We start from the raw sequence: 72,089 nt of genomic DNA, 5'->3' as shown, positions 1-72,089 counted from the left end.
AGCCACATCAATTCCCTGGCTCATGGAATGTATGTTATTATGATAGGAAAGTCCAATTGGAAGCTACTGCCCCTACCAAGAAAAATAGTGAATCAGAAGCAATACTGGATACCTGAAGGCATTTAGAAGATTAGTACCACTCTTAAGGGCTTGAAGGATGCAGGGGTGATGATTCCCACCACATCTCCATTCAACTCTCCTATTTGACCTGTGCAGTACAGATGGGTCTTGGAAGATGACAATGGATTATTGTAAACATAACCAGGTGGTGACTCCAATTTCCAATGCTGTTCCAGATGTGGTATCATTGTTTGAGCAAAGCCACACATCCCCTGGTAACTGATATGCAGCTATTGATCTGGCAAATGCTTTTTTTCTCAATAACTGTTAGTAAGGCCCACCAGAAACAGTTTGCTCTCAGCTGACAAGGCCAGTAGTATACCTTCACTGTCCTGCTGCATGGGTATATCAACTCCCCAGCCCCATGTCATAATCTTGTCCACAAGGACCTTGATTGTTTCTCCTTCCCACAAGACATCACACTGTTCCATTACATTGATGATATCATGTTGATTGAACCTAGTGAGCAGGAAGTAGTAACTACTCTAGACTTATTGGTAAGGCATTTGCATGTCAGGGAATAGAAGATAAATCCAACAAAAATACAGGGTCCTTCCACATCAGTGAAATTTCTAGGTGCCCAGTGGTGTAAGGTATGTGAAGATATTCCTTCTGAGGTTAAAGCTAAACTGTTTTACTAGGCCCCTCCTATGATCAAAAAAAGAGGCACAATGCCTAGTTGGTTTCTTTGGATTTTGGAGACTACATAGCTCTCATTTTGGTGTGCTACTCTGGCCCATTTGCCAAGGACCAGAAAAGCTATTAGTTTTGAGTGAAACAAGAGGAGAACCTGTGACAGATTCAGACTGCTGTGCAAGCTGCTCTGCCACTTGGACCATATGATCCACTGATCCAATGGTGCTGAAAGTATCAGTGGCAAATAGAGATGCTGTCTGGAGACTTTGGTAGGTCCCTATAGGGGAATTACAATGCAGGCCCTTAGGATTTTGGACTAAAGCCTTTCCAATCTCTGCAGGTAACTACTCTCCTCTTGAGAAACAGCTCTTAGCCTCCTACTGGGTCTTAGTAGAGACTGATCACTTAACCATGTGCCACCATGTTACCATGAGACCTGAGTTGCCTATCATGAGCTGGGTGTTGTCTCACTCACTAAAGTCATAAAGTTGATTGTACACAGTAGCACTCCATCATGAAGTGGAAATGGTATATATAAGATAGGGCTTGAGTATGTCCTGAAGGCTCAAGTAAGTTACACGAGGAAGTGGTCCAAATGCCCATGACTCCCACTCCTGCCACATTACCTTCTCTTTCCCAGCCCAGACCCATAGCCTTTTGGGGAGTTTCTTACTACTGATTGACTGAGGAAGAGAAAATTAGGGTCTGGTTTACAGATGGTTCTGCATGATATGCAGCTATCACTTAAAAGTGGACAGCTTTTTAGTAGCATTCAGCCCCTTTCAGGGATGTCCCTGAAGGATGGTGGTGACAAGAAATCCTCATAGTGGGTGGTACTTGGAGCAGTGCATGTGGTTGTTCATTTTGCTTGGAAGGAGAACTGGCCAGAGATGCATTTGTATACTGATTCATGGGCTGCTGCTAATGGTTTGGCTGGATGGTCAGAGACTTGGAAAGAACATGATTGGAAAACTGGTGAAAAGAGGTCTAGGGAGAAGCTATGTGGATATCACCCTGAGTAGGCAAAAATCATGAACATGTTTGTATCCCATGTGAATACTCACGAGAGGGTTACTTCAGCAAAAGAAGACTTTAATCAAGTGGATAAGATGACCTGTTCTGTGGATACCAGTCATCCTCTTTCTCCCACCACTTCGGTCATTGTCTAGTGGGCTCATGAACAAAGTGGTTATGGTGATAGGGATGGAGGTTATGCATGGGCTCAGCATCATGGGCTTCCACTCACCAAGACAAATCTGGCTACCACCATTGCTTAGTGCCCAATATGCCATCAGAAGAGACCAACACTCAGTCCCTGATATGACGCCATTACCTGGGGCAATCAGCCTGCTATCTGGCAGCAGGTTGATTACATTGGACCACTTCCATCATGGAAGGGGCAGTGATTTGTTCTAACTGGAATTGATACATACTTCAGGCATAGGTTTGCCTTCCCTGCATGCAATGCTTCTGCCAAAACTACTATCTGTGGGTTTAACTGAATGCCTTATCCACCATCATGGCATTCCACACAGCATTTCTTCTGATCAATGAACCCACTACACTGCAAATCAAGTGCAGGGATGGGAACATGCTAATGGAATTCTTTGGTCTTATCATGTTCCTTATCATTCCTGAAGTAGCTGGATTGATAGAACAGTAGAATGGCCTTTTGAAGACTCAGTAATGGTGCCAACTAGATGGCTATACCTTGAAGGGCTAGGGCTATGTTTTCCAGGAGGCTGTGTATGCTCTGAATTAATGTCCACTATATGGAGCTATTTCTCCCATAGCCAGGATTCATGGGTTCAGAAGTCAAGGGGTGGAAATGGGAGTGGCACCACTCACTAGAAAAATTTTTTGCTTCCTATCCCTGAAGCTTTCATTTCTTCAGGTCTACAAGTCTTATTTCCAAAAGAAGAAGTGTTCTCACCAGAAGACACTACAATGATTTCATCTAAGTGGAAGTTAAGACTGCCACTTGGCCACTTTGGGCTTCTCATGCCTCTGAATCAACAGGCAAGGAAGGAAATTACTGTACTGGATGGGGTGGTTGATCTTCATTATCAAGGGGAAATAGGATTGCAACTACACAATGGGGGTAAAGAGTTTTCCTTAGGAGATCCCCTGAGACATCTCTTAGTATTACCATGCCCTGTGATTAAAGTCAGTGGAAAACTGCAACAACCTAAATCCAGCAGGACTACCCATGGCCCAGAAACTTCAGGAATGAAGGTTTGGGTCACCCCAGCAGGCAAAGAACCATGGCAAGCTGAAATTTTATCTTGCTAAAGATAAAATGTATATGGAATGGATAATGAAAGAAGGTAGTAACAAACATGAACTACAACCATGTAACCAATTACAGAAATGAGGACTGTAAGAGTATGTATGTTTTTCTTGTTTTGTTATGAATATGTTTGAATCTGTATATAAAGCAAATATCTTTGTTTTATTCTCTATCTTATCCCCTTATCATATGATATGTTTTATTGTGCATGTCATAGTGTTTAAGATATAGGATGTCAAATTTGAGTGAATATTACCCAAGGACTTGCACCCTATTCTGGAGAGATTTAGCACATTTCCATTTGTGTGCAGGACATTTAAGTATTGTTAGGTAGAAATATGTCTGTTATTGTTTTCTATTTAGAGATTAAGTATGATTTAAGGTGATGTGAAGGGCTGCCCAGTTGACAAAAGGTGTACTGTGAGGATTAGGTTCATGTGTCAACTTGGCCAGGTGATGATGCCCAGTTTTCTGGTTAAGCAAGCACTGGCTTAATCATTACTATGAGGACATTTTTGGACTTAAATAATCAGTCAGTTGGTTGCATCTGTGGCTGATCACATTTATGGCCAACTAAGGGGTGTTTCCCACAATGGAAGATGTTTAATCCAATACTTGAAGGCTTTCAAGGGAGAGGTGACAACTTCAGCAGTCAGAAGAGAGAACTTTCATCTCTACTTCAGTTAGCCTCTTCTGGGGAATTCATTGAAGGCCTTAATCCATGTTGCCAGCTCATGGTCTGCCCTATGGAATTTGTACTTGAGCATCCCTACAGTTGAATAAGACACTTCTATAAATCTCATATTCATAGACATCTCCTGTTGGTTCTGTTTCACTAGAGAAGCATGACTAATACATCCTCTAACAGATTGGCAGTGACATGCAGAGTCCATAGTATGCACATAGGGGTTACTCTGCTCCCTCTAGAATAGAACCAGGAACCCACAATGAGAGTGCAGAATGGCTGTACATGGCACCATGCCAGGTCACATGATAGAAGGGCCAGTGAGGGTTCCCCAAGTTTCTCCTACCATTTTTAAAGCTCTACTTTCTTGATTCAGCACTTACCCATTTACTGCAACCATTTAACTGATTTCAAGAGTTTTAAAGAAGATCACTTTTCCTCTTTTTGCTAGTTGTTTAAAGACTCCATGGGTAATGGTACCCAGGATCATCTCACACTGCTATCTCCATCTCTCCTATCTACTTGTTTATACTTATTCTCATGGACAAATACTAGGGGATGTATGGATCTGGAGAATCTGAAAGTGAGTCCTCAATGGAGGTGGAATCATATAGATAAGGTGTTCTGGGGAGGAGAAGGGGATAGAGATAGGTTGAGAAAGGAAATCAACAGTGTTTAATTACGTGGTAGAATCTGAGTAGAGCAGATACTGGGAACACAGAGGAAGATAGATAACTAGGAATGCTGGGGTATACCAGTGTATTGGGGTATGGCATGGAGGCTCCAAATTAAATATGCCTTAGTGGTTTCACTTTGGAAAAAAATTTTGGCAGATTGTAAGTCGGTTGCATGTATTATCCAGAGTTATGGGAGAGTTTTATTTTCATTTTTTATTTTTAACATTACCAGCTGTATTGGTTTGCTAATACATCAGAATTCAATATATTAGAAATGGAATGGCTTTTATTTTTAAAAAAATTTATTATGAAAAATAACATATATACAAAAAACAACATATTTCAAAGCATATCACAACAATTAGTTATAGAACAGATTCCAGTATTTGGTATGGGTTACAGTCCCACAATTTCAGGTTTTTCCTTCTAGCTGCTCCAAGATACTGGAGACTAAAGAAATACCAACATAATGACCCAGCAGTCATACTTATTTGTTAAATCCTATCTTCTCTTGGAATGGCTTTTAAAAAGGGAATTTATTAAGTTACCAGTTTATAGTTCTAAGGCCATAAAAATGTCCAAACCTTGTCATCCAGGGGAATATACTTCGACTCAAGAAAGCCCAATAGATCCAAAAACCTCTGTCAGCTGGGAAGGTATACGGCTGGCATATGCTGGGCTCTTTAATGTCTAGTTTCAAACAGCTTCCCCCAGGGGATTTTTTTTATGTATCTCCAAATGTCTGGGTCTTGTGTTGGCTCTGAGATTTCTCCAAAGTATTTCCCCTTCTAAAGGACTCCAATAAATTAATCAAGGTTCAGCTTGACTGGGCAGGGTCAATCTCTATCTAATCAAAGGCTACACTCACAACTGGGTGTACCACCTCTCCACAGAAACACTCCAAAGTTTTTCCCCCATGCAATATGTCTGGTCCCACAAGATTGGATCAGGATTAAAACATGGCTTTTCTGGGTACATAACAGTTTCAAACTGGCACACCATGCTGTATTACTTCATGTAACTTTCAACTATAACCCTCCCACACATATTTTCATGTTATGTAGCTATGGCTACAGAGGCACAAAAAAGCCAAGTAAATTGTAGAGGTCCTTATGCTGGTGAGAGAGAACTCCAGGATGTGAAACCATGATCTCACTCCAGAGTCTGAACATTTAATGGACAACCTTGTATGTGCCATGACTGAAGATACGTCAGAAAAAAATGGAGATACAAGGCATTCCTGGTCTAGAGGATTTTGTCTAGAGAATATATTAATTAATAAAGAATAAGGCCTAGATATCAACTGGCAAATGCTCAATCAGTGTAGATATTGGCGGATATTCTTAATAACATCATAAGCATAAACTTCTTCATTGCCATTATCATCATCATACTTGCTAAGTGTTAGTGTCCCAAGATGGAAGAATATTAAACTGGCTTATTTTGTACTAGATGGCTCAGGGATCAAAGGTTCAGGTTATGGTTTCAGCACACCTGGACCCACTTCACATGTTGGGTGATATGCAAATATAGATGAGATCCTTCCTTCTTCACAGGGCTGTTCAAAGATAGATATGCATTTGTGAGTATAAAGTACTCACATATGGGGTGCACGGGTGGTTCAGTGGTAGAATGCTCGCTTTCCATGTGGGAGACCTGGGTTTGATTCTCAGACCATGCCCCCGCCCCCCAAAAAAGTACTTGCATATGGAACACTATGAGCCATAACTGTTAATATTTACATATGGTACTATAAAGGCAGGTTTCAGCCAATATGTAGGCATAAGGGCAAGAGTTCAGGGTTCTGTTACTACATGAGTGACCTACCCTTTTCATATTCCTCAGCACTTGATCTTATGACTTATCTTGCATGGACACCAGGAATCTGTATTTGTGAGAAGTGAAATAGGCATTCTGAGGTGGGGCAGAATCTTGGCCTTTGTGAAAATGTGGTTGACAAGCTAAAGATCAATTCTTTTTTTAAAAAAAATATTTTTATTGAGAAATCTTCACACATACATTCCAAACATGGTGTACAATCAATGGCTCACAATATCATCACATAGCTGTGTATTCATCACCATGTAAAGATCAATTCTTAATACAGTTTTGTTCTCCATCAACATAGCCAGGATGTTCACTTCCTCCATGGAACTGCAGGTACCAGCTAAACATGCACACCATTTATGTGCCACAAACCAGCCTGTTTTCTGTCTTCTCTATACATTCTGATTTAACTGGTACCTCCATCCTAGTCTCAGTTTTACCTTACTGGTATTTTCCTCATCCTTTAGGAATCTACTTACATATTATAATCTTCTTTTAACCCAATAGTTGGTCCCTGTTTGTGCTCCCTCAAATCTATCCATCTCCATGAAGCCATGCACCATTCTTCACTGTGATTCCTAGCTTGAATTTCTCCTCTCCTGGTCTGTGTGAGCTGAAGAGAGTAGGGATAGCACCTTCAGGATCACTCTTGTACTTGAGTGCCCAAAAAGTGAATGTATGCCAGCCACATGAAGAAACTCAATGAATGTGATCAATGAATGTATTAAATAATAAATAATATCTAGAAAAAATCATTCTCTAATTTAGGCATATCAGCATTGCGACAAATTTTCCAAAACTTGGTATTTGGGGTAAATCTTTCTGCTTATGCTTCTACTTGGTAAAGGGATGGTGTGTCTGTGTGAAACTGTTATGTACCTCAGAAAAGCCATGTTTAATCCTGATCCAATCATGTGGGGGCAGCTGTTTCTTTTAATCCTGATTCAGCATTGTAAGGTGGAAATTTTTTATTAGATTATCTCCATGGAGATGTGGCACGCCCAATTGTGGGTGTGGCCTGTTGGTTAGATGGAGATGTGACTCTGCCCATTCAAGGTCAATCTTGATTAGTTTAGTAGAGTCCTTTAAAAGGGGAAACATTTTGAAGAAACCTCAGATGCAGTCACTTGGAGGGCAGTTACTTCAGAGCTGATAGATGTGGATGTTTAGAGATGTACAGAGTGCTGAAAGAGAGAACAGATGCATAGACACAGGCAGAGCCCAGAAGACATTGCCATGTGCCTTCCCATGAGATGCTAAGCAAGTCAGAACCCAGAGCTGTGTCCTGGAGGAGCCAAGTGAAGGCCCACAGATGCTTAGAGAGGAAACCATTGGCATCAGAAGCTAGAAGCAATGGAAATAGGAATAAGGACCAGCAGATGCCAGCCATGTGCTTTCCCAGATAACCTTTCCTTAGGCCAAGGTATCTTTCTCTTGATGCCTTAATTAGAACATACTTATAGCCTTAGAACTGTAAATTTGTAACTTACTGAATTCCCCTTTTAAAAGCTGTTCCATTTCTGGTATATTGCTTTCTGGCAGCAACAGCAAACTAATACAGATGGGAAACATTCACACCTTCTACCTGAAATGAAAATGGACAGAAAATTGAGTGACTAAGCTTCTGGGTTGACCCCTCAATACTTCTAATATCTAAGGCTTCCAAGTGTAGTATCAAGATTTGAGGACTCCACCTCCATGCTAAAACATCACTCTGCACTGACAGTCTTTATTCTTATGGGATTTTTCTCAAATCATGACTAGAGTTACAAATTGATGTAACAACTGCTACAGAAAATACTTGAGGACACTTAAAGGCAGAAGTATATTTGGTGTCCATAGAGTTGTCCTAGGGCCAGTGTTCAATTAAAAGATACTGAGAAAATGGTTGGGAGATAGATTGAAGTTTATTACTCAAGCATAGAAGGTGAATTATCTGTCCTCATATCTGTCCTTTTGAGATTCTCCACTGTGGTTGACATGCCATTGGCCATATGATTGAGAAAGTGTGCCTGGTCAACTGAAGAGGGAATCCTAGGGAAATGAGAGAAATTTTCTTCCTGAAATCTTAACCCTAGGAATTCTTGGACACTGATTTTAGGCACAGAATATTTCATATAAAGATGAAGTTAGTAACACTAACCTTTCTTCCAGAAAGTATTTTCTATAGACAAGTAAACATAAATGCTTGAACAATTTTAGGGAACTCAAGAAGGCAATCTTTAATTATGCTTTAGTAAAATTGTTTTAAAAGCTTAAATCTACATACTGAAAACCATTTGTTCTAGTTTGTTACCTGCTGGAATGTAATGTACCAGAAACCGTTGAGTGGGCCACAGTGGCTCAGCAGGCAGAGTTCTCACTGTTGTGGGGTGCACCAAAAGAGAGACCACATAATTCAAAACTGCAAACCAATTTGGAGTCTTTATTAGCCAGCTGGTGACTGTCTCAGAAACTTCCAAGAAGGAAGATTCAGAGAGCAGCCCTCAGAGGTTTCCAAGGTGTGCTTATAAAGGCTGAAATCACGATGTGTTTTTGCAGTTGCTAGCAAGCAAGCATATCATAGAAGCAGAAAAATGCCGTTAGCTGTTGCCAAAACACATCCTGTTCTCTCAGTTTCCTAACATTGGTTATTGTTTAACTCTTGGGGACATCCCACTCCAATGTTGTGGGAACTTTCCCTGCTTGGGCCTGATAGATTGCTCCTGGCTCTCCACATTCCCCACTGGTTTTATGAGAGAATCAAATCATTCTTTCTTTACTTTGATTATAAATTTGCTGATATTGGGTTCCAAGGACTAATAATTTAACAGTTCGTATTTTTCTTTGCACGTATGAGGTTAGACAGTTGATTATACAGGGTCCAAACATTAAGCTTAATAATATGAGAATTAGGGGCCCTGCTATGGTGGACAAGAGTGTGGTCAGCCATGGGGATCAGGAAAATAAGTTTTCATATCACTGGCAGGGGTCCGGTCCACTGGGTCTCCAAGTGGCTGGCTGAAGCTTCTTTATCCAGACTAGGTCTCCAGGCTGCACCTGAAATAGATCTTTTTTAGGGGCAGGATTTGTTGGTCCCAGATGGGCTGCCTTCACCAGTTCCTGAGTTTGCTGGGTGGCAGATTGCAGGGCCTGTAATGATTTTAGAAGAGAATGGTTATTTACTTTAACTATTTTTTCTTCTCCCAATTTAGGGATTTGTGTGAGTGGTTGCCCAAACATGATTTCATATGGGGTAATTTCCTTAACATAGGGAGTACATTTAGTTTTTAGGAGGGCAAATGGAAGGAGACTCACCCAGTTTTCACCGGTCTCAAGTTTAGTTTATTTAAAGTTTCCTTTACTGTTTTATTCATTCTTTTAATTTGCCCCGAATTCTGTGGCCTATAAATGCAATGTAATTTTCATTTGATATTTAATATTTTTGCTAATAATTGTGTAATTTGGGTAATGAATGCCAGCCCATTGTCGGACCCCATTGCAGTTGGGAGTCTAAATCTGGGGACAATTTCAGAAACTAGTTTTTCTATTATTATTTGTGCTGTCTTGGTTCTGGTAGGAAATGCCTCAGCCCATTCGGAGAAGGTGTCGATGAAGACTAATAGGTATTTGTATCCATATGGACCAGGTAATATTTCCATGAAGTCTATCTCCCACTGTTCCCTTTGGGCTTGTCCCCTCAGCCTAGTTCCTTGGGGCATTTCTTTCCCTCGGCTGGAATTTACCTGGGTACAGATGTGGCATCTGGATGATACCTGCTGGGCTAGTTGTTGCAATCAGGGAATGTAGTAATCTCTCCATAAGAGTTCAGTTAGTTTCGTACTGCTCAGGTGTGTACTTTGGTGAAGTTGGGTAACCAAATTTTTCCCCAGGTGCTCTGGCACTAAGATTCTCCTGTCCGGGAGAATTTTCCAACCATCTGGATCTATTTTAGTGCCCAGAGTTTTGCCCAGCCTAATTTCTTCCCCAGTATATTTTGGAGGGCTCGGCAGCACTTGCCCCGGTAAAACAGGAACTATCTGAAACATCCCACTGTTTTTTGGGCAATGTCTTTTGCTGTTTTATCAGCCAGGGCATTTTCTTTGGTGACTTGAGTTTTGGCAGTCTGATGTCCTTTGCAATGTATATCAGTTGCCCTTTTTGGCAACCAGATAGCCTCTAGCAAGGTGAGTATTTTTGGTATGTTTTTTATTTTCTTTCCTCCCAATGTTAAAAGTCCCCGCTCCTGATATAGGACCCGATGGATGTGCACAGCTGCAAAGGCATATTTGCTGTCTGTACAGATGTTGACAACCTTCCCTTTTCCCAACTTAGAGCCTGGGACAGAGCTATTAGTTTGGCCTTTTTGGCTGAGACCCGATAGCCCAACTGGGCTAGTTTCTGTAATAAATTTTCAGTTGCCTTTTTGCAGTTCGACAGGTTATTAGCTGCCAGTAAGAGATCATCCACATATTGAAGGAGGGTTATGTCTGGATGCTTTTGTCAAAAACAAGCCAGATCCTGGCTTAAGGCCTCATCAAACTGGGTGGGAGAATTTTTGAAACCCTGCAGCAACTGAGTCCAGGTTAGTTGTCCAGAGAACCTCCTCTCTGGGTCAGTCCATTCAAAACCAAAGATGGGTTGACTTCCCATGGCCAGGGGAAGTGAAAAGAAGGCATCCTTTAAGTCCAGAACAGTGTAGACCTGCTGGCTGGGAGGTAACAGGCTCAAGAGCACATATGGGTTAGGCACAGTGGGATGAATGGTTTTAATTCTTTTGTTTACTTCTTGGAGATCTTGCACTGGCTGGAAATCATCGGTCCCAGGTTTTTGGACCAGGAGAAGGGGGTTGTTCTAGGCTGAATGGCAGGGGACTAGAATACCTGCCTCCAGGAGTCTTTTGATATGGGCTGCAATGCCTTTTTTAGCCTTTAAGCTTATTGGGTATTGTTGGACTTTGATTGGGGTGGTGGTGCTAGTCAGCTGGACAACAATGGGGGCCCGATGGATGGCTAATCCTGGGAGGTTAGTTTCTGCCCATATGCCTGGTATTTTTTCTTTAAATTCCTGCAAATACGGGCCTAGGGCCAGCAGCGCCACTTCTGCAGTAAGTAAATACTCTTCTGATAAGGGGCAAGTGAGGAGGATTGCCGAGAGGTTTGTATTGAAGAAGAGCTTGGCTGAATCATTTTTTCTTTTTCTTTTTTTTTTTTTAACATGGGCAGGCACTGGGAATCGAATCCGGGTCCTCTGGCAAGGCAGGCAAGCATTCTTGCCTGCTGAGCCACTGTGGCCCGCCCACCGAATCGTTTTTGAAAGAGATGGTGGCTTATAATTTCTGGAGAAGGTCTCTCCCCAAAAGGGGGTATGGACACTCTGGCATTATAAGAAATGAGTGGGTGACAGTTCCTTCCCCAAGGTTAGTGATCCTAGACTTAGTCCCTGGGTAGGACTTTGTCTTTCCCATTGCTCCCTGTACGGGGATTTTTTCCTTAGACATGGGCCCTTCTGCTTGCTGGAGGATGGAGAAGGTTGCCCCAGTATCCACAAGAAATTTTATAGGCTTGCCCCTGATTTCTAAGGTGACCTTGTGCTCCTGGGGGCTCAACGGAATGGAGCCCTGGCCCCATCAATTTGCCTCTTCAACTAGAATGGGGGCCGGTTTCAGTTCTTTAAGTCCTCTTTTAGGCATTCACTTTTCCAATGTCCGTTTTCTTTGCAATAGGTGCATTGGTTTGCACCTAGGCCCAACCTTTTTCCTTGGTTTCCCTTTCTTTTCTCAATGGTTTTCCATTTACCTTTTTGTTTTTCCTGTTCAGCCATTGTGGATACTAAAATTTTGGCTATATTTTGGACTGTGTGGTACCGGGGTCATCTCTGTTATTAAAAGTCTTTTGGGCAATCTCTATCAGTTCAGACAGCACTTCACCCTTAAATCCTTCTAATTTCTGTAATTTTTTTTTATATCTGGGGCCAACTGGGCGACAAATGCTATATCTATGGCTCGCCTATTTTTAGGCACCTCTGGATTAATAAGGGTGTACAAGTGGTATGCCTCAAGGAAAGTGGCCGAAGATTCGTCCAGCTTTTGTATGGTTTCGCTTACCTAAGACAAGGTGGTTGGTCTCTTGGCCGCGCTCGTATTTCCCAGAGCAGAGTCTGGTGATACCGACTGAGAGCTTCCTTACCTTTATCGGTGTTGGGGTCCCACTGGGATGGGTGGAGGGGAACACAGCCTCTAATTGGGTTGATTCAGTAGTAGGTTGTCCATCAGGTCCAAGAATTAACTTCCTCGCCTCTCTCCTGACTTGGTCTCATTCCTCAGAGGTGAAGAGGGCCTGGAGGAGCTGTTGGCAGTCACCCCAGTTGGGTTGGTGGGTAAAAAAGACAGTCTCCAAGAGGGAGATAAGCCCTTGGGGCTTTTTACAGAAAGAGGGATTCTGGTTTTTCCAATTATATACATCACTAGAGGAAAAGAGGACACAGACCATGAAAGGTGGGAGGTCATCCCCCAGGGCAGGGCCAACCTGCCTCAAGGCTAAAATTGGAGCTCCAGAAGAATCCCGTGATTGTGAACCAGAAGAAGGGTGGTAAGCAGAGCCACTTCTGGTATAGAGGGGACTGAAGGTCACCTCCCGGGAAGAGGCTGGTTGCAGCTTCTTGGTCATTTTCCCCCTCTGGTCTTAGAGAGGGCAGAGGGGTTGTTGGGTATGGGGGAGGGTCCATCAAGAGCAGATTTTCTGATGGTCCTGTTAGTACTGGGATCCCATTAGTCTTTTTTTTTTTTGAGAGGTTTTTATTAAGAGGGCCATTTTGGCTCTGGTGGGGTCTTTCTTTTTGGGACTCCAGGCAAGACTGTAACCACTTGGATTTTTCTGTTAAAATTTCAATCCAATTAGTATATAGGGGATTTGGTCAGGGTGGCCTGGATTACCAAAAATTGTCCTTTGGACTTTATAAGCCACAGATAGATCTGTGGTTCCCTCAGGAGCCACCCAGAATCAAAGGTTGGCCACTCTCATGAGCAGAATTTTTTTAAGTTGAAAGCGTTGACAGGGGTCCCGTAGTCTCCAGCCTTCTGCTGGAAATTTTTCAAAATACATTGAAGCGAGTACAGACAGATAAGCTTGACTGACCCATGGCAATTATGACAAGAATGACACAGAATGCTTTGAGACCAACAAATGAGAGAAGGGACAAACTAAACCAAGACACACAAAAGCCTTATCCTTAATTGATTCCTAACCAGAAGCCCCCGGCAATGTCTTGCTCCAGGCCCTGACCTTGGAAGTAATGCTGTGCCTTCCAGAGGTCCTCACTGGATCCAATAGCAGACCTGTACTCACAGGTGAGGTTTCCAGAAACAGATGACTCCACCAGATTTTGTATAACTTCAGAGGGTCCTGTAGAACTGGCCTGGTTCCTGGTCCTTGTCTGGGGTGGAGGAATGTCTCTCTGAGGCCTTTCCCTAGGCCGGACCTCGGTTCCGGGGGCAATCCCCAGGACCTGTGGTCACCAGATGTCCTGTTAGGGATGATCTTGCTGGGGGCTCCAAATGTTGTGGGGTATACTGAAAGAGAGACCACCTAATTCAAAACTGCAAGCCAATTTGGAGTCTTTATTAGTCAGTCGGCGACTGTCTCAGAAACTTCCAAGAGGGAGGATTCAGTGAGCAGTCCCCATAGGTTTCCAAGGTATGCTTATAAAGGCTAAAATCATGTTGTGGTTTTGCAGTTGCTAGCAAGCAAGCATATCATAGAAGCAGAAAAATGCTGTTAGCTGTTGCCAAAACACATCTTGTTCTCTCAGTTTCCTAACATTGGTTATTGTTTAACTCTTGGGGACATCCCGCCCCAATGTTGTGGGAACTTTCCCTGCTTGGGCCTGATAGATTGCTCCTGGCCCTCCATACTCACCTGCCATGCCAGAGACCCGTGTTCGTTTCCCCGTGTGTGCCCAGGCAAAAAAAGAATTTACTAAGTTGTTAGTTTACAGTTCTAAGGCTAAGAAAATGTCCCCACTAAAACAAGTCTATAAAAATGTCCAATGGCTTCCTCTCCAGGCCTCTTATTTCATGAAACTTCCCCAGGGGCATTCTCCTTCATCTCTAATGGCCACTCACTGGTGGACTCCGTAGTTCCTATGTCTCTGCTTTTCTCATCATTCTCCTGACTCTGCTCTGTTGCTTTCCTGTCATTCTCAAGCTTTCTTTAAAATACATTCTTTTTTTAAAGGATTCCAGTAAAGTAATCAAGACCCACCTGTAAAGGGTGGAGCCACATCTTCCTCTATTCAAAAGTTAACACCCAAAATTGAGTGAGGCACATCTTTGTGGAGATACCCTAATCAAGTTTCCGACCTATAGTACTAAATAGGGATTAGTAGAAATGGTTGCTCCCACAAAACTGATTAGGATTAAAACATAGCTTTCCTATGGTTTATAAATCCTTTCAAACCGGCACACCATTTTATTGATTTGTCAGTTTATAAACATATTGAATGATGTGAATCTATCATAACATCTAATTACATTTCTTTTGGGGCTATTATTTCTATGAAAAGCAATTTCCACTGCCATATTATGTAGGTAAAAGGTTTTTTTTTGTTTGCTTCATTTTTTTATTAGAGAAGTTGTAGGTTTACAATGAAATCATGCAGAAAATATAGTCTCCTACATACTCTCTAAACACAGTTTCCCATATTATTAATAGTTTACATTGCTGTGGTACTTTTATAACAATTGATGAAACAATATCATTATAATTATATTATTAACTGTGGTCTATGGTTCACATTAGGGTCCTCTTTGTTGTACAGCCTATATTTAAAAAATTTTTTTTAGTCTAGTAACATATGTACAACCTAAAACTTCCCCTTTAACCACATTCAAATATCTAATTCAGTGCTATTAATTAAATTCATAATGTTGTGCTATCATCACCACCATTCATTATCAAAACTTCCCCATCACCTGAAACAGAAACTCTACCAGTTAAGCATTGACTCCTCATTCCCTAACCCCACTCCAGACCCTGGTAACCTCTATTCTAGTTTCCAACTCTATGAATTTATTCATTCTAATTATTTCAGATTAGTGTGATCATAGAATATTTGTCCTTTTGTGACTGGCTTATTTCACTCACCACAATGTCTTCACAGTTCATCCATGTTGCTGCATTTATCAAAACTTCATTCTTTTTAATGGATGAATAACATTCCATTGTATGGATATATCACATTTTGTTTATCCACTCATCAGTTGATGGATACTTAGGTTGCTTTCACCTTTTGGCAATAGTGAATACCGGTGATATGAACATCAGTGTGCAAATATCTGCTTGTGTCACTGTTTTAATTCTTTGGGGTATTACCTATAAGTGGGTATATAATTCTATACTTAATTTTCTGAGGAACCACCGAATTGTCTTCCACAGCAGCTGCACATTTACATTCTCACCAACAAAAAACAAAATTTCCTGTTTATCCACATCCTCTCCAATACTTGCTATTTTCCATCATTTCAATGGTAGCCATCCTAGTAGGTGTGATGCCTGTTTGTCTTTATCTTACCCTCACAATTGCTTGAAAGTACAGAAGTTTGGATAGGTTGAAAATCCTTTTCCTCCTGAATTTGGAGGGTACTGTGTCATCTGCTAATCCTAAGCAGTCTTGTGCTTTTCTGGATTCTGACTATTTTCCTGTTACCTCTTCTTTCCTGGAAACTTTTCTCCCCTTTGCTCCAGTGCTTTGGAAATTCTTAATGTGTCTTGGTGTAGACCTCTTTCATCCTTGGTCTTGGGTCCTCTATGGGCCCTTTCAGTTCAGAAACTCACATTCCTAAATTTTAGAAAAATTTATTGAATTATTTCCTTGTGGATTTTTCTCCTCTCCTTATTTTCGGGAAACCTTATGATCAGATGTTGGGTTTATTTTTTGTGAGGGGCAATAATGTAGTAGTTAAAGGCACAAAGGGCACAATCTCTAGAGCCATTTGGCTTGTGCACCTCCTTTATCTGCTGTGTGACACATTTCTGTTTCATATGTAAAAATGGAGTTAGTAACAGCACCCTCTCCACTGAGTTGTGGTAAAAGTCACGGGAATTAATGTGCATGAGTTAATGAGAACAATGTCTGACACACAGGTACTCTGAGTGCTACACTTGTACATCTATGCCAAAGGTCATAGGGGAAGCTATGTCCAGAGGTGGTGCTTGTCGCTGCCTTTGGTGGTGATGGAGAGTCCCAGCCCAACCACCTGTTCCTCACCTCCAGTAGCATAGAGGACATCAGTGTGCCAGAATGGTTCTAATCATGCGGAAGTCATTACTATAACATTTTCTGTTTTTTACCTTTCTTGTTTTGTTGTTGTTTCACACATCTTGAAGGATTTCACCTTCACCTTTCAACCCTTCTATTGAATTGTTCATTTTCCTGTCATATTTTTATCTTGTAAGAGCTCCTACTTGTTTGCTGAATTTTCCCTTATAGACTCCTGTTCTTGTTCTTTTTGGATGCAACATCTTCTCTAATATTTTTATGGATACTGATTTTAGTTTTTTTCCTCTGCTTCCTTATCATCTCTGTTCCTTCTGAGTCCCTCTTCCATTGCTTTTTTCCTTCTTCTATGGTTTCTGGGGACTCTGGGGATCTCAGTTACATGACCAGTGAAATGCTCCTAGTATGGGGGACTGCTGAACTGTGGGTAGGGATCTGTCTGGGCCATTCTGCTAGGAGACCCCTAACTGTTTTTTTTTTATTTTTTTGGCTGGGTGCTGCTGCAGAGAGGAGACCTCCTCTCCAAGGAGCCTCAGAAGAGGGCTTGCCCTGGTCAACTGGGCTTCTGAGCTCTTCTCCTGGAGCTCTCTTTACAGTCACTGCTGGGGCAGGGGGCCTTTCCTTCCAGAGACATGGGTAGGGAGAGAAGTCTGAAGGCTCTTCTTTTCCAGTTGCATGCTCCTGCAGGATGCCTCAGGCCCTGGCCTCCATGCCCCAGTCTCCTAAAGCAGCAACCATTGTCCATCTAGCTCCAGCTCTGCAAGATTCCCATCTCTTCTGCCCTCATGGGTTTTGGCCTTCATAAAAGCCCTTTTTTGTCATATTAGAAGGGTCTCAGGAGGACAAGGAGGTAAACCTACCCTATTTAACAAGAAATTTCTTTTCCATTCCCATACCCTCCCGTTCTTCCTCACCACCATATACACTACCTGCCCCAAACTTGCCTTTTAAGCAGTAACTTTTTGTTGCTCTTCTGCATTAATACTACTTTAGTTCAATAAACTTCTTCTGTACTTTGATTTTCAGAGTCTGTTTCTAGCAAACAAAAAAACCTACAACCCAATTGATGGCGTGTGAAACCAATCCATCTTGAAGGGTATCAACCAAAGTCCCCTTTGTCCCTTAACTGCTTTTAAAAAGTTCAGCATGGTGATCTGGGGTTTTGAAATTTTCTTGTTAAATGCTAAACTTTGCCAGGGATGAAAAAAAACTTGCCCAACTGGGGAAGTCACTTTGTTGAAGCTTACTCGGCCAATAATCTCAGGTGTTTGAACGTACAGAGTTGGTTTCTCCTGGGTCAGAAAATTGAGTTCCAAGTTTGGGACTGGGTTCACCACATGGCAATTACCCAGAGCAGCTCATCCAAACCTACAGATTTTTGTAGGTTTTGTTATGAGTTATGTTTTATTAATTTTGCAGCTTGGACAAGAAAAATGTTTCTGCGCGAGTGGGGCTATCTAGTGGGGCTATCTATACTTAAACTTCTTGGGGTCAGCATGACTTGTTTCTTTCTGCAGGAGCAGAGAGAGGTCTTAGTGCTGTGAAGGATTATTGGTATGTCAATCTGACTCAGTTTTTCTGTTTCTTCATAGTAGTTCCTTGGATCAAAAGGAAGTTCAAACATATCAAGTTGATTAGTGACGCTATTAACCAAACATTCCAGTTTCCCAAGTTCTACCTACTATGTAGCATCAAATCTACAATGCCATCAGTTTTAAGTTGCACTATTATTTCCTGAGTCACTAGGAAAGAGAAGATGCTGCCAATTCGACAAGATACCCATTCTTTTTCAGATACATCCTGGCTTTTCAGAGATGCTAAAATGCAAAGAATATGCATCTTAAAATTGATAAAAAATATGGCGGTTCTTTCGTCACTTTTCTCATTGACAGTTTAGAGAGATGTGCTCCAGTGCCTAAGAAGGATCTTCCAGCACTGGAAGGGGTCCGCCATTCCTCTCCTGGCCTTACTGGTGCTGACAGTGGAGTACAAAAGACGCCGACAACTCCTCTCCTCCGACGTCGCGGGAACAAATGCCTGTTATCGCGAGAGTTCCATACTTCTGGCGTTTCCGCAGGCGCCAAGATCGCGCGAGACCGCAAAGCTAACAGCAGACTAGTGACTGCGACCGACACCGCGGTGATCCTATATCTCTGGTAAGTGAGTTTGTCCTTACCGCGGAGCCGCCTCTCAGCTTGCATGAGCGGTTCGATACCCGACCTGGGCGCGAAGGGCTACCCGAAGGCGCAGCTGAAGTCATCCGACCACCGTGAGCCTGTTCGGCTCTTCGTCGTGGGGTATGGGTGGGTGGAAGGGGAGGGAGTGCGCTGACAGCAGCCGCCCCTAATACCAGATAAAAGTTTTTGATTATGTTATTTTATTTTCAGTCAGTGAAAACCAAACTTGTAGAGATGTTGCTGTTCAAATAATAATGCATTAACATTTCAAGAAAATGCTATGTATTAAGAAACCTGTGAGCATTCTCACATATTCTACGTGATGGAAGGTACTTGTATTAGTCTCTTGGATTGCTAGTTCAGTTCTTCCTTATGGCTCTTATCAATATGCATACTTTTTTTAGTTTGATAAAAGTTTCCCAAAAAGAAATTAACCTTTATTTGAAAGTATGGGAGCTTTATTAGGGTATGATAAATCTTACTTGAAACCTTAATGTACACCAGCCAAAATTTTAGGTACTTTGAATGTGGTAACTCATTATTTCCTCACAAAATATTACATAGGAAGTAGTCTTAATTTGTTCACGTGAATAGATGAGAAATCTTAGGCAAAGAGAGTGTAATCAACATGTCAAATTCTGACAGTAAAAGTTGTCACTCAGAGTCATCCTCAGGAAGTCTCAGAGAATCAGCGGTAGGTCCTCTTATTGTTCCCACTTCACAGAGTGGAAAATGAGAGCATAGAAAGGTAAGGTCACTCCAGAACTCTCACCTGTGTGTTCAGCCTTCAGCTTTGCAGCAGATCATCCTCATTCACCTTTTCTGATGAAAAGGTTTTGAGAGCTAATACACAGGCACTTGTTCTCTTTTATATTTGGAATTTGCATTTCATATACCTCAGTCAGTTCCCGTTTTGATAGTTACTGACGTCCTGGTTCTAGTAGACATGGTCCTCATCATTTCTTTGTTTGAGATCAGGTAGGTTGTTGCCTGGGATTGGGAATTTCTCTTTTTATTGATGACAAAAATGACTGTGTAATTAAGGATAGAAATATCTGGATCATTCATCTAGATAGTGTTAATCTGGTAACCGTTTCTAATTTATGTGGGTAATAAGCTTCACTCATACTTAAAATGAAAATATGATTTATACATTTATAGTGCCATTCATCTCATCCTGTCTATTTTTTTTAAACAATTTTATTTACACACCATACTATCAATCCTTAATGTACAATCTTGGTAGAATCACAATTATGCATTCAGCATCACAATCAGTGTTAGAACATTCTCATTTCTTCTGTAAAAATAACCCCATACCCCTTATATCCCCCTATTATTGACATTTGGCTTCAGTATATTGCCTTTGTTACAGTTAATGCAAGAACATTACAGTGTTACTGTTAACTATAGACATTGGTTTGCATTAATTATATTTTTCCCATATACCACCGTATTATAGTGACATATGTTTGTTCTGATTCATGTAAGAACTTATGTTTATACAGGTCACCACTGTCAAGTCCACTTTAGGTTTTGCCAAGTTAATCAGTCCCAGGTTTTCTTCTCTAGCTTTCCTTCTGGTGACATACGTGGCCCTAGTCTTCCTCTTTTAACCATACCCAGACTTAACTTTCCTAATTACACGTTCAGTATTGTACTACCATCACACACTATTGTGCTATCCATTTCCAAACATTTACAATCAACCTAATTAAAAATTCTGTACTCTAAGCATCAAGTGCCTGATCTCTACCCTATTTTTATGTCCTGATAATCTGTGCTCTTGAATTTAACTTTGAGTTTGCTTATTATAGTTGATACATAGTAGTGAGACCCTGCAGTATTTGTCCTGGCTTATTTTGCTCAACATAATATCGTTAAGATTCATCCACATTGTTGCATACATCATGATTTCATTACTTCTTACAGCTGTGTAATATTCCATTGTATGTATATACCAGAGTTTGTTAACCCACTCATCAGTTGATCGACATTTGGGCTGTTTCCACCTATTGACAGTTGTGAATAATGCTGCTATAAACATTGGTGTGCAAATGTCTATTCTTGTCCCTGCTTTCGGTTCTTCTGAGTATATACCTAGTAACCGGATTGCAGAATCATATGATATTTCTATACTTAGCTTTCTGAGGAACCCCCAGACCACCTTCCAGAGTGGCTGTACCATTCTACATTCCCACCAACAGTGAGTAAGTGTATATATTTCTCTACATCCTCTCCAACACTTGTAGTTTCTTATTTTTTTATAATGGCCATTCAGGTGGAAGTGAGATGATACTTCATTGTGCTTTGGTTTACATTTCCCTGATAGCTAGTGAAGTTGAACATCTTTTCATATGCTTTTGAGCCATTTGCATTTCTTTTTTAGAAAAGTGTCTGTCCATGTCTTTTGCTCATTTCTAAATTGGGTTTCTCTCTTTTTGTTAATTAGTTGTAGAATCTATTTTCTGGATATTAACCTCTTATTGGATATGTGGTTTCCAATATCCTTACTTTCTTGACAAAGTTCTCTGATGAACAAAAGTATTCTATTTTGAGGAGATCACATATATCTATTTCTTCTTTCATTGCTTGTGCTTTGGGTCTAATGTCCAGGAAACCACCTCCTACCAAGCTCTTTCAAATATTTCCCTATGTTTTCTTCTAAGAGTTTTATGGTTCTAGCTTTAATGTTTTATGTCTTTGATTCATTTTAAGTTAATTTTTGTATGAAATATGAGATCAAGATCCTCTTTCATTTTTTTGGCTATGGGTAATTTGGTAATACCATTCAGAGGTAGGGAAGTATGCAACAAACCTACTGACAGACACACTTCAATTAAAAATTTTTTCTGTTAGTGAGACATTAAAATGTCATGAGCTTTTAATTTCTCATTTGCCTTTTACAAAGAATCCCTTAATGAAGCAGTTTTAGAATATTGCAGTTTCTTAATAAATCTGGCATTCCATTTGACAGTTTACTTTGGGCACTCCTTTTGTGGAGTGCATTTCTGAGATGAGTAATTTTGTCTATTTCGAAGATTTTCTGTAATAGATATTGAAATTCTAGGTTGTATTTGGTGAGATTTTGCCATTTTGTTATATAGGCACAGCTTCTAACCATCTGGTTTTTGAAGATGTAAATGCCAGACAGTGGAGAATTAAAATTTTAAGAGTTTGTAGATTCCATCTTTATTGTTTCATTTCACACGTTGTGACAGGCAAAGAAACTAGCAGTAGCAAAAATGAAACTGGACTCACCAAAAGTCTATGAATTAGGCTCAAAACTTGATCTTTTTCAACAATAAGGTTGACTCATTAAGCTTTGGACTGAGAGCTTGTGAGATCAAAGAGCTCAGATACAAAAAAGTGGAGCTCAGATCTGAGAGGGAGATATCCATGAACCTTGGAGAGGGTGAGGAGGCAGAGAACTCAAAGGGTTCAGTGGTCAGTTTCTTCTGTCTTGCCTCAAGAGCCCTAAACAGTTGCCTTCAGATCCTTTAGATCACCAAAATTGTCAAAAGAAGAGCCATATAGGAAATTAATTTTGGGGGAACTCACTTTTTATTAATGAACAAATTGATGAATTAGGCAGTATCCAGTCCATGAAATGGAGGAGAGCTCTGAAGAGTGACAGCAACAGCAAAGCTTATAAAGGCAGAACAAGTTAGTCTTAAAGTGGTTAATCTTAGTGATAGGTACAGCATAGTTTTCCTTACCTGGCTTAGCCTTGACTTAGAGGAACTGAGCTATAGGAAGAAAAGGGAGCTGGCAAGATATGATTGCTCTTCAGGTTTCAGGTTCTGGGAGCACTTGCAAAAGACTTGGAACATAGATAATCTGTGGTTTGCTGACATGGGCTTAGCATGAGGGACTCCATCTTTGGCCTGCTCAACTATATGCTTGTGTCTCTTACTTGTTTTGATAATAAAAATCCTTACTACTTTCTCAAAAAAAGAGAATGAATTCCACAATTATTCAAGAAGTGTATATATGAAAGTACCAAATCCCCCAAAAGAAAATCTATCTTTAAAGAGTTAATGGACTGAGCAAACAAATCGTTCATAAAATAAATGGAGGAAAACCTCAAAAATTTGAGTGGAATAACAAATATTCCCTGTTTAAAAGGCAATCAGATAGGGTGGACCACCATGGCTCAGCAGGCAGAGTTCTCGCCTGCCATGCCAGAGACCCGGTTTGATTCCCGGTGCCTGCCCATGCAAAAAAAAAAAGGCAATCAGATATTAGTGACAAACAGAAAATATAATGGAGGAACTGAAAATTAATGGAAAAAACTCTTCTAAACAAACTTGGCACATATTTTTAAAATGTACACGAATGAAAAAAATAACAACTGAATAGAATACTTAAAATTGCCAGAATCACAAAGCTAAGCCAATATTCCTAGGAAAACTATTGGCCTTATACTGTGAAAAATGATTATAATACTTAAAATAAATATTAAATGATGTTAGCTCCTACCTTAAGAAGTTAAAACAAATACAATAAGCCATTATTTGAAGAAAGACAGAAAGAAATTAGAACAAAGCAAAAAATAAATCACTTATAAATAGAAAAAAAAATAGAAGAAATACCTAAGATCCAGATCAGCATGCCTAATAGTACTTTATGCAGTGAAGATCTGTATATGCATAGTTCATTGCAGAAGTCTATAGCCACTTTTGGCTATTGAACACTTGGAATTTTGCTACTGAAACACTCAATTTCCTAGTTTTAATTAAATTTAATTAATTTAAATTTAATCCCTATGGCATCAAATATTCACTACTTACTGTGTTGACAGCAAAGACCTAGAATCTTAGAGGAGGCAATTAATGAAATAGATTCAAGAGAAAAATGGAAAAAGGACACAAATAATCAAAATAGGAAATGAATATTGTGAGTCAAAAATAGACACAATAAAATGTAAGATCTTGGTTGGATATAAAAATGTCTGAATACAGTCAGGACTTAAAAAAAGGGCAAGTGAATGAGGCCTGCTTACATCTGTTGTTTGGAGAACTCACCAGAACTCAAAAATTGAAAGACTCAGTGAGGCCAGCTGGATTCTGAGACAGGGCCCAAGGAAAGCAGTGCTTTGCTCTTTTCCCAAAGCTATTCCCTGTCTACTCTGCTTCTCAACATGAATATAACCTTTGTTTTGTATTCCTTTGAAACATTAAATAAACATAATAAGGGCTGTATTCCAGGGCTCACACCCTGATGACAAGGATAATAAATGTAGTCAGTGCTTCATTCTGTGGGACACTCACTTGTTCATCTTGTTTGGAAATTTCCAAATTGTAACAATTTCAAAATTGTAACCCTTCTCTGATGTTGGATATGTAAGGCCATTGTGAAGGGCAGTTTTGAAAATTCACTCATTCCTTTATTCATTTATAATTCCTTTTGACTGCATTACATGTACCAGGAAACATTCCATGTCCTGGAGATTCAGCAGGGAACTTAACACGCTAGGTCTCTACAGAGATGGCTGAAAGTCTCTGAAATATAGAATGAAAGTTGAATAAATATGAATTTTCCCACATGCCTAGTAATGTGACAGAAATAGAACAGGTTATTTGAATGAAGCATGGAGGATGGGAATCGTAGGGTAGAGGCCGGTAGTACTCTCTAGAATAGGTTAAAAATATTATGAGAAAAATTGAAAGTCAATTTTATACTTTTTGAAAAAATCTGTGGACTTTATTGAGATATGTTCACATACTATATATTCTGTCCAGAGTGTGCAATCAGTGACTCACAGTATCCTCACTTAGTTATGCAATCATCATCACACTCAACTCAATTTTAAACAATTTTCATTGCTCCAAAGAGAAAAATAAGAGGTAGACATACATGCACACAAAAGAAAACCTAAAACACCTCATAACCCTTATTCCCCCAATTATTGATCCTGGTTTGGTATGGTACACATGTTACTGTTGAAAGAATATTAAGGTATTACTGTTAAATATAGTCCATAGCATAGAATAGATAATTTTCCTCCATATACCACTCTGTTATTAACTCTGTTCAAGTGTCATACTTTTGTTGTGGTTCATGCAAGAACTCACTAATAATTTGTAGCGTTAATCAGTGATATACATTGGTCACTTTAAAGAGCCCTTTTCCAATCAAATACTTCTACAATGCTGTACTGTTACTTATAATTCCGGTAATGCACCACCATCACCTCTATCCATTTATGAACATTTAAGTTCAACCTTATTAACAATTCTGTACCTATCAGGTAACTGCTACCCCATCTTTTAGCTTCTGTTTATCTCTAGGTTTCTACATTCTGTAGTTTTAAGACTCTGAGTCTACATTTTCTAGGTGGTTCATATTAGTGAAATTGTACAATATCTATATTTTTGTGTCTGGGTTGTTTCACTCAGTATTATGTTCTCAAGGATCATCCATTTCATGTGCTTAACAATCTCATTCCTTCTTAACTGCTTTATAATATTCCATCACATGTTGTGCTGATTTGAAGCTGCTATGTCCCCATAAAAGGCCATGTTCTCTTAATCCATCCCTATGGAAGCAGACCTGTCGATTGGGATCTTTTGTTTAGGTTGTTTCCATGGAGATGTGATCCAGCCCATTCAGGATGGGTCTTAATCCCCTTGCTGAAGTCCTCTATGAGAGATAAAAGACAGATGAAATTCAGAGACCTCAGAGAACCTAAGAGAGGAAATCCAGACAAAAGCCTCTGGAGGAGAGAGTGAGTCATTGAAACCATCCCAGGAGAGAAGGACCAATAGATATAGCCATGTGCCTTCCCATGTGACAGAAGAACCCTGGATGCCAGCAGCCTTCTGAGAAGGTATCTTCCTTTTAAAGTCTTAATTTAGACATTTTCATGGCCTTAGAACTGTAAAATTGTAATCTAATGAATCTCCAGTGAAAAGCAAACTCTTTTCTGCTTTATTGCATTCTGTCAGCTTTAGCAAACCAAAGCATGTGTATATACCACATTTGTTTTTCCACTCATCTGTTGATAGATACTTGGATTGTTTCTGTCTTTTGACAATTGTAAATAATGCTACTATGAACATTGGTGTGCACATGTCTGTTTGTAACCCTGCTTTCAAATGTGGGTATATACCAAGTAGCAGAACTTCTGGATTGTAGGCCAGTGCAATATTTAGTTTTCTAATGAACCACCAAATTGTTTTCCACAGTTGTAATACCATTTTACATTCCTACCAGCAGTGAGTAAGTTTTCCTATTTCTCCACATCCTTTCCATCATTTGTAGTTTCCTTTTTAATAGCAGCCAGTCTTACAGGTGTGAGATGATATCTGATTGTGGTTTTGATTTGCATTTCCTTAATAGCTAATGAAGATGAACAGCATTTCATGTACTTTTTAGCATTTAGCCATTAGTATTTCCTCTTTTAGGGGAATTCATGTGTTTTGCCCATTTTATAATTAGGTTGTTTGTCCTTTTGTTGTTGAGTTGAAGGATTTCTTCATATATACTGGATATGACGTTGTTATCAGATTATTCTTTCCCATTAAGTTGGCTGCCTCTCAACCTTTTTGACAAAGCATTCAATCTTGGGGAGTTTCCATATCTATTTTTTCTTTTGTTGCTTGTACTTTGAATGAAATGTCTCAGAAACTACTTTCTTTCACTAGGTCTTGAATATGTTTCCCTATATTTTCTTGTAGGAGTTCTTTGGTACTAGCTCTAATATTTAGGTCTTTGACCTACTTTGAGTTAGTGTTTGTATAGGGTGTGAGGCAGGGATCCTCTTTCATTCTTTTGGATATGGCTGTCCAGTTCTCCTAGTCCCATTTATTTAAGAGACTGTTCTATCCCAGTTCAGTGGATTTGGGATGCTTGTCAAAAAGAAATTGACCAGGGGTGCAAGGGTAGTTCAGTGGTAGAATTCTTGCCTGCCATGTGGGAGACCTGGGCTTGATTCCCAGCCTGTGCACTACCCGCCCCCACAAAAAAATCAATAAGTAGTGCTGCAATAATGGGAAACTCACATGGAAAGAGAATGAAATGCGACCCCCACCATATATCATATGAAAAATAATAAATTGACTGTAGAACTGAGGGTCAATCTCTGAACTCTCATTTCAGTTCTGTTGATCAGTATGTCTATCTTTGTGCTAGTACCATGCTGTTTTGACCACTGTGGCTTTGTAATAAGCTTTGAAGTCAGGAAGTGTAAATCCTCCTATTCATCTTCATTTTTAGGATGTCTGGCTATTTGAGGTCCCTTTCCCTTCCAAATAAATTTGATAACTAGCTTTTCCAAGTCTGCAAAGTAGGTTGTTGGAATTTTGATTGGCATTGTGTTGAATCTGTAGATCATTTTTGGTAGAATTGCACATCTTAACAACATTTAGCCTTCCTGTTCATGGTCATGGACTATGTTTCCACCTATTTTAGTCATCCTCGATTTCTTTTAGCAATTTTTTGTAGTTCTCTTTATATTCTTGGCTAAACTTATCCCTAAATACTTGATTCTTTTAGTTGCTGTTGTGAATGGAAATTTTTTCTTAATTGTTTCCCTGGTTAGGTCATTACTAGTATAGGGAAACACTACTGATTTTTGTACATTAATCTTGTATTCTGTCACTTTACTGAATTTTTTTTATTAACTCAGTTAGCTTTGTCATAGATTTCTTGGGATTTCCCAAATACAGGATCTTGTCATCTGCATATGAGAGTTTTACTTCTTCCTTTCCAATTTTGATTCCTTTTATTTCTTTTTCTTGCCTTTGTTCTAGCTAGAACTTCTAGTACAATGTTGAGTAACAGTCATGACGCTAGGCATCCTTGTCTTTTTCCTGATCTTAGGGGAAAGGCTTTTAGTATTTCACCATTGAGTACAATTCTGGCTGTGGGTTTTTCATGTATACCCTTTATCATATTGAGGAAGTTTCCTTTGATTCTTACCTTTTTAAGTGTGTTTATCAGGAAAGGATGCTGAATTTTTTCAAATGCATTTTCAGTGTCAGTTGAGATGTTCAGGTGTTTTTTTCCCTTTCAATTTGTTAATATATTAATTGATTGATTCTCTTATGTTGAACCACCCTTGCATTCCTGGAAGAAACCCTACTTGGTTGTGGTGTATAATTTTTTTAATTTGTGGTTGGATTTGATTTGCAGATATTTTGTTGAGAATTTTTACATTTATATTCATAGAGATATTGATCTGTAGTTTTCTTTTTGTGTAGTATTTTTTATCAGGTTTTGGTTTTAGAGTGATGTTAGCTTCATAGAATGAGTTAGAGAGTGTTCCTTTTCTTCAATTTTTTGTAAGAGTTTGACCAGGAGTGGTGTTAATTCTTTTTTGGAATGATTGATAAAATTCCCCTGTAAAGCCATATGACCTTTGGGCTTTTCTTTGTAAGGAAGGTTTTTGATGACTGACTGCATTTCTTTGTTTGTGATTATTTAGTTGAGGTCTCCTGTATCTTCTCAAGTTAGTATAGGTTGTTTGTGTGTTTCTAGGAAATTGTCCATTTCGTCTAAGTTGTCTGTTTTTTTTTGGCCTACAGTTGTTCATAGAATCCTCTTATGATTCCTTTTTTATTTCTTTGGGGTCAGTGGTAATGACCCCCCCCTCATTCTGATTTTGTTTATTTGCATCTTCTACTCTTTGACTTTGTCAGTCTAGTTAAGGGTTTGTCATTCTTGTTGATCTTCTTAAGGAACCAATTTTTGGTTTTATTGATTCTATTGTTTTTTTTCCCTCTAATTCATTTATTTCTGCTTTAATCTTTGTTGTTTCTTTTCTTTTACTTCCTTTAGGGTTAGTTTGCTGCTCTTTCTCCAGTTTCTTCAGTTATTAAGTTAGGCTTTTGGTTTTAGATCTTTTTTCTTTTTTAATGTAAGTGTTTCAAGCTATAAATCTCAGCGCTGCCTTCACTGCATCCCATAGGTTTTTTTATTAATTAAAAAAATATTATAAGAAAGAAACACAAACATTCTTAACATATGCTCATTCCGTTCTACATATATAATCAGTAATTTACAATGTCATCACATAGTTACGTATTCATCATCATGATCATTTCATCCCATAGGTTTTGATATGTTTTCTTCTCATTTTCATTTGTCTTATTTACTTACTTATTTACTTATTTCTCTTGCAGTTTCTTATTTGATCGTTTAAGAGTATGTTGTTTAACCTCCATATATTTGTGAAAGTTCTGGTTCTTTGGGGCTTACTGATTTATAGCTTCATTCCACTATGGCCAGAGAAAGTGTCTTGAATAATTTCAGTCTTTAAAAAAATTTTAAGACCTGTTTTGTGCCCCAGATATTGTAGAGAATGTTCCATGAACAAATGGGAAGAATGTATATCCTGGTGTTTGGGGGTACAATAATATATATGCCTATTAGGTCTAATTCATTATCATATTGTTTAGATTCTCTATTTCCTTATTGATCCCCTGTCTAGTTCTATCTCTAGAATAGAGTGGTGTGTTGAAGTATCCCACTATTATTGTTGAAATGTCTGTTGTTCCCTTCAGTTTTGGCAGTGTTTGCCTCAGGTACTTTGGAGCTCCTTGATTGGGTGCATAAGCATTTATGTTTATTTTTTCTTGGTGAATTGCTGCTTTTATTAATATATAGTTTTCTTCCTTGTCTCTAATGACATCTTTGCATTTAAAGTTTATTTTATCTGATTTTAGTGTAGCTGCCCTGCTTTCTTTTGGTTACAACTTGTGTGAAATATCTTTTTCCATCCTTTCACTTTCAACATATTTGTATCTTTGGGTCTAAGATGAGTCTCTTGTAAACAACATATAGGTCAGTCATATTTTTTTATCCATTTTACTAATGTGTGTCTTTTAATTGGGAATTTAATCCATTAACACTCAAAGTTTATTACTGTAAAGGCAATTCTTGATTCAGCTATCCTATCGTTTGGTTTTTAATTGTCAGATCTGTTTTTTCTCTCTCTTTTTATCCTTTAAGTTACTCTTACTAATACCTTTCAATTCTGTGCCTTTCTCAAGAACTCTCTCCTGTCTTTTTATTTTTCAGCCAGCAGACCCCCCCCATTAAGTTTTTCTTGCAAGTCAGGTCTCTTGCTAACAAATTTCTCCCAGCATTTGTCTGTCTATGAAAATTTTAAATTTTCCCTCACTTTTGAAGGACAGCTTTGCTGGATAAATACTCTTGGCTAGCAAGTTTTCTCTTTCAGAATCTTAAATATATCATACCACTGCCCTCTTCCCTTCATGGTGTCTGTTGAGTAGTCAGCACTTAGTCTTATGTGGCTTCCTTTGATGTGGTGAATCACTTTTTTCTTGCTGCTTTCAGAATTCTCTCCTCTTCAGCATTTGACAATCTGATTAGCATGTAACTTGAAGTGGGTCTATTTGGATTTACTCTATTTGGAGTTTGTTGGGCTACTTTGATTTGCAAATTATATCTTCTTTTAAAAGTTGGGACGTTTTCCCTGATTATTTCCTCAAATTTTCCAGTGTCTCCTTCTGGGACACTGATGATTCTTGTATTTGTGCCCTTGTTGTCTATCATTTCCAGTGATCTAAGTAAAATTTTTCCATCTTTTACACTGTTTGTGTGTGTGTGTGTGCATTTGAACTCAGTTCTTTGTCCTCTAGTTTTCTTGTTCTTAATTCTGTCTCTTCAGATGTGCTGTTGTGTGTCTCTAGTATATTTTTAATTTGATCTATAATATCTCTTACTTCCTTAAGATCTGCTATTTTTCTGTTTATTCTTTCAAATTCTTTATGCTCTTCTAGAGTCTTCTTGATATCCTTTTATGTCTTTAGCCTACCCAGTGAAGTTATTTAGGAGATTTGTTTTAACATCTTTGATTGGTTGTTTCATATTCTTTGTCTTCTCTGGCTTTTTAATTTGGTCATTTGGCTTTGATATATCTTCTTTCATCTTCATGCGTTTTGTGATTTTCTGTTGGCATTTGATCATCTTGATAAGATTATTTTAAAAGTTGATTTCCCTCACTTGTGCAAAATTTTGTAGTTGCTTGGGCTTGCATTATAGGTCTCCTTTGACACTTAGTTTATCTTTGATTCCCAGCCTGGGCCTCACACAGGAGATACAAGTCTATTTGGAAGTCTGTCAAAGGCTGGACAGGAAAGCAGTTTGCCAGAGTGCGCTTTCCATGTCTTCCCAGCTGATGGTGCTCTTAGGCCACCTTTTCCTCACCAGCCTGCCTTTCCCTGACTGTGGCAGCCCACTGGGCAGGGACCCGACCACGCCATGATCTGGTCAGTGCCACATGTCTCTGTGCATGCTGGAAACCACCTGCTCTTGGGTTGGGGCCTGGGCACAGTGCCCCTTGGCAGAGAATCTGTTTTGTGGGCATGATGGGTCTGGTCATTCCCAGGGTTCTACGTGGAATAACCTTGGGGTGTGAAACTGAGAGGTTCAACTTTCCCAGCCTGCAGTCAGCTTGGGAGTGCCCTGCTTTTTATTGGCCCAGAAGACCCAGGCTGGTATGCACCCATGGGTCTCTGGGGCAGGGGAAGAGATTCTGGCACTGCAGTGCAGCTCTCTCCCTTGTCCCTGCCTCTCTCTCTGTGCATGCTGTGAGCACTCTAGGCCTCTGTAGAGAATAGATAGAGGTAGTGGGACCCAGAGTGTCTCTTTCATTGGGCAGTTGTCAGATCAGCTCTGCTCTGTATCCCCCTCTCCTCCAGCGGGAAGGGTCCCCCTGTGACCCCTCAAACCAGGAGCCCACAGCGGCCTGCCTCAGAAGTGAGGGGTAGGCACTTGGCGCCACAGCACAATCTCTGTGAGTGTATAAAATGAGTCTGCTGGCAACTTCTGGCTGGGGGACTGAGAGGGATTTTTTTCCCCAGTTGGTAGCATTAGTGGGAGTGATCCATTTCTCCAGCACCTGATCCAGACAGCCTAGGTGTGGTCATGATTGAAAAAATTCACCTAGACTTCCAGTTGTAGTTTCTTGGCTTTTTCACCCAGGTGCTCTCAATATAATATAGAAATCTCCTAGAACTGCTGTCTCGGTTATTTTTTGCCTTTTCTTGAGTTGTTCCACAGTGAAGGGTTTTATTGGGTTTCTTTGATTTGCATGTTTATGGCCTTTATCTTTAAAGAGTTGGAAAGTTTTCCCCCATTATATCCTCACCTACTCTTCTTAGCCTTTTACTCCTCTCTTTTCCTTCTGAGATACCAATGATTCTTATATTTGTGTGCTTTGTTTTGTCTGTCATTTCCCTGAGATCCAGCTCAGATTTTTCCATCTTTTTTGCCATTTGCTGCTTTGAGTCTTTGAAGTCAGTTATCCTGTCCTCTATATCACATATCCTTTCTTCTTTCTCTTCAGATCTGGTGTTGTGTGCCTCTAGTATATTTTCTATTTTGATCAACAGAGTCTTTAATCTCTGTAATATCTGCTATTTTTCTATTTTTTCTTTCAATTTTATCTTTATGCTCTTCTGCTGTCATCTTGATCTCCTTTATGTCATTTGCCATTCCACTTATTTTATTAACTAGAGTTGTATGAACATCTTTGATTAGTTGTTCCAATGTCTACGTCTCCTCTGGTGTTTTAATTTGGTTGTTAGGCTATATCTGTTTGAATTGTGATATGCTTAGTCATCTTCTGCTGTCTTCACACATGCAAATATCTTGATTGATTTACTTTGGGAGTTGATTTCTTTCAGTAGTCTAAGGCCTTGTGTTTGCGGGAGGGATGCAGGGAGCAGGGAGCAGGGTGCGGGGTGGGGCCCTCAATGCGGTGATTTGTTTCAGGGCAGGTATAGGTGCATGTTGGGGATGTTAAGCTAATGCTTGTGAATGTGGGCGCCCAGTGGCTGGTGGGGTGGGGGCACTGGCTTGCGGGAAATGGGAGCAGGTGACGGAGTTTTGGTGCGTGGGGTGTGGAGTGAGTCGCCGGTCACGGGGCTGCGCTGGTGAGGGTAGCACACCCAAGGAACATGGCCTGGCTTACTTCCTAATCCCTGGCTCCCATCCGTGCACTCCTGAAGGCTCCGTGCCTCCGCACCAGGCTCCAGTTTTCTGCCTATCAGTTCCTCGGCCTCTGTGACTGGGGTCCCCCTCTGTGTTGCAGAAGGCTCTCCCAGGTTAGCTACATTCCCAAATCGCCACCTCAGTAGCTCTCCTCTCCCTTCTTTTCCATGGAGCAGGGCTGATCTTGAGCTACTCTATTTGGCCATCTTCTTATACTTATTTTTGATAGGAAGATCTAGAGATCCAGTACAAAACACAGTGCAGGACATAATTTTATTGCCGTTTCATTCACAGTTCAATTGGATATTTGAAAGGACTTCAAGTGTTTCTTTTTAATTTGCCGTTGTAATTTTTTTTTCTGGATATTGTGTCATTTCTGCATGAAAAATAAATGTTAGAAAATAAATGTTTATTAAAATGTAGAACTATTAGTGTTTGTATTCAGATATGTATAAAAAAACTCGTACCACTTAAAAAAAAAGACAAATAATAAAGTGATAAATGGGCAAAGGATTTGAATAGACCATTCCTCAAAGAATATATGCAAATGGCCAACAGGCACAAGAAAAGACACACAACATCTTTAGTCATAAAGGATAAGCAAATCAACACTACAATGAGACACCCCTTCACACCCACTAGCATGGTTATAATTTTTTAATAATCCAAAATAACTGTTGGTGAAGATGTAGACAAATTGTAACATTTGTATATTCCTAGTGGAAATGTACAATAGTGTCACCACTGGGGAAAATATTTGGGCAGTTCCTCAGTAAGTTTTATGCAGAATTAGCAAATAATTCAGCAATTCTACTCCTTGATATAAAATTAAAAAGATATTCAAATAATTGTATACAAATATTCATAGCCTCATGATTCACAATATACAACAGGTGCAAACAAACCAAATATCTATCCAATGAATGGATAACCAAATCATATTATATAAAGAGATTGTTCAACTCAACAACAAAAAGCAAACAGCCTGATTAAAAAAATGGGCAAAAGATGTGAACAGATACTTCTCAGATGAGCAAATACAAATGACTAAAAGGCACATGAAAAGACGCTCAACTTCATTGGCTATTAGGGAAATGCAAATCAAAACCACGAGGTAACATCTCACACCCACCAGAATGGCCATTATCAAAAAACAAAATGCAAGTGGTGGAGAGGATGTAGAGAAAGAGGCACACTTTTCCACTGTTGGTGGGAATGTAAAATGGTACAACTGCTGTGGAAGACAGTTTGGTGGTTCCTCAGGAAGCTAAGTATAGAATTTCCATATGATCCAGCAATACCATTGCTAGGTATCTATTCAGAGGGTATGAGGGCAAGGACGCAAACAGACATTTCCACCTCAATGTTTATAGCAGCATTATTTACAGTTGCCAAGAGATGGAAACAGTTCAAATGTCCATCAACAGATGAGTGGCTAAGCAAGCTGAGGTATATACATACGATGGAATATTACACAGCTGTAAGACAAAATAAAGTCCTGAAGCATGTAACAACATGGATGGATCTTGACATTATGGTGAGTGAAATTAGCCAGAAACAAAAGGACGAATACTGCATGGTCTCACTGATAGGAACTAACATTAATGAGTGAACTTGAGAATTTCAGTTAAAAACAGAGGTTATGAGGAGCTAGAAATAGGGTATAGATTGGGTAATTAGAACTGAAGGGATACAGATTGTACAACAGGACTGAGTGTGAAAATTCAGAAATGGATAGCGCAATACTACATAATTGTTTCACAATAATGTAAGTACACTGAATGAAGCCGAACGTGAGAATGATAGAGGGAGGAGAGCTCGGGGCACATATGAAAACAGAAGGAAAGATAGACGATAAAGACTAAGATGGTATAATCTAGGAAAGCCTAGAGTGTGCAATGATAGTGACTGAATGTAGAGATTAAAAAATGTTTTTGCATGAAGAAGAACAAAGGAATGTCCATATTACAGGGTGCTGAAAATAGGTGGTTGTTCATATCTTAAAACTTCAACTTCCGTGTGAGACTAAAGCAGATTTATTTGGTACAAAATTTATATTTTGACAAGTGCATTTCCTAATACAACTTATATGGACAGTTTAGTTGAACAAATGTACGTGGAACCTTGAATAGGGCATGAGATTTTGTAGGTTTGTCTAGGTCAATGTGATGCCCTGATAAATTCCAGAGTGATTTGAAAAGTGAATAAAAAAGTGTTTACAAAGTCCACTTGGGGGAATTGGGAGAAGGGGGGAAAATTCAGTTTCCCCAGTTGCAGAATTCCTAATATTCTTGCACACAGTGGGGACAACCAATGAATAGGCTGAGCCCTCAGCCTTGGGGTTTGTCCCTATGAAACTTATCCCCGCAAAGGATAGGCTAAGCCTACTTAAAATTAGGCCTAAGTGTTACCCCCAGAGAACCTCTTTTTTTTTTTTGCTCAGATGTGTCTTCTCTCAGCCAACACGGCAAGTGAAGTAACTGCCCTCCCCCTCTCTATGTGGGGAATGACCCTCAGGGTTGTAAACCTCCCTGGCAACATGGGACAGAAATTCTAGAATGAGCTGGGACTTAGCATCAAGGGATTGAGAAAACCTTCTTGACCGAAAGGGGGAAGAGAGAAATGAGACAAAATAAAGCATTAGTGGCTTAGAGATTTCAAACAGAGTCAAGAGGTTATCCTAGAGGTAATTCTTACACATTATAAAGATATCCCCTTTTTAGTTTATGGTGTATTAGAGTGTCTAGAGGGAAGTACCTAAAGCTGTAGAGCTGTGTTCTAGTAGCCGTGTTTCTTGAATATGATTGTATAGTGATATAGGTTTCGCAGTGTGACTGTGGATTGTGAAAACCTTGTGTCTACTGTTCCTTTTATCTAGGGTATAGACAGATGAGTTAAAAATGTGGATAAGAAACAAACAAATAATAGGGGGAAGGAAGGTTAAAATAAATTGAATAGATTGAAATACTAGTAGTCAATGAAAGGGAGTAGTAAGGGGTATGGCATATATGAGTTTTTTGTTTTTTCTTTTTTTTTGCTGGAAAGACGCAGATGCAAATGTTCAAAAAAATGATCATGATAATGAATACACAACTATGCGATGATATTGTGGGCCATGTCAAGAATGTTTGTATATCAAGAATGTTTGTATATTTGTTCCTTGTTCATAATAAAAAAAACAACAACTAGTAAATAAGTATACCTATATCTTGATATCCTGTCCAGTACTTGCAGTTTTCTTTAATTTTGATAATGGCCTTTCTAGTAGTTCTAAGATGGTATTTCATTGTGGTTTTGATTTGCAGTTACCTGATAATGTAGTAATGTTGAAGCATCTTTTCATATTCTTTTTTTAAATTTTTTTATTTAAGAAAACAATACAGTTAGAACCACCAAAAATGGTTATCTTAGTTAGCTTAACCATAGGCATATATAAATGAAGTATCCATATAATCATAGTAAAGCCTGTGTTTGTGTAGTGTTTCATAAGCCAATTTAAAATAAAGGCAACAAGGAAAAAAATCTACAAATTCACATAGTAAAGTTCTTAAATTTTAAGGATTTGTGCCTGTTTGAATGTTGTGCACCCCAGAAAAGCCATGTCTTTTAATCCTCATTCACTATTTCTGAGTGGAAGCCTGTTTTTTTCTTTCTTTTTTTTTTTTTTGCTTGTGCAGGCACCAGAAATCAAACCTGGGTCATCAGCATGGCAGACGAGAACTGTGCCTGCCAAGCCACTGTGGCCCACCCTGGGTGGAAGCCTTTTGATTATCCATGGAGATGTGACCCACCCAGTTGTGGGTGATAACTCTTGATTAGTTGATTTCCATGGAGATGTGTCTCCACCCATTCAAGGTGGGCTGCTTAGTGGAGCCCTTTAAGAGGGAACCATTTTGGAAAAGTCTTAGGAGCCAGGAGAGCCCATGCAGCCAGACCTTTGGCGATAAAGAAGGAAAACGCCCTTGGGAGAGCTTCATGAAACAAGAAGCTGGTAGAGAAAGGTAGCGGACTTCACCATTTGCCCTTCCAGCTGAAGGGGAAACTCTGAATTCATTGGCCTTTCTTAAGTAAAGGTAACCTCTTGTTGGTGCCTTAATTTGGACATTTCCATGGTCTTAGAACTGTAAACTTGCAACTTACTGTTTTAAAAAGCCATTCTGTTTGTGGTATATTGTATTCTGGCAGCAAGCAAACTAGAACAGTATTAAACACTAAATTAGATACCTTTTGATCAGCTGTCAAAACAGTGAATGCTTGCAAACTATCAAGTAGAAAGTTTTTAAAAATATCTGCATTGCTGTAGTAATGATCTATGTTGCTAAATATTTTTCTGATTTCAGGAAGATAAGATACAAATATTTTTACAATTAACATATGAAAATCATAGTCACCTAAAATGGATACCTTAGTTAGCTTATCCATAGGCATGTTTAAAAAATATGTCTAAGTAATCATCATAAAGCCTGTTTGTACAATATGTTTTATAAACCAATTTAAAATTAAAGCAAGGAAGGAAAAAAAATCTGTAGATGTGCAGATGTCAGTTTCTCAAATTCTAAATATTAAACAGTCTTAAATACCATTTGATTAACTGTTGAAACTGTGTGCATTCTCAAAATATCAAGAAAAAAGTTGTTACATGTTACAAATATTAACTTTGCTACAGTAGTGAGCTATGTTACTAAATATTTTCAAATTTTTTATTTCAGGAATTTATTTAATCTAGTATTGCTATGACTATAGTTTTTTTTTTTTACTTTTTTTATGTTGTTATAAAATATATATATACAAAGAAAAGAAAGAAAAAAGGCAATAATTTTCAAAGCACACCTCAGCAAGCAGCTGCAGAACAGTTCCCAGAGTTTATCATGGGCTACCATGTCCTCATCTTGGATTTTTCCTTCTTGCTGCTCCAAGACATTGGTGGCTTTATCAGAGTCATAATAACAGAATCATACAGTGTCTGTCCTTTTGTATTTGATGTATTTCACTCGGCATTATGTCCTTAAGGTTCATCCACGTTGTCATATATTTCAGGGCATCATTTTGTCTAAATGCTGTCACAATATTCCATCATATGTATATACCACATTTTGTTTATCCATTTGTCTGTTGATGAGCACCTGGATTGTTTCCATCTCTTGGCAATTGTGAGCAGTGCTGCTATGAACATCTGCGTTCAAGTATCTGTTCATATCACTGCCTTCAACTCTTCTGACTATATACCAAGTATTAACTCTTCTGACTATATACCGAGTACTGGTATTGCCAGGTCATAGGGCAACTCAATATTTAGTTTTCTGAGGAATTGCCAAACTGACTTCCACAGTGGTTGAGCCATTTTCCATTTCCCCTAACGGTGATATTCTAGTTTATCCACATCCTCTCCAAATTTATAGTTTTCTGTTTTTGAATAGCAGCCATTTTTATAGGTGTGAGGTGATATCTCATTATTGTCTTAATTTGCTTTTTCCTTATAGCCAATGAAGATGAGCAGCTCTTCATGAGCTTTTTAGTCATCTGTATTTGCTTCTCAGAAAAGGGTCTATTCATTTCCTCTGCCCATTTTATAATTGGGTTGTTGTTCTTTTGTTGTTGAGCTGTATAATTTCTTTATGTACACGGGATATCAAGCCTTTATCTGATTTGTGGTTTCCAAATATTTTCTCCCATTGAGTTAGTTGCCTCTTCACCTTTTTTGCAAAGTCCTTTGAGGCACAGAAGCTCTTGATCTTAAGAAGTTCCCATTTGTATATTTTTTGTTTCACAGCTTGTGCTTTAGGTATAAAGTTTAAGAAGTTACCTTCTGTTACTAGATCTTGAAGATATTTCCCTACATTTGTTTCTAGAAGTTTTATTGTACTAGCTCTTATATTTAGGTCTTTGGTCCGTTTTGAATTAATGTTTGAATAGGGTGTAAGGTAGGAGTCCTCTTTCTTTCTTTTGGCTATTGAAATCCAGTTCTCCCATGCTCATTTATTGAAAAGACTGTTCTGTTCCAATTCAGCGGATTTGGGAGCCTTATCGAAGATCAAATGTCCATAAATTTGGTGGGCAATCTCTGCACTCTCAATTTTATTCCACTGGTCAGTTCTTCTGTCTTTGTGCCAGTACCATGCTGTTTTGACCACTGTGGCTTTATAATAAGCTTTAAAGTCAAGAAGTGATAGACCTCCCAATTTGCTTTTCTTTTTTAGAATATCTTTGGCTGTTTGAAGCCACTTTCTCTTCCATATAAATTTGGAAACCAGCTTTTTCAAGTCTTCAGGGTAGATTGTTAGGACTTTTATTGGTATTGCATCGAATCTGTAGATCAGTTTGGGTGGAATTGACATCTTCACGATATTCAACCTTCCTCCCCATAAGCATGGAATATCTCTTTATGTGTTTAGGTCATTTTTTATTTCTGGTTAGGCCTATTCTTAGATACCTAATTTTTCTAGTCACTATTCTGAATGGAATTTTTTCCTTAGTTGTCACCTCAAGTAGGCCATTTCTTGTGTATAGAAACATTACAGATTTTTGTACATTAATCTTGTACCCTGCCACTTTGCTGAATTTGTTTATTAGCTCAAGTAGTTTTGCTGTAGATTTCTTAGGGTTTTCTAAATATAGGATCATGTCATCTGTAAATAATGAAAGTTTTACTACTTCCTTTCCATTTGGATATCTTTTAATTCTTTCTCCTGTGTAACTGCTCCAGCTAGTACTTCTGATATAATGTTAAATAAAAGTGGGTAATGGGTAATGGGTATCCTTGTCTTATCCTAGATCTCAAAGGAAATGTTTTCAGTTTCTGGATATTAAGTATGATGCTGGCTGTGGGCTTTTTATACATGCCCTTTTTGATATGGAGAGTTTACTTCGATACCTAATTTTTTTTTTTCATGGGCAGGCTCCGGGAATAGCTTTTTTTTAGTTAAAAAAAAATTTTATTAATTAAAAAAAATTGCAAGAAAGAAACACAAACATTCCCAACACATGCCTATTCCGCTCTACACATACACTCAGCAATTCACAGTATCATTGCAGAGTTGCATATTCATCATCATGATCACTTCCCAGAACATTTGCATCCATTCAGAAAAAGAAATAAAAAGGCAACAGAGAAATAAAATGAAAACAGAAAAAAAAAATTTACATACCATACCCCTTACCACTCCCTTTCATTGATCACTAGCGTTTCAAACTGAATTTAACATTTGTTCCCCCTATTATTTATTTTTATTCCATATGTTCTACTCATCTGTCGACAAGGTAGATAAAAGGAGCATCAGACACAAGGTTTTCACAATCACACAGTCACATTGTGAAATCATTATACATTCATCATCATGAAACATGGCTACTGGAACACAGCTCTACATTTTCAGGCAGTTCCCTCCAGCCTCTCCATTACATCTTGGATAACAAGGTGATATCTACTTAATGTGTAAGAATAACCTCCAGGATAACCTCTCGACTCTGTTTGGAATCTCTCAGACAGTGACACTTTGTCTCATTTCACTCTTCCCCCTTTTGGTCGAGAAGGTTTTCTCAATCCCTTGATGCTGGGTCTCAACTCATTCTAGAGTTTTTCTCAATCCCTTGATGCTGAATCTCAGATCATTCTGGGATTTCTGTCCCACGCTGCAAGGAAGATCCACTCCCCTGGTAGTCATGTCCCACGTAGACAGGGGGAGGGTGGTGAGTCTGCTTGCTGTGTTGGCTGGAGAGAGAGGCCACATCTGAGCAACAAAAGAGGTTCTCTTAGGGGTGACTCTTCGGCTTAATTTTAGGTAGGCTTGACCTATCCCCTGTGGGGTTAAGTTTCATATGAACAAACCCCAAGACTGGGGGCTCAGCCTATAGCTTTGGTTGTCCGCACTGCTTGTGAGAATATCAAGAATTCAACTTGGGGAAGTTGAGTTTTCCCCGATTCTCACCATTCCCCAAAGGGGACTTTGCAAATACTTTCCCACTCACTGATCAAATCACTCTGGGATTCATCAGGGCATCACCTGGACAAACCAACAAAATCTCTTGTCCTACCCAAAGTTCCATGTACTTAAGGTGTTCAACCAACTTTCTACATAAGTTATATTAGGAGATGCACTAGTCAAAATAAAAATTTGTACCACTAAACATTGTTTGCTTTAGTCTCACACATAAGTTAAAAGTTTTTAAATATTAATTACCATTTGTTTTCAGCACCCTGCATTATTGATGTTCCTTTGTTCTTCCTCATGCAAAAATTTTTAAATTTGTACATTTAGTCACTATCATTATGCACTCTAGGCATTCCTAGATTACACTGTCTCAGTCTTTATCACATATCTTTCCTTCTGATTTCATTTGTGCCCCCAGGCTTCCTCCCTCTATCATTCTTGCATTCAGCTTCATTCAGTGTTCTAACCTTATTGTATTAAAGTTAGGTAGTACTGTGCTATCCATTTTTGAATTTTTAGAATCAGTCTGGTTGTACAATCTGTATCCCTTCAGTTCCAGAATATCTATCCTATCTCTGTCTCCTGATGACCTCTGTTCTTTTTTTTTATTATTAATTAATGGAAAAAAAGAAATTAACCCAACATTTAGAAATCATACCATTCTACATATGCAATCAGTAATTCTTAACATCATCACATAGATGCATGATCATCGTTTCTTAGTACATTTGCATCGGTTTAGAAGAACTAGCAACACAACCGAAAAAGATATAGAATGTTAATATAGAGAAAAAAAATAAAAGTAATAATAGTAAGAACAAAACAAAACAAAACAAAACAAAACAAAAACCTATAGCTCGGATGCAGCTTCATTCAGTGTTTTAACATGATTACTTTACAATTAGGTATTATTGTGCTGTCCATTTTTGAGTTTTTGTATCTAGTCCTGTTGCACAGTCTGTATCCCATCAGCTCCAATTACCCATTATCTTACCCTGTTTCTAACTCCTGCTGAACTCTGTTACCAGTGACATATTCCAAGTTTATTCTCGAATGTCGATTCACATCATTGGGACCATACAGTATTTTTCTTTTAGTTTTTGGCTAGACTCACTCAGCATAATGTTCTCTAGGTCCATTCATGTTATTACATGCTTGATAATTTTATCCTGTCTTAAAGCTGCATAATATTCCATCGTATGTATATACCACAGTTTGTTTAGCCACTCGTCTGTTGATGGACATTTTGGCTGTTTCCATCTCTTTGCAATTGTAAATAATGCTGCTATAAACATTGGTGTGCAAATGTCTGTTTGTGTCTTTGCCCTTAAGTCCTTTGAGTAGATTCCCAGCAATGGTATTGCTGGGTCGTATGGCAATTCTATATTCAGCTTTTTGAGGAACCGCCAAACTGCCTTCCACAGTGGTTGCACCATTTGACATTCCCACCAACAGTGGATAAGTGTGCCTCTTTCATCGCATCCTCTCCAGCACTTGTCATTTTCTGTTTTGTTGATAATGGCCATTCTGGTGGGTGTGAGATGATATCTCATTGTGGTTTTGATTTGCATTTCTCTAATGGCCAGGGACATTGAGCATCTCTTCATGTGCCTTTTGGCCATTTGTATTTCCTCCTCTGAGAGGTGTCTATTCAAGTCTTTTTCCCATTTTGTAATTGGGTTGGCTGTCTTTTTGTTGTTGAGTTGAACAATCTCTTTATAAATTCTGGATACTAGACCTTTATCTGATATGTCATTTCCAAATATTGTTTCCCATTGTGTAGGCTGTCTTTCTACTTTCTTGATGAAGTTCTTTGATGCACAAAAGTGTTTAATTTTGAGGAGTTCCCATTTATTTATTTCCTTCTTCAGTGCTCTTGCTTTAGGTTTAAAGTCCATAAAACTGCCTCCAATTGTAAGATTCAGAAGATATCTCCCTACATTTTCCTCTAACTGTTTTATGGTCTTAGACCTAATGTTTAGATCTTTGATCCACTTTGAGTTAACTTTTGTGTAGGGTGTGAGATATGGGTCTTCTTTCATTCTTTTGCATATGGATATCCAGTTCTCTAGGCACCATTTATTGAAGAGACTGTTCTGTCCCAGGTGAGTTGGCTTGACTGCCTTATCAAAGATCAAATGTCCATAGATGAGAGGGTCTATATCTGAGCACTCTATTCGATTCCATTGGTCGATATATCTATCTTTATGCCAATACCATGCTGTTTTGACCACTGTGGCTTCATAATATGCCTTAAAGTCAGGCAGTGCGAGACCTCCAGCTTCGTTTTTTTTCCTCAAGATGTTTTTAGCAATTCGGGGCACCCTGCCCTTCCAGATAAATTTGCTTATTGGTTTTTCTATTTCTGAAAAGTAAGTTGTTGGGATTTTGATTGGAATTGCATTGAATCTGAAAATCAATTTAGGTAGGATTGACATCTTAACTATATTTAGTCTTCCAATCCATGAACACAGCATGCCCTTCCATCTATTTAGGTCTTCTGTGATTTCTTTTAGCAGTTTTTTGTAGTTTTCTTTATATAGGTTTTTTGTCTCTTTAGTTAAATTTATTCCTAGGTATTTTATTCTTTTAGTTGCAATTGTAAATGGGGTTAGTTTCTTGATTTCCCCCTCCGCTTGTTCATTACTAGTGTATAGAAATGCTACAGATTTTTGAATGTTGATCTTGTAACCTGCTACTTTGCTGTACTCATTTATTAGCTCTAGTAGTTTTGTTGTGGATTTTTCCGGGTTTTCGACGTATAGTATCATATCGTCTGCAAACAGTGATAGTTTTACTTCTTCCTTTCCAATTTTGATGCCTTGTATTTCTTTTTCTTGTCTAATTGCTCTGGCTAGAACCTCCAACACAATGTTGAATAATAGTGGTGATAGTGGACATCCTTGTCTTGTTCCTGATCTTAGGGGGAAAGTTTTCAATTTTTCCCCATTGAGGATGATATTAGCTGTGGGTTTTTCATATATTCCCTCTATCATTTTAAGGAAGTTCCCTTGTATTCCTATCTTTTGAAGTGTTTTCAACAGGAAAGGATGTTGAATCTTGTCAAATGCCTTCTCTGCATCAATTGAGATGATCATGTGATTTTTCTGCTTTGATTTGTTGATATGGTGTATTACATTAATTGATTTTCTTATGTTGAACCATCCTTGCATACCTGGGATGAATCCTACTTGGTCATGATGTATAATTCTTTTAATGTGTTGTTGGATATGATTTGCTAGAATTTTATTGAGGATTTTTGCATCTATATTCATTAGAGAGATTGGCCTGTAGTTTTCTTTTTTTGTAATATCTTTGCCTGGTTTTGGTATGAGGGTGATGTTGGCTTCATAGAATGAATTAGGTAGTTTTCCCTCCGCTTCGATTTTTTTGAAGAGTTTGAGGAGAGTTGGTACTAATTCTTTCTGGAATGTTTGATAGAATTCACATGTGAAGCCATCTGGTCCTGGACTTTTCTTTTTAGGAAGCTTTTGAATGACTAATTCAATTTCTTTACTTGTGATTGGTTTGTTGAGGTCATCTATTTCTTCTTGAGTCAAAGTTGGTTGTTCATGTCTTTCCAGGAACCCATCCATTTCCTCTAAATTGTTGTATTTATTAGTGTAAAGTTGTTCATAGTATCCTGTTATTACCTCCTTTATTTCTGTGAGGTCAGTAGTTATGTCTCCTCTTCCATTTCTGATCTTATTTATTTGCATCCTCTCTCTTCTTTTTGTCAGTCTTGCTAAGGGCCCATCAGTCTTATTGATTTTCTCATAGAACCAACTTCTGGCCTTATTGATTTTCTCTATTGTTTTCATGTTTTCAATTTCATTTATTTCTGCTCTAATCTTTGTCATTTCTTTCCTTTTGCTTGCTTTGGGGTTAGTTTGCTGTTCTTTCTCCAGTTCTTCCAAGTGGACAGTTAATTCCTGAATTTTTGCCTTTTCTTCTTTTCTGATATAGGCATTTAGGGCAATAAATTTCCCTCTTAGCACTGCCTTTGCTGCGTCCCATAGGTTTTGATATGTTGTGTTTTCGTTTTCATTCGCCTCGAGGTATTTGCTAATTTCTCTAGCAATTTCTTCTTTGACCCACTCGTTGTTTAGGAGTGTGTTGTTGAGCCTCCACGTATTTGTGAATTTTCTGGCACTCCGCCTATTATTGATTTCCAACTTCATTCCTTTGTGATCCGAGAAAGTGTTGTGTATGATTTCAATCTTTTTAAATTTGTTAAGACTTGCTTTGTGACCCAGCATATGGTCTATCTTTGAGAATGATCCATGAGCGCTTGAGAAAAAGGTGTATCCTGCTGTTGTGGGATGTAATGTCCTATAAATGTCTGTTAAGTCTAGCTCATTTATAGTAATATTCAGATTCTCTATTTCTTTATTGATCCTCTGTCTAGATGTTCTGTCCATTGATGAGAGTGGTGAATTGAAGTCTCCAACTATTATGGTATATGAGTCTATTTCCCTTTTCAGTGTTTGCAGTGTATTCCTCACGTATTTTGGGGCATTCTGGTTCGGTGCGTAAATATTTATGATTGTTATGTCTTCTTGTTTAATTGTTCCTTTTATTAGTATATAGTGTCCTTCTTTGTCTCTTTTAACTGCTTTACATTTGAAGTCTAATTTGTTGGATATTAGTGTAGCCACTCCTGCTCTTTTCTGGTTGTTATTTGCATGAAATATCTTTTCCCAACCTTTCACTTTCAACCTATGTTTATCTGTGTGTCTAAGATGTGTTTCCTGTAGACAGCATATAGAAGGATCCTGTTTTTTAATCCATTCTGCCAATCTATGTCTTTTGATTGGGGAATTCAGTCCATTGACATTTAGTGTTATTACTGTTTGGATAATATTTTCCTCTAACATTTTGCCTTTTGTATTATATATATCATATCTGATTTTCCTTCTTTCTACACTCTTCTCCATACCTCTCTCTTCTGTCTTTTTGTATCTGACTCTAGTGCTCCCTTTAGTATTTCTTGCAGAGCTGGTCTCTTGGTCACAAATTCTCTCAGTGACTTTTTGTCTGAGAACGTTTTAATTTCTCCCTCATTTTTGAAGGATAATTTTGCTGGATATAGGAGTCTTGGTTGGCAGTTTTTCTCTTTTAGTAATTTAAATATATCACCCCACTGTCTTCTGGCTTCCATGGTTTCTGCTGAGAAATCTACACATAGTCTTATTGGGTTTCCCTTGAATGTGATGGATTGTTTTTCTCTTGCTGCTTTCAAGATCCTCTCTTTCTCTTTGACCTCTGACATTCTAACTAGTAAGTGTCTTGGAGAATGCCTATTTGGGTCTAATCTCTTTGGGGTGCGCTGCACTTCTTGGATCTGTAATTTTAGGTCTTTCATAAGAGTTGGGAAATTTTCAGTGATAATTTCTTCCATTAGTTTTTCTCCTCCTTTTCCCTTCTCTTCTCCTTCTGGGACACCCACAACATGTATATTTGTGTGGTTCATATTGTCCTTGATACCCTGTTCAAATTTTTCCATTCTTTTCCCGATAGTTTCTGTTTCTTTTTGAAATTCAGATGTTCCATCCTCCAAATCACTAATTCTATCTTCTGTCTCTTTAAATCTATCATTGTAGGTATCCATTGTTTTTTCCATCTTTTCTACTTTATCCTTCACTTCCATAAGTTCTGTGATTTGTTTTTTCAGTTTTTCTATTTCTTCTTTTTTTTTCATTATTTTTTTTATTAATTAAAAAAGAATTAACAAAACAATTAGAAATCATTCCAATCTACATGTACAATCAGTAATTCTTAATAACATCACATAGTTGCATATTCATCATTTCTTAGTACATTTGCATCGATTTAGAAAAAGAAATAAAAAGACAACAGAATAAGAATTAAAACAATAATAGAAAGAAAAAAAACAAAAACAAAAAACCTATACCTCACATGCAGCTTCATTCAGTGTTTTAACATAATTGCATTACAATTGGGTAGTATTGTGCTGTCCATTTCTGAGTTTTTATATCCAGTCCCGTTGTACAGTCTGTATCCCTTCATCTCCAATTATCCCTTCTCTTTTTTTTTTTTTTTTTAATTAACGGAAAAAAAGAAATTAACCCAACATTTAGAGATCATACCATTCTACACATGCAATCATTAATTCTTAACATCATCACATAGATGCATGATCATCATTTCTTAGTACATTTGCATTGGTTTAGAAGAACTAGCAACTTAACCGAAAAAGATATAGAATGTTAATATAGAGAAAAAAATAAAAGTAATAATAGTAAAATCAAAACAAAACAAAACAAAACAAAACAAAAACCTATAGCTCAGATGCAGCTTCATTCAGTGTTTTAACATGATTACTTTACAATTAGGTATTATTGTGCTGTCCATTTTTGAGTTTTTGTATCTAGTCCTGTTGCACAGTCTGTATCCCTTCAGCTTCAATTACCCATTGTCTTACCCTGTTTCTAACTCCTGCTGAACTCTGTTACCAATGACATATTTCAAGTTTATTCTCGAATGTCCGTTCACATCAGTGGGACCATACAGTATTTGTCCTTTAGTTTTTGGCTGGATTCACTCAGCATAATATTCTCTAGGTCCATCCATGTTATTACATGGTTCATAAGTTTATCTTGTCTTAAAGCTGCATAATATTCCATCGTATGTATATACCACAGTTTGTTTAGCCACTCTTCTGTTGATGGAGATTTTGGCTGTTTCCATCTCTTTGCAATTGTAAATAATGCTGCTATAAACATTGGTGTGCAAATGTCCGTTTGTGTCTTTGCCCTTAAGTCCTTTGAGTAGATACCTAGCAATGGTATTGCTGGGTCGCATGGCAGTTCTATATTCAGCTTTTTGAGGAACCGCCAAACTGCCTTCCACACTGGTTGCACCCTTTGACATTCCCACCAACAGTGGATAAGTGTGCCTCTTTCTCCGCATCCTCTCCAGCACTTGTCATTTTCTGTTTTGTTGATAATGGCCATTCTGGTGGGTGTGAGATGATATCTCATTGTGGTTTTGATTTGCATTTCTCTAATGGCCAGGGACATTGAGCATCTCTTCATGTGCCTCTTGGCCATCCGTGTTTCCTCTTCTGAGAGGTGTCTGTTCAAGTCTTTTTCCCATTTTGTAATTGGGTTGGCTGTCTTTTTGTTGTTGAGATGAACAATCTCTTTATAAATTCTGGATACTAGACCTTTATCTGATATATCATTTCCAAATATTGTCTCCCATTGTGAAGGCTGTCTTTCTACTTTCTTGATGAAGTTCTTTGATGCACAAAAGTGTTTAATTTTGAGGAGTTCCCATTTATTTATTTCCTTCTTCAGTGCTCTTGCTTTAGGTTTAAGGTCCATAAAACCGCCTCCAGTTGTAAGATCCATAAGATATCTCCCAACATTTTCCTCTAACTGTTTTATGGTCTTAGACCTAATGTTTAGATCTTTGATCCATTTTGAGTTAACTTTTGTATAGGGTGTGAGAGATGGGTCTTCTTTCATTCTTTTGCATATGGATATCCAGTTCTCTAGGCACCATTTATTGAAGAGACTGCTCTGTCCCAGGTGAGTTGGCTTGACTGCCTTATCAAAGATCAAATGTCCATAGATGAGAGGGTCTATATCTGAGCACTCTATTCGATTCCATTGGTCGATATATCTATCTTTATGCCAATACCATGCTGTTTTGACCACTGTGGCTTCATAATATGCCTTAAAGTCAGGCAGCGCGAGACCTCCAGCTTCGTTTTTTTTCCTCAAGATGTTTTTAGCAATTCGGGGCACCCTGCCCTTCCAGATAAATTTGCTTATTGGTTTTTCTATTTCTGAAAAATAAGTTGTTGGGATTTTGATTGGTATTGCATTGAATCTGTAAATCAATTTAGGTAGGATTGACATCTTAACTATATTTAGTCTTCCAATCCATGAACACGGCATGCCCTTCCATCTATTTAGGTCTTCTGTGATTTCTTTTAGCAGTTTTTTGTAGTTTTCTTTATATAGGTTTTTTGTCTCTTTAGTTAAATTTATTCCTAGGTATTTTATTCTTTTAGTTGCAATTGTAAATGGGATTCGTTTCTTGATTTCCCCCTCAGCTTGTTCATTACTAGTGTATAGAAATGCTACAGATTTTTGAATGTTGATCTTGTAACCTGCTACTTTGCTGTACTCATTTATTAGCTCTAGTAGTTTTGTTGTGGATTTTTCCGGGTTTTCGACGTATAGTATCATATCGTCTGCAAACAGTGATAGTTTTACTTCTTCCTTTCCAATTTTGATGCCTTGTATTTCTTTTTCTTGTCTAATTGCTCTGGCTAGAACCTCCAACACAATGTTGAATAATAGTGGTGATAGTGGACATCCTTGTCTTGTTCCTGATCTTAGGGGGAAAGTTTTCAATTTTTCCCCATTGAGGATGATATTAGCTGTGGGTTTTTCATATATTCCCTCTATCATTTTAAGGAAGTTCCCTTGTATTCCTATCTTTTGAAGTGTTTTCAACAGGAAAGGATGTTGGATCTTGTCGAATGCCTTCTCTGCATCAATTGAGATGATCATGTGATTTTTCTGCTTTGATTTGTTGATATGGTGTATTACATTGATTGATTTTCTTATGTTGAACCATCCTTGCATACCTGGGATGAATCCTACTTGGTCATGATGTATAATTCTTTTAATGTGCTGTTGGATACGATTTGCTAGAATTTTATTGAGGATTTTTGCATCTATATTCATTAGAGAGATTGGCCTGTAGTTTTCTTTTTTTGTAATATCTTTGCCTGGTTTTGGTATGAGGGTGATGTTGGCTTCATAGAATGAATTAGGTAGTTTTCCCTCCACTTCGATTTTTTTGAAGAGTTTGAAGAGAATTGGTACTAATTCTTTCTGGAACGTTTGGTAGAATTCACATGTGAAGCCATCTGGTCCTGGACTTTTATTTTTAGGAAGCTTTTGAATGACTAATTCAATTTCTTTACTTGTGATTGGTTTGTTGAGGTCATCTATGTCTTCTTGAGTCAAAGTTGGTTGTTCATGTCTTTCCAGGAACCCGTCCATTTCCTCTAAATTGTTGTATTTATTAGCGTAAAGTTGTTCATAGTATCCTGTTATTACCTCCTTTATTTCTGTGAGGTCAGTAGTTATGTCTCCTCTTCCATTTCTGATCTTATTTATTTGCATCCTCTCTCTTCTTCTTTTTGTCAATCTTGCTAAGGGCCCATCAATCTTATTGATTTTCTCATAGAACCAACTTCTGGCCTTATTGATTTTCTCTATTGTTTTCATGTTTTCAATTTCATTTATTTGTGCTCTAATCTTTGTTATTTCTTTCCTTTTGCTTGCTTTGGGGTTAGCTTGCTGTTCTTTCTCTAGTTCTTCCAAATGGATAGTTAATTCCTGAATTTTTGCCTTTTCTTCTTTTCTGATATAGGCATTTAGAGCAATAAATTTCCCTCTTAGCACTGCCTTTGCTGCGTCCCATAAGTTTTGATATGTTGTGTTTTCATTTTCATTCGCCTCGAGGTATTTGCTAATTTCCCTTGCAATTTCTTCTTTGACCCAGTCGTTGTTTAGGAGTGTGTTGTTGAGCCTCCACGTATTTGTGAATTTTCTGGTACTCTGCCTATTATTGATTTCCAACATCATTCCTTTATGGTCCGAGAAAGTGTTGTGTAAGATTTCAATATTTTTAAATTTGTTAAGACTTGCTTTGTGACCCAGCATATGGTCTATCTTTGAGAATGATCCATGAGCACTTGAAAAAAAGGTGTATCCTGCTGTTGTGGAATGTAGTGTCCTGTAAATGTCTATTAAGTCTAGTTCATTTATAGTAATATTCAGATTCTCTATTTCTTTTTTGATCCTCTGTCTAGATGTTCTGTCCCTTGATGAGAGTGGTGAGTTGAAGTCTCCAACTATTATGGTATATGAGTCTATTTCCCTTTTCAATGTTTGCAGTATATTCCTCACGTATTTTGGGGCATTCTGATTCGGTGCGTAAATATTTATGATTGTTATGTCTTCTTGTTTAATTGTTCCTTTTTTTAGTATATAGTGTCCTTCTTTGTCTCTTTTAACTGTTTTACATTTGAAGTCTAATTTGTTGGATATTAGTATAGCCACTCCTGCTCTTTTCTGGTTGTTATTTGCATGAAATATCTTTTCCCAACCTTTCACTTTCAACCTATGTTTATCTTTGGGTCTAAGATGTGTTTCCTGTAGACAGCCTATAGAAGGATCCTGTTTTTTAATCCATTCTGCCAATCTATGTCTTTTGATTGGGGAATTCAGTCCATTGACATTTAGTGTTATTACTGTTTGGATAATATTTTCCTCTAACATTTTGCCTTTTGTATTATATATATCATATCTGATTTTCCTTCTTTCTACACTCTTTTCCATATCTCTCTCTTCTGTCTTTTTGTATCTGACTCTAGTGCTCCCTTTAGTATTTCTTGCAGAGCTGGTCTCTTGGTCACAAATTCTTTCAGTGACTTTTTGTCTGAGAATGTTTTAATTTCTCCCTCATTTTTGAAGGATAATTTTGCTGGATATAGGAGTCTTGGTTGGCAGTTTTTCTCTTTTAGTATTTTAAATATATCCTCCCACTGTCTTCTGGCTTCCATGGTTTCTGCTGAGAAATCTACACAAAATCTTATTGGGTTTCCCTTGTATGTAATGGATTGTTTTTCTCTTGCTGCTTTCAAGATCTTCTCTTTCTCTTTGACCTCTGACATTCTAACTAGTAAGTGTCTTGGAGAACGCCTATTTGGGTCTAATCTCTTTGGGGTGCGCTGCACTTCTTGGATCTGTAATTTTAGGTCTTTCATAAGAGTTGGGAAATTTTCAGTGATAATTTCTTCCATTAGTTTTTCTCCTCCTTTTCCCTTCTCTTCTCCTTCTGGGACACCCACAACACGTATATTTGTGCGGTTCATATTGTCCTTGAGTTCCCTGATACCCTGTTCAAATTTTTCCATTCTTTTCCCTATAGTTTCTGTTTCTTTTTGGAATTCAGATGTTCCATCCTCCAAATCACTAATTCTATCTTCTGTCTCTTTAAATCTATCATTGTAACTATCCATTATTTTTTCTATGTTTGCTACTTTATCCTTCACTTCCATAAGTTCTGCGATTTGTTTTTTCAGTTTTTCTATTTCTTCTTTATGTTCAGCCCATGTCCTCTTCATGTCCTCCCTCAATTTATCGATTTCATTTTTGAAGAGGTTTTCCATTTCTGTTCGTATATTCAGCATTAGTTGTCTCAGCTCTTGTGTCTCATTTGAGCTATTGGTTTGTTCCTTTGAGCCATATTCTCAATCTTTTGAGCGTGGACAGTTATCTTCTGCTGCTGGCGTCTGGGCATTTATTCAGATTTCTCTTGGTGTTGGACCCAGCAAGGTTGTAATATTTTTCTGTGAAATCTCTGGGTTCTGTTTTTCTTATCCTGCCCAGTAGGTGGCGCTCGTGGCACACGTTTGTCTGCGGGTCCCACCAGTAAAAGGTGCTGTGGGACCTTAAACTTTGGAAAACTCTCGCCGTCCTGGGGGTTCGCTAGCCGAAACGGCTTGAGCCGGCCCGGGGTCCGAACGCAGGGAGGGTTGCTGGTCGCCGCAGCCAGGGAAAGAGCCCGTCCGAATTTCCTAGTCGGCCCTGGGCAACAAGCGTGGCGGGAGGGCGCCAGCGGCAGCGGCCCGCCCGAGAGAGTGCACGTTCCCCGGGAGTCACGGGTTTGGAAGGGGCCTCCCCCACCCGTCACCGTTCTCCGCGGCCTGGGGGTTTCCGATCCAATTCTCTCAGTTGGTCCGGGGGCTGCGCGTGGTGTGGGCGCCAGCCGTCTTTGTTTCAGGGGACCGCCTCTCCAGTTCTCCCAGCCGGCCCGGGAAGGGGGAAGGGAGTAACTCCGGCCGCTTGCCACCCCGCCCGGTAAGGCCCGCGCGCCTCGGCGATCTCACCCGAGCTGCTTCTCTCAGCCAGCCAGCCATTCCAGGATGGGGTACGCTGTCTTTTTTATCTCTGTTGTGGCTTTGGGCGCTTTCTGTATCGTTTCTACTCCCCTAGTAGGTGTCCTGGAGAAGAAACTAAGATCCGCGCCTCTTACTAAGCCGCCATCTTCCAGGAAGTCTCCCTCAATCCTCTCTATTTCTTCTTTATGTTCAGCCCATATGTCTTCTTCATGTCCTCCCTCAATTTATCGATTTCATTTTTGAAGAGGTTTTCCATTTCTGTTTGTATATTCAGCATTAGTTGTCTCAGCTCTTGTATCTCATTTGAACTATTGGTTTGTTCCTTTGACTGGGCCATATTCTCAATCTTCTGAGCGTGGACCGTTATCTTCTGCTGCTGGCGTCTGGGCATTTAGTCCGATTTCCCTGGGTGTCGGACCCAACAAGTGTGTAAGATTTTTCTGTGAAATCTCTGGGTTCTGTTTTCCTTATCCTGCCCAGTAAGTGGCGCTCGTGGCACATGTTTGTCTCACGTGTTTGGAAGGGATCCCCCCGGTCACCGATCTCCGCGGCCTGGGGATTTCTGATCCAATTCTCTCCATTGGTTCGGGGGGCCACAAGTGGTGGGGGCATCAGCTGCAGCGACTTGAGGGGACCCTGTGGCTGGTCGCCGGCCACAGCGGGCCTGGGGAATTCGCCACCGGACCAGGAAGTCGTCTGCGGGGGAGGGGCGTCGGTCACCGACCGCCGCGGCCTGGGGAATTCCCCACCGGACCAGGAAGTCGCCCGCGGGGGAGGGCCACCGCTGCTTGGGTAGCCCTCTGATCCGAGACTCGTAGCTGGACCAGGAAGCCGCCCGCAAAAGAGGGGCGCCGGCCACCTCGGCTTGGGAAACTTGCCTCTCCAAGACTCTCAGCCGGCCCGGGAAGGAGGGAGGGAGGAGCTCCGGCCGCCACAGCTGCCGCTGCTTGGGAAATCGCGCGCCGCTCAGGGATCTCACCGCAGCCGAGTCTCACAGTCAGACTAGCCAGTCCAGACTGGGGTACGCTGTGTGTCCATTCCCTGCCGTAGCCCCAGGAGCTGTTCTGCACTGTTTCAGTTCACCTAGTAGTTGCTTTGGAGGAGGAACTAAGACGCACGTTCCTTACTAAGCCGCCATCTTGTCCCCGCCCCCTGACCTCTGTTCTTAACTGAAATTATCCAAGTTCATTCATCAATGTTAGTTCATATCAGTGAGACCATACAGTATTTTGCTTTTGTTTCTGGCTAATCTCGCTCAGCATAAAGTCCTTAAGGTCCATCCATGTTATTACATACTTCATAACTTTATTCTGTCTTACAGCTGCATAATATTCCATCATATGTATATACCACAGCTTGTTTAGCCACTCTTCTGTTGATGGACATTTGGACTGTTTCCATCTCTTGGCAACTGTAAATAATGCTTCTATAAACATTCGTGTGCAAACGTCCGTTTGTGTCTTTGCCCTCATGTCCTCTGAGTAGATACCTAGTAATGGTATTGCCAGGTCATATGGCAATTCTATACTTAGCTTCCTGAGGACCTGCCAAACTGCCTTACACAGCAGTTGTACCATTTGACATTCCCACCAACAGTGGATAAGTGTGCCTCTTTCTCCACATCCTCTCCAGTACTTGTTTTCTGTTTTATTGATATTGGCCATTCTGGTGGGTGAGATGATATCTCAGTGTGGTTTTGAATTGCCTTTCCCCAATAGCCAGGGAAGTTGAGCATCTTTTGTTGAGGATTTTTTACGTGTACTGTTATATTATAGTTTTCCTTTCTGGTGCTGACTCTGGTATTAGGGTTATATGGGTCTTATAGAACAAGTTAGGAAGCATTCCTTTCTCTATTTTTTTTGCAGAGTTTGATAAACACTGATTTTTTTTTTTTTTTTTTTTTTTAGTATAGATTCATCAGTGACACCATCTGGTTCTGGACCTTTGCATTGTTGAAAGGTTTTGATTATCTGTTATAATAGACTATTTAGAGTTTCTAATTCTTCTCAAGTCAGTTTTGGCAGTTTGTTTTTTAGGACTTTATCCATTTCCTCTAGGTTATCTAATTTGCAGGCATACAGTTGTTCATAGTATCCTCTTCTATTCCTATAAATGTTGCTAGATGTGTTCCCAGTTTGTTGCTGATTTTATAAATTAGTACTTACTTTTGTTCTTGGTTAGTCTAGCTAAAAGTCAGCAAATTTTTGTTATCTTTTCAAATAATCAATTTTTTTTCCACTTATTCTGTTTTCCTATTTCACTTAACTTGAAACTTTATTTCCTTCTCTCTGCTGGCTTTGGATTTGCTCTTCTTTTTCAAGTGCATCAAAGGTGAAGGTCAAATTATTTGAGACCACTCTTTAATGTATGCTAGCTACAAATTTCCTCAAGCATTATTTTTGTTTCATTCTATTAGTTTTTGGTATGTTTTGTTTTCATTTCCATTAACCTGCAAGCATTTACGAACTTCTTTGATGCATTGCTTAATATAACATCCACATATTTGTTAGTTTTCATTCACTGATTTTGTATTCTATTCCATTGTGGTCAGAGATAATTTATGATTTCAATCTTTTAAATTTATTGACACATTTTGTGGCCTAACATGGTCTGTGTAGACTATTCCATGAGCACTTGAGAAGGTATATTTTGCTGTGGTTGGGTGGAGTGTTCTGTTAGACCTAGCTTCTTTGTGGATTATTCAAATCTTTTACCTCTTGGCTTATTTTTTGTCTAGTTCTATCCAACAGAAACTTGGGATGTTGAAGTCTCCGACTGCAACTGCTATTTTCCTCTTCACCTATCATTTTTGCTGGATATACACTGGGATTCTGCTGATAGGTAGATTTATAATTGTTGTATCTTATTGATGGATTAACCCTTTTATCAATATATAATGCCCTTCTTTATCTCTTATAGCAATTTCTGCCTTAAGGTCTGTCTTGTTTGATAGTAAGGCCACTCCAGTTTTCTTTTGGTTAATGTTTGCATGGACTATCTTTTTCCATTCTTTCACTTTCATTGCATTTGTGTCTTTGGTTCTAAAGTGAGTGTCTCTTAGATATCAGTGGTTTGGTGTGGTTTCATTAATCTGTTCTGCCAATCCCTGCCTTTTAATTGAATTTAACTGACTTTAAATTGAGATTCTCATGTAGGTCACTTACTGCTTTTCTCTTGTGGCTTTCTGGGCATTCTCCTTGTCCTTGGCATTTAGACAATGTGATTACTATGGGTCTGGGTATGGTTATCATTCAGTTTATCCTTTTTGAAGCTTGCTGAGTTTCTTAAATCTCATATTCATTTCCTTTGTTAAATTTGAATAGTTTTATGCCATTATTTCTTTGAATATTCCTCCTGCCACTTTATTTCTTCTCTTTCTGTAATTCCCATCATGCAATATTGATATGCCTGATTGTGTTCTGCAAGTGTCTTAGGCTCAATCTGTTCTTTTAAATTTATTCTTCCTTCTGTTATCTCTGATAAACTGTTGAAATCGTATAGAGACCTTTTCATTTCAATTATTGTGTTCTTAAACTCCGTTATTTCTCTGGAGAGATTCCCATATTGTTTCCTCATATCCTTTAATTCTTTATCAGTGTTTTTCTTTACTCCTTGAATATGTTGTGGGTCATTATTTTAAATACCTCCCCAGTAAATCCAAAGTCTTATTTTCTTTGTTGATGGTTTCTGGAGTTTGGATGGTCTATTATTTCTTGTTTCTTTATGTTGTAATCTTTTGCATATTATACATTTCAGTAATTTAATGTGTTAACTCTGGGATTCAGTTCCTTAAGTTTGTGAAAGTTACCCAAAGCAGGTCATGTTCCAGTTGTTCATTGGTTCCACATTGTATACCTTCCTGCAGACTGAATTTATTTATGAGGAGCATTGGAGATGGTAGCATGATTTATTTGTGAGGAACCTTAATTGATGTTGGTAAGTCATCATTTGAAGCAGTATGAAGAAAGGGTAAAACTCATCAATTAGTTTGTGGAAGGAAGATTAGGTTGAGCCATGAAATTGGTACAAGTGCATTTTGTTTCAAAATAGAAGAGAAAATGAATTCTACTGATGAGGGGATTGATTGTTGTAAGAGGAGAGGTTGCTGGTAAAGATTTTAATTTTAATCACTAATATAGTTTCTGAAGAACCAGGAAAGACAGGAATTTAATCAGGGGCAATTTGCCCCTTCAATGAGAGAGAAAGCATAACTAAAGGATATAGATGTATGAATAATTGTGAGGTTTGAGTACTAAATTGAGGTGATTTGTCAAATTCATCTGATTATTATGAATTTAATCCTATCTGCTGAAAGAAATGTGAAACATTAGAGTATGTGAGCTTTAAAACTGGGAATAGAAGTGATTATGAAATGTGTAAGAATGATTCAATTATCAAGATATATTTGAAGACATTGGAAGTCATGACTCTGCATATTGACCTAAAGCAGTAGCTTACTAATGTGCTCTGTCAAATGCAGTAATAGACAAGTAATTAGAGCCACCTTCCATGGAGCAGGCAGATTTGGTAAATGCTCAATGTTTATTAACTGATGGGGTACATACAGGGACATTAGAAGTATTGCCTGGAAATGTATGAAGTAAATTAACCATTATAATTTAGTATAAGGATCAAACTTTTAAAAAATATGTAGTTCTTAAAGTTTATTTAATACAGCTATTTTTCCTTGGACTTTAGGTACAAATGAGTAAGTTAATCCTACCTCTGTTTATGACACATGATCATTCTTTGTCCAGTACATGTAATTAATAATGTTTTAGAAGAGAATTAGCATTATACACATCTATTCATATATATAAATAATGAAATCTGGGATGTTGCAGGTCATGATAATTAATATATGAAAAAAGATTTCAGCTACCCCTTTACAAAGATACCAGAGTGAACCAGTTGATTTTCTCCCAAATCTCTTCATTCTGTATTTTCTGAGACTGCTATTCCTATGAGGATTGTGAGACATGACAGTGACATGACCCATATATTTCTGCTGTTTTCTGATGCAGGGAATTTTCGTGATTATTTGATTGTGGGAGCTGTTGATCCCTCCAAATTGATCAAGACCTTAAATAGATTTGTCCCATAAGTAAATGTATTAAGTTTCTTGGTTGGTATTGAAATGCTTGGAGTGAGATGTAGAACTCATTGTTGATGTTGTTATACATCACATGTGAAAGGACCAAGATGATGTAGGACAAGTTACTCAGAAGGGCAAGTATAGGTTACAGCAGAGAGGGAGGGTTTCAAGAACAAGATTAGATGTTGGAGAACCAATGCTAATGGAAACATTAGCATACAACAAACATCAGATATAATTATATCTGAGAAATTCCAGACTGCTTTCTCTAGGGGTGGGGAATTAATTCCAGATATGATATGGATCACATATCCGTATGGTTGGAATCAGGAAGTAAATTTAAAGCCTCTGAACACCATGGGGTAATTAATACATTATAATTCACTGATTTTTATATTCTTATCTGTAAAATGAAGGTATTCATATCTTCATTATTTGGTATAGAAGCCAGGACTTACTATATCTTATCCTGGGAGAGGAGAGACCTTTCCCTATTTCTCTTGGAGCACACTTTGTGGTCCTGTTGATTGGACTGCATTTGCTTCCATGTCAAAGTTTGGGATATATGACGAATCTAGAAATTGTGGTCAAAACTTGAGACAGAAGGTTTCTATCTCTTTTCTCAGCTTTGCTCACCTACTGCTTGTCTGGTTGTGAGTGAAAATCCAAAAGAAGACATTTGTCATCTGAGCTATTGACAATGCAGCTACCGGTGAGTAGGGAATTCCTTAACTGAGATTACACAGCTGTTGCCAGCAGATAGGAAGGTTTCTCTTGGCATAAACATTCCTAGTTCATTCATGAGCTAGTCAAGGATGTGAGCTCTATTAAGTATATCCAACTCTAGACTAGTTATGGTAAATTTGGGGCTCATCAGTAAATAATCTTCCTGCTGTTATAATAGATTGTTGCAGCCTCCATTAAAGTTGTGTATTTTCTGAAGAGATGAGAGATATTTTGTTTTTCTCATCCAACCCATGGTCTTATTGGAGAAATAATGACCTTATGATTCATGTCAGTGCCTGAAGTTGGCTTTGGTATGTGGTGAACATAGGTGATAGAGATGAGTAAAAGCAGAAATTAATAGTCATTGGGGAGACTGATGTTTCAGCAGGTGCATTCAATCAATCCAATATTACAGGGGTGGAGTATAATGCTGTACATTGCTGACCAGAGCACAAGAGAAGGTTATGAAATAAAAGGAAATGAGGAATCATTTATTTTTTCCCCAATTTTACTTTTCTTAAACTGTTGATGGACTATATCTGTACATTTTGGAATATCTTTAAAAAAAAACTAAAATTTACCTCATAACTGTCGTTTTCAGCTTCAATTTTTGTAAGGTTGATTCAAATTTTATAAATGGATGCAGTGCATAGGAAGTGTTCCCATAGGTAGAACGAAATTTATGGCATAAATATTTTTGAAGATTTGAAGAGACAAGAAGCAACTAAGTGGCTTATTTTAATCTTGAACAGAGAGAGGAAATGAAGATAATAAGTGAGGCCATGAAAACTGGTGTTTTAGGCCCCAGAAAGTGTTGAGAATGGGAGGTCTTCTATCAGAGGAATGGTCAAACCAGGGCTATCTTTCAGTACAACTGTCTCAACATTCCCTAACTTGTGATACTGAACTAGCTGTAGTTAACATGAAGACTTGAGTTATGTTTAATTGAGGGAGGCAACACTTAAATGATCCAGAGTTCTGTATGAAACGTGTTCAGTTCTCCAAAAATTTAGATATTCCTTCTAAGGCTCCTGACATTTTAATGAATAATTGGTGAATTGAATTTAGATAGAAAACTCTTCACTCATTAGTGCATTGGGTCTTTGCGAATGCATAACATAATGCAAAACATTTTTATTTTCTTTGCATGGGGAGGCACTAGAAATTGAACCCCAGTCTCTGGCATGGCAGGCGAGAATTCTGCCACTGAGCCATCATGGCCCACCCTCAACAGTTTTATAGATGAGAAGAAAATGAGATCATCCATCTGCAAGAATAATCTAACCATAGTTGTTTTTTAAAAGAGATATATTATGGATATTTCTTGCCTTATGATAAGTCTGTAGATATTCCTGAAATTTGTGGAAAGATTGCTTTATTTATATATACCCTAATATTATAATGAGCATCAAGAAGTTATGTTTACAGGTCTTTTGGGAATTTCCAGTGTCTGTTACTTCACATGTCATATGCTATTCCTTTACAATGGAGTTGTATATCATCAGAATGTCTATGGGTCTTAGAGAAACTCCAGACACATTTTGAGCTTTATATACAGTTTGTGCTTTCTCAGTGCTGCCAGTTTGAGCGCGACACTCAGCACTTTGTTAAGGATGGCCTTGTATGAACCCAAATTTCATGATATGTTAGGAATTCATGACCTTCAAAGATGTAGCTGTAGACTTCACCCAGGAAGAGTGGGCATTGCTAGACACATCTCAGAGAAAGCTGTTCAGAGAAGTGATGCTGGAGAATATCAATCTTTTGGCTTCAGTGGGTGAGTCTCTGAAAATTTACCTATCATTATCTACCATGTAACTATCATATCAGATTCTAACTATTCAAGTATCTAGGTCAGCTTCTCCATATTGTTGCAAATCTTTTTATGTTCTTTCTATGTTTATATGTTATGCTGTGTGTACATTTAAATTATTTTATAACACACACAACCAGCTAAATGAAATATATTTTCTTTTTCCTTATGTCTAGTTCACCCCCATGGAATTTAAACTTATTGACCAGGATTTTATGTCTTTCTTGAATGCCAGTCTCCAACACTCAGAGCAGTGCTGAGAAGTTGATGAATACTGAATAAATAAGTGACTAAACATTTTGAAATAATTATTCTGCTGAGTCTTCAGAATACAATTATAAAAACACCAAAAATTTATCGTTTCCCCGTGGAATTTTAGGTTGTATTGGTGGAGTTACTTTATTTTTTAAAGTAATAATCAACAGTGGAAACAGAATTTCTTCCCATTTAGAATATGGAGGATTCTCCAGTCTGTCTTTGAACTTGTACATAAGCATCAGAATCAGAGGTCCCCACTGTAATGAGAACAAGGTTAAGAGTTACCCTTTACTGGTGAAATATTGTCATGCCTTGTAGCCCTTCATTGCTTACCTTTTTCTTTGGTAGTCTGTGGACTTGATAATGCACTTTTTACACTTAACTCAAAATTCAGGTATCTTATTTCCTACAAGCAGGATGTCAAGTCTGCAAATCAGATGTGCTTTTCCAGTTGGCAAAAGGAGAGGAATTTTGGAGAGAAGAAATAAGATTTCTCCAAAACCGGTGTCCAGGTGAGCTCTAAGAACCTGTGCATCAGTACTGGAGAGCCTCATCAGTTAGTGAGTAGGTCCTTGGAAATGTCATCTTCAGGTTTCATAAAGTGAGTTATGATTTCTGAAATGTAGGCAATGATATTGTGGAAATTTTCCTTATTCTATACACTTATCAAACTCTATTCAATTGTCTTTAGCTTTGGGAAGGGGATATTTATTAACTATTGGAATTGAACATTTACATAATGAGTCTTGTCCTGGTCTTACTCTTGGAAGATAATCCCTCTTTTTACTTCCCTGACATCCTAACTTCTTTTTATTTTTCTTATATTTCAGTCCTGAAAATCTTTGTGTTGATATAATGTTTTCTTCTTCCTAGCCCATTCTTTAATTTGATATTCTTTCTCAGCCAAGTGTAAATATTTGAAACATGTTGAGAAGAATATTTGGTACCACAACATTTTCATTCTTGTAATACTGCTCTAACAATTTATTCTGTTTCCCCCCCAATAATTATAGGCAGGAAAATTGCCTGTAAAAAGCAAGAAATGATATCTATGCCACTTACCTGCAGGAAAGACAATTCTAATATCATGGCACTGGTAAGTTCATTGGTATGAACTCTAGTTGTCAAAATAGATACCTGGGGATTGAGTAAATTATGAATTCAGACCAGTCACCTAACTGTAATTAATATTGCCATTAAATACTAATGCCGCAAAAATTTGTGATAGTTTGAAGTTAGGGAAAAATTAAACTGAACACAGAACTCTAAGTTGAGTTCTTATAAAAATATGACTGCATAAATATGGTTCACATACATAAATTTTGAAACATCATGAAGTTCAAAATTGATTAGATAGCTCTGTAATTGGAATGGTATAATAGAGAAAATCACTATCCATCTTCCTACTGCAGATATCATACCCTCAAAAGAATTCCTTTCAGTGCAGTTATTTGCAAGAAGATTCGACTTTCAGATCCACAGTGTCTCAACATGTATTAATTTCTATGAGAAAGAAATCATATTTAAGCAAACCACTTGGAAAAGTCCTCAGTGACCAGTCATCTTTTAATCAACTTAAGCAGAGTCACATTAGAAGTACATCACACAAATGCCACCAAAATGCTAAAACCTTTATTAAAAGCTCTGGCCAGAGACAATACAATGGTACTCGAACTGGAAATAAAGCATATGAATGTCTTCTGTGTGGGAAAGATTTCAGTAGATTTTCTGACCTTAGACGACATGAGAGAACTCACACTGGAGAGAAGCCCTATGAATGTAATCTCTGTGGAAAAGCCTTCAGCCAATCTTGTACTCTTCAAAAGCATGAGAGAACACACAATGGAGAAAAACCCTATGAATGCCATACATGTGGAAAAGCCTTTAGTCAGTATTCAAATCTTAGACGACATGAGAGAATTCACACTGGAGAGAAACCCCACGAATGCCAGAAACCCCATGAATGCCATCTATGTGGGAAAACCTTCAGTTCATATTCTAATCTTAGAGAACATGGAAGAACACACACTGGAGAGAAACCCCATGAATGCCTTTTATGTGGAAAAGCCTTCAGTCGGTCTTCTAATCTTAGGCAACATGAGAGAATACATGCTGGAGCAAAGCCCTATGAATGCCATACATGTGGGAAAGCTTTCATTTGTTCTTCTGTCCTCAGAAAACATGAGAAAACTCATACTGGTGAGAAACCCCATGAATGTCATTTGTGTGGGAAAACCTTCAGTCAGTCCTCTACTCTTAAACAACATGAGAGAACACACACTGGAGAGAAACCCTATGAATGCTGTACATGTGGAAAAGCCTTCATTTGTTCTTCTGCCCTCAGAAAACATGAAAGAACTCACACTGGAGAAAAACCTCATGAATGCCATCTATGTGGGAAAGCCTTCAGTTTACATTCTAATCTTAGACAACATGAAAGAACCCACACTGGAGAGAAACCCTATGAATGCCATCTATGTGTAAAAGCCTTCAGATCATATTCTAATCTTAGAAAACATGAGAGAACACACACTGGAGAGAAACCATATGAATGCCATAAATGTGGAAAAACCTTCGTTTATTGTTCTGCCCTCAGAAAACATGAGAGAACTCACACTGGAATAGAAGCCCCATGAATGTCATCTATTTGGGGAAGCTTTTGCTTACAGTTAAGTCATCAGGCAATATGAGAATGCACAATGGACAGAAACTATAAGAATCTCATCAATATAGACAACTTTAACTCTGCTGTCCATAGACATGACATTTTTATTCAAACTTGAAAGGAAACCTACAAATGTTATCCACTTGGAAAGTCTTTAGTTTATATTTTGCTCTTAGGTGGAGTGAGGAAACTCACACTATCTGTTCTGAATATGGAAGAGATTTCATCCATAGCTGTAACCTTTCATCACACCAGAAAACTCACACAGGAAAAAACAGTAGGTTTGTAATCAATGTGGTAGTGCCTTTAGATGCCTGTACTATTTCAATTAATATAAGGAAGTTTATACAGGAAAGAATCCATATGAATGTCATCGATGTAGCAAAGCCCTTAGTATTTGGAGTGATAAGGAATGGTGGTGGAAATGCTATAGGTTTGAGGATAGGAGAATGTGAAATCTGTGATTTGGGAGTCTTCCAGGGTAAATGAATCTGCCTCTGTGGTTACCTCTTATGTGGCGGTGATGGACATTTGGGTGAGGGGGGTCATTGAATAAATATGTGAAGGATAGAAATATGTTTACTTAGTTTCTGTTCTTAGAGGAAACCATGCTTCATCTAAGTAACAGTATTTATCAATGGGTGAGAGGGTCCTGCACATAGTAGCTCACTGGGTCAAGATCCCATTTCCCCTCAATAGCCCATTAGGGAATATCAGTCCAAACCCACTGAAATAATTATTTTAATAATCAAAGAGATAATAGATTCCAAAATCTACAGGGCCCATAGGCTAGGCCATTATGAGGGTTCAGATTTGAAAATCCAGTATTTGGCATTAGTTTCAGAAAACTTTCAGAGCATTTTCAGCTAATTTCATAATTTTAAAAGACTACTGAATGCTTTTCTACAAAATTGGGGATGATAGAAGTATTTCTCTTTTCATCACTATACCATATATTTTATGAAATATTGAAAGACTGATTGTTTTACCCCAAATAGAGACCAACAAAAGATTACCTGCTCTCATAATTTCCATTATGTATAGACATAATAGTGGTCTTGTGTATTGTAATAACTTGAAGAGTGGAAAGGAAAATAAAGCTTTTGGTAAAAATTAGGAAACTGGTTTTTTTGCAAATAACATATATGGCTGTATAGAAACCATATATAACCATATTATTAAGTTTTCAAAACATAATTATAGGCCATTATTAGTTTTAGGAGTATCATATGTCTGAAGTAAAATTAAAATTCACTTTTTATTTACAAATTCAGTGTGAGAGGTAAACCATGTCCTTGGGCCCACAACTTTATGTTGTCGTCTTTCCTGTCGAGTTCATTGTTGGATCCACCCACCAGCAAAAGCAGCCATGTGCAGTTCAGCAATTTCATGGATGTCACTGATGATAAGTCCATTATTCTCATTCTCCTGGAAGGGATTATTGCTTTTCTGCCACCAGATTTCAAGCCTTATTGGGTATAAAATGAAGTTTGATACATCCTTTATTGGTGATGTCATTCCAGAGACATCCATTATAATAGGACCTGTGACATGTACATAAGCATGTGTAACATACATTGTGACTGTGCTGGTTTGAATCTACTATGTAGCCCTGAAAAACCTGTGTTCTTTTAATTCAGTCTTGTGGTAGACCTTTTTTTTTTTTTTTAGTAATTAACGGAAAAAAAGAAATTAACCCAACATTTAGAAATCATACCATTCTACATATGCAATCAGTAATTCTTAACATCATCACATAGATGCATGATTATCGTTTCTTAGTACATTTGCATCGGTTTAGAAGAACTAGCAACACAACTGAAAAAGATATAGAATGTTAAAATAGAGAAAAAAATAAAAGTAATAATAGTAAGAACAAAACAAAACAAAACAAAACAAAAACCTATAGCTCGGATGCAGCTTCATTCAGTGTTTTAACATGATTACTTTACAATTAGGTATTATTGTGCTGTCCATTTTTGAGTTTTTGTATCTAGTCCTGTTGCACAGTCTGTATCCCATCAGCTCCAATTACCCATTATCTTACCCTGTTTCTAACTCCTGCTGAACTCTGTTACCAGTGACATATTCCAAGTTTATTCTCGAATGTCGATTCACATCATTGGGACCATACAGTATTTTTCTTTTAGTTTTTGGCTAGACTCACTCAGCATAATGTTCTCTAGGTCCATCCATGTTATTAGGTGCTTCATAATTTTATCCTGTCTTAAAGCTGCATAATATTCCATCGTATGTATATACCACAGTTTGTTTAGCCACTCGTCTGTTGATGGACATTTTGGCTGTTTCCATCTCTTTGCAATTGTAAATAATGCTGCTATAAACATTGGTGTGCAAATGTCTGTTTGTGTCTTTGCCCTTAAGTCCTTTGAGTAGATTCCCAGCAATGGTATTGCTGGGTCGTATGGCAATTCTATATTCAGCTTTTTGAGGAACCGCCAAACTGCCTTCCACAGTGGTTGCACCATTTGACATTCCCACCAACAGTGGATAAGTGTGCCTCTTTCATCGCATCCTCTCCAGCACTTGTCATTTTCTGTTTTGTTGATAATGGCCATTCTGGTGGGTGTGAGATGATATCTCATTGTGGTTTTGATTTGCATTTCTCTAATGGCCAGGGACATTGAGCATCTCTTCATGTGCCTTTTGGCCATTTGTATTTCCTCCTCTGAGAGGTGTCTATTCAAGTCTTTTTCCCATTTTGTAATTGGGTTGGCTGTCTTTTTGTTGTTGAGTTGAACAATCTCTTTATAAATTCTGGATACTAGACCTTTATCTGATATGTCATTTCCAAATATTGTTTCCCATTGTGTAGGCTGTCTTTCTACTTTCTTGATGAAGTTCTTTGATGCACAAAAGTGTTTAATTTTGAGGAGTTCCCATTTATTTATTTCCTTCTTCAGTGCTCTTGCTTTAGGTTTAAGGTCCATAAAACTGCCTCCAATTGTAAGATTCATAAGATATCTCCCTACATTTTCCTCTAACTGTTTTATGGTCTTAGACCTAATGTTTAGATCTTTGATCCACTTTGAGTTAACTTTTGTGTAGGGTGTGAGATATGGGTCTTCTTTCATTCTTTTGCATATGGATATCCAGTTCTCTAGGCACCATTTATTGAAGAGACTGTTCTGTCCCAGGTGAGTTGGCTTGACTGCCTTATCAAAGATCAAATGTCCATAGATGAGAGGGTCTATATCTGAGCACTCTATTCGATTCCATTGGTCGATATATCTATCTTTATGCCAATACCATGCTGTTTTGACCACTGTGGCTTCATAATATGCCTTAAAGTCAGGCAGTGCGAGACCTCCAGCTTCGTTTTTTTTCCTCAAGATGTTTTTAGCAATTCGGGGCACCCTGCCCTTCCAGATAAATTTGCTTATTGGTTTTTCTATTTCTGAAAAGTAAGTTGTTGGGATTTTGATTGGTATTGCATTGAATCTGAAAATCAATTTAGGTAGGATTGACATCTTAACTATATTTAGTCTTCCAATCCATGAACACAGCATGCCCTTCCATCTATTTAGGTCTTCTGTGATTTCTTTTAGCAGTTTTTTGTAGTTTTCTTTATATAGGTTTTTTGTCTCTTTAGTTAAATTTATTCCTAGGTATTTTATTCTTTTAGTTGCAATTGTAAATGGGGTTCGTTTCTTGATTTCCCCCTCCGCTTGTTCATTACTAGTGTATAGAAATGCTACAGATTTTTGAATGTTGATCTTGTAACCTGCTACTTTGCTGTACTCATTTATTAGCTCTAGTAGTTTTGTTGTGGATTTTTCCGGGTTTTCGACGTATAGTATCATATCGTCTGCAAACAGTGATAGTTTTACTTCTTCCTTTCCAATTTTGATGCCTTGTATTTCTTTTTCTTGTCTAATTGCTCTGGCTAGAACCTCCAACACAATGTTGAATAATAGTGGTGATAGTGGACATCCTTGTCTTGTTCCTGATCTTAGGGGGAAAGTTTTCAATTTTTCCCCATTGAGGATGATATTAGCTGTGGGTTTTTCATATATTCCCTCTATCATTTTAAGGAAGTTCCCTTGTATTCCTATCTTTTGAAGTGTTTTCAACAGGAAAGGATGTTGAATCTTGTCAAATACCTTCTCTGCATCAATTGAGATGATCATGTGATTTTTCTGCTTTGATTTGTTGATATGGTGTATTACATTAATTGATTTTCTTATGTTGAACCATCCTTGCATACCTGGGATGAATCCTACTTGGTCATGATGTATAATTCTTTTAATGTGTTGTTGGATATGATTTGCTAGAATTTTATTGAGGATTTTTGCATCTATATTCATTAGAGAGATTGGCCTGTAGTTTTCTTTTTTTGTAATATCTTTGCCTGGTTTTGGTATGAGGGTGATGTTGGCTTCATAGAATGAATTAGGTAGTTTTCCCTCCGCTTCGATTTTTTTGAAGAGTTTGAGGAGAGTTGGTACTAATTCTTTCTGGAATGTTTGATAGAATTCACATGTGAAGCCATCTGGTCCTGGACTTTTCTTTTTAGGAAGCTTTTGAATGACTAATTCAATTTCTTTACTTGTGATTGGTTTGTTGAGGTCATCTATTTCTTCTTGAGTCAAAGTTGGTTGTTCATGTCTTTCCAGGAACCCATCCATTTCCTCTAAATTGTTGTATTTATTAGTGTAAAGTTGTTCATAGTATCCTGTTATTACCTCCTTTATTTCTGTGAGGTCAGTAGTTATGTCTCCTCTTCCATTTCTGATCTTATTTATTTGCATCCTCTCTCTTCTTTTTGTCAGTCTTGCTAAGGGCCCATCAGTCTTATTGATTTTCTCATAGAACCAACTTCTGGCCTTATTGATTTTCTCTATTGTTTTCATGTTTTCAATTTCATTTATTTCTGCTCTAATCTTTGTCATTTCTTTCCTTTTGCTTGCTTTGGGGTTAGCTTGCTGTTCTTTCTCCAGTTCTTCCAAGTGGACAGTTAATTCCTGAATTTTTGCCTTTTCTTCTTTTCTGATATAGGCATTTAGGGCAATAAATTTCCCTCTTAGCACTGCCTTTGCTGCGTCCCATAGGTTTTGATATGTTGTGTTTTCGTTTTCATTCGCCTCGAGGTATTTGCTAATTTCTCTAGCAATTTCTTCTTTGACCCACTCGTTGTTTAGGAGTGTGTTGTTGAGCCTCCACGTATTTGTGAATTTTCTGGCACTCCGCCTATTATTGATTTCCAACTTCATTCCTTTGTGATCCGAGAAAGTGTTGTGTATGATTTCAATCTTTTTAAATTTGTTAAGACTTGCTTTGTGACCCAGCATATGGTCTATCTTTGAGAATGATCCATGAGCGCTTGAGAAAAAGGTGTATCCTGCTGTTGTGGGATGTAATGTCCTATAAATGTCTGTTAAGTCTAGCTCATTTATAGTAATATTCAGATTCTCTATTTCTTTATTGATCCTCTGTCTAGATGTTCTGTCCATTGATGAGAGTGGTGAATTGAAGTCTCCAACTATTATGGTATATGAGTCTATTTCCCTTTTCAGTGTTTGCAGTGTATTCCTCACGTATTTTGGGGCATTCTGGTTCGGTGCGTAAATATTTATGATTGTTATGTCTTCTTGTTTAATTGTTCCTTTTATTAGTATATAGTGTCCTTCTTTGTCTCTTTTAACTGCTTTACATTTGAAGTCTAATTTGTTGGATATTAGTGTAGCCACTCCTGCTCTTTTCTGGTTGTTATTTGCATGAAATATCTTTTCCCAACCTTTCACTTTCAACCTATGTTTATCTTTGGGTCTAAGATGTGTTTCCTGTAGACAGCATATAGAAGGATCCTGTTTTTTAATCCATTCTGCCAATCTATGTCTTTTGATTGGGGAATTCAGTCCATTGACATTTAGTGTTATTACTGTTTGGATAATATTTTCCTCTAACATTTTGCCTTTTGTATTATATATATCATATCTGATTTTCCTTCTTTCTACACTCTTCTCCATACCTCTCTCTTCTGTCTTTTTGTATCTGACTCTAGTGCTCCCGTTAGTATTTCTTGCAGAGCTGGTCTCTTGGTCACAAATTCTCTCAGTGACTTTTTGTCTGAGAACGTTTTAATTTCTCCCTCATTTTTGAAGGATAATTTTGCTGGATATAGGAGTCTTGGTTGGCAGTTTTTCTCTTTTAGTAATTTAAATATATCATCCCACTGTCTTCTGGCTTCCATGGTTTCTGCTGAGAAATCTACACATAGTCTTATTGGGTTTCCCTTGAATGTGATGGATTGTTTTTCTCTTGCTGCTTTCAAGATCCTCTCTTTCTCTTTGACCTCTGACATTCTAACTAGTAAGTGTCTTGGAGAATGCCTATTTGGGTCTAATCTCTTTGGGGTGCGCTGCACTTCTTGGATCTGTAATTTTAGGTCTTTCATAAGAGTTGGGAAATTTTCAGTGATAATTTCTTCCATTAGTTTTTCTCCTCCTTTTCCCTTCTCTTCTCCTTCTGGGACACCCACAACATGTATATTTGTGTGGTTCATATTGTCCTTGATACCCTGTTCAAATTTTTCCATTCTTTTCCCGATAGTTTCTGTTTCTTTCTGAAATTCAGATGTTCCATCCTCCAAATCACTAATTCTATCTTCTGTCTCTTTAAATCTATCATTGTAGGTATCCATTGTTTTTTCCATCTTTTCTACTTTATCCTTCACTTCCATAAGTTCTGTGATTTGTTTTTTGTTTTTCTATTTCTTCTTTATGTTCAGCCCATATGTCTTCTTCATGTCCTCCCTCAATTTATCGATTTCATTTTTGAAGAGGTTTTCCATTTCTGTTTGTATATTCAGCATTAGTTGTCTCAGCTCTTGTATCTCATTTGAACTATTGGTTTGTTCCTTTGACTGGGCCATATTCTCAATCTTCTGAGCATGGACCGTTATCTTCTGCTGCTGGTGTCTGGGCATTTAGTCAGATTTCCCTGGGTGTCGGACCCAACAAGTGTGTAAGATTTTTCTGTGAAATCTCTGGGTTCTGTTTTCCTTATTCTGTAGGTGTCACTCGTGGCACATGTTTGTCTCACGTGTTTGGAAGGGATCCCCCCGGTCACCAATCTCCGCGGCCTGGGGATTTCCGATCCAATTCTCTCCGTTGGTTCGGGGGGCCACGCGTGGTGGGGGTGTCAGCCGCCGCGGCTTGAGGGGACCCTGTATCTCCTTTATTAATTCCCCTATTAGTGTTTGGTTGGACCCAGTCCCTGCCACTGTCGGAAATTCTCTCCTCTCCCTGGAGGGGTGTCAGTCGCCGGCCGCAGCGGGTCCGGGGAATTCGCCACCGGACCAGGAAGTCGCCCGCGGGGGAGGGGCGTCGGTCACCGGCCGCCACGGCCTGGGGAATTCACCACCGGACAAGGAAGCCGCCTGCGGGGGAGGGCCACCGCAGCTTGGGTAGCTCTCTGATCTGAGACTCGTAGCCGGTCAGGGAAGGTGCCCGCAAAAGAGGGGCGCCGGCCGCCATGGCTTGGGAAACCTGCCTCTCCGAGACTCTCAGCCGGCCCGGGAAGGAGGGAGGGAGGAGCTCCGGCCGCCACAGCTGCCACTGCTCGGGAAATCACGCGCCGCTCGGGGATCTCACCGCAGCCAAGTCTCACAGTCAGACTAGCCAGTCCAGACAGGGGTACGCTGTGTGTCCATTCCCTGCTGTGGCCCCGGGAGCTGTTCTGCACTGTTTCTGTTCACCTTGTAGTTGCTCTGGAGGAGGAATTAAGACTCACATACCTTACTAAGCCGCCATCTTGGCCCCGCCTCTCCAATATGTTTCTGTGGTAGACTTTTTATTGGTTGGACCTTTTGATTAGGTTACTTTCTTGAAATTGTGACCCTGCCCATTCAAGTTGAGTCTCAATCTGCTTGCTCGAGTCCTTTAAGAGAGCCATTAGAGGTTAGGGAAAGAAAATGCCTCTGAGAGAAATGAGTAGGTCCCACAGGAGCTAAGAGAGAGCCATAAGAAACCAGAAGACAAGAGAAAAGAACATTGACATGTGACAGAAGAACCCTGATCCCAATGGCCTTTTCTCCTAGAACATATCTTCTTGTTGGTGCCTTAATTTGGACATTTTCATGTCCTTAGAATTGTAACTTGTAACTTAATAAATCTTTTTTTAAAGCCAACCCATTGCTTATATTGAAATCTGGCAGCTATAGCAAACTGAAACAGAGTTTGGTACTAGTGAAGTGGGGTGCTGTGATTTGCCAATATCAAAAATGCTGGCACTGCTTTATATATGGATAAGGGGAAGGTTCTGGAAGAATTTTGAGGAATTAATAGGAAAGGCCTGGAATGCTTTGAAGAGACTGTTAATAGAAGTATGGACTCTAAGGATACTTCCAGTGAGGTCTAAGTCAGAAATAGTGAATGTGTCAACTATAAGGAAGAGGATTCCTTGTTTTAAAGTGGCAGAGATTTGACAAAATTGAGTACTAGCGTTGGCTGTAAGGTAGAATTTCAAAGTGTTGAGCTGGGATATCTAGCTGAGGAAATTTCCAAAGTAAATGTGGAAAATGCAGCCTGGATTCTCATTACAGCCTATAGTAAAATGCAAGAGGGAAGAGATAAGCTGAGAACTGAACTCTTGGGTACAAAGAAACCAGAAGCTGATAGTTTGGAAAATTCTGAGCTTTTCAAAATTGAGTCCCTAGAGAGCCCATGTAAGGATTTAACCAAATGTGGAATCAGTCAGCCATTTCAGCACAAGTCAGGATCAGAAATGGAGTTATCCAAAAAGGATTTGTGGAAAGTCCTGTTGTCTGACAGTTGGAAGCCCTGTGCGGTACATGCCAAGCCAACAATGTTTTTGTGATTTCTGTATGCATGGAATATCACCATGAATGGATGAAAAAGTACAGAAAAGGAACAAATTGAAGGTAAAATGACTTCAGAGCAGAACCATGGAAGCTAAGGTCTGGAGCCTAGGAATCTCAGGCTAGGAGAGCAGACTTATTCATGCATGTGGATAGGGTGAGTTTGCCCCAGAGG

At 38.5% G+C, this 72,089-nt stretch overlaps 1 protein-coding gene across 1 annotated transcript; it reads left to right on the top strand.

Moving 5' to 3' along the window:
• Positions 1 to 18,549: 18,549 nt before the first annotated feature.
• Positions 18,550 to 66,498, top strand: LOC143648217 (uncharacterized). Its single transcript, XM_077117895.1, has 6 exons — positions 18,550 to 18,645; positions 58,237 to 58,322; positions 59,987 to 60,113; positions 60,824 to 60,919; positions 61,421 to 61,503; positions 61,820 to 66,498. Exons 2-6 carry the CDS (start codon positions 58,311 to 58,313, stop codon positions 63,041 to 63,043), a joined length of 1,542 nt encoding a protein of 513 aa, XP_076974010.1. The 5' UTR covers positions 18,550 to 18,645; positions 58,237 to 58,310; the 3' UTR covers positions 63,044 to 66,498.
• Positions 66,499 to 72,089: the final 5,591 nt, after the last annotated feature.

Source organism: Tamandua tetradactyla, chromosome 1 (genome assembly GCF_023851605.1).
Source record: "Tamandua tetradactyla isolate mTamTet1 chromosome 1, mTamTet1.pri, whole genome shotgun sequence".
Lineage (NCBI taxonomy): Eukaryota > Metazoa > Chordata > Mammalia > Pilosa > Myrmecophagidae > Tamandua > Tamandua tetradactyla.
This window is presented reverse-complemented; position numbering and strand designations above follow the sequence as displayed.

Bases quoted from the DNA above. Each gene is read 5' to 3' on its own strand.
- LOC143648217 (XM_077117895.1), top strand. The intron at 60,114-60,823 runs GTGAGTCTCTGA...TCCTACAAGCAG, and splicing joins CAATCTTTTGGCTTCAGTGG to GATGTCAAGTCTGCAAATCA. The intron at 61,504-61,819 runs GTAAGTTCATTG...TTCCTACTGCAG, and splicing joins ATTCTAATATCATGGCACTG to ATATCATACCCTCAAAAGAA.